The sequence below is a fragment of the Boleophthalmus pectinirostris genome, unplaced genomic scaffold, assembly GCF_026225935.1.
Source record: "Boleophthalmus pectinirostris isolate CB_2022bp ecotype Guang Dong unplaced genomic scaffold, ASM2622593v1 HiC_scaffold_17, whole genome shotgun sequence".
NCBI classification, from domain to species: Eukaryota; Metazoa; Chordata; class Actinopteri; order Gobiiformes; family Gobiidae; genus Boleophthalmus; species Boleophthalmus pectinirostris.
The window spans coordinates 16,455,978-16,525,639 of NW_026571115.1; the positions used below are offsets into that span (position 1 = coordinate 16,455,978).

The 69,662-nt window shown below is 39.0% G+C and overlaps 6 protein-coding genes across 8 annotated transcripts; all 6 read right to left on the reverse strand.

Moving 5' to 3' along the window:
- Window positions 1-21,466: 21,466 nt before the first annotated feature.
- Window positions 21,467-28,607, reverse strand: raver1 (ribonucleoprotein, PTB-binding 1). 2 transcript variants are annotated; one of them, XM_055152964.1, is made up of 14 exons: window positions 27,960-28,607; window positions 27,086-27,152; window positions 26,041-26,510; window positions 25,459-25,650; window positions 25,262-25,382; window positions 25,092-25,192; window positions 24,652-24,733; window positions 24,086-24,264; window positions 23,923-23,998; window positions 23,709-23,851; window positions 23,567-23,632; window positions 23,282-23,401; window positions 23,003-23,065; window positions 21,467-22,931 (listed from the first exon to the last, which is right to left on the reverse strand). In XM_055152964.1, the coding sequence occupies exons 1-14, from the start codon at window positions 28,287-28,289 to the stop codon at window positions 22,785-22,787; spliced, it is 2,157 nt and encodes a 718-aa protein (XP_055008939.1). In that variant the 5' UTR covers window positions 28,290-28,607; the 3' UTR covers window positions 21,467-22,784. The 2 variants fall into 2 exon arrangements, with proteins under 2 accessions (XP_055008939.1, XP_055008940.1); XM_055152965.1 differs by having other exon boundaries at window positions 24,086-24,303.
- Window positions 28,608-28,739: 132 nt separating this feature from the next.
- tyk2 (tyrosine kinase 2) lies at window positions 28,740-36,001 on the reverse strand. Of its 2 annotated transcripts, XM_020931925.2 has the most exons (24): window positions 35,842-36,001; window positions 35,213-35,415; window positions 34,992-35,115; window positions 34,793-34,925; window positions 34,546-34,709; window positions 34,084-34,459; window positions 33,835-34,011; window positions 33,178-33,335; window positions 32,995-33,112; window positions 32,740-32,923; window positions 32,560-32,666; window positions 32,114-32,266; window positions 31,956-32,043; window positions 31,720-31,847; window positions 31,478-31,613; window positions 31,108-31,259; window positions 30,794-30,938; window positions 30,620-30,711; window positions 30,369-30,558; window positions 30,003-30,121; window positions 29,706-29,878; window positions 29,451-29,568; window positions 29,257-29,367; window positions 28,740-29,177 (listed from the first exon to the last, which is right to left on the reverse strand). In XM_020931925.2, exons 1-24 carry the CDS (start codon window positions 35,871-35,873, stop codon window positions 29,034-29,036), a joined length of 3,525 nt encoding a protein of 1,174 aa, XP_020787584.2. In that variant the 5' UTR covers window positions 35,874-36,001; the 3' UTR covers window positions 28,740-29,033. The 2 variants fall into 2 exon arrangements, with proteins under 2 accessions (XP_020787584.2, XP_055008938.1); XM_055152963.1 differs by lacking the exon at window positions 35,842-36,001 and having other exon boundaries at window positions 35,217-35,357.
- Window positions 36,002-36,271: 270 nt separating this feature from the next.
- LOC110167855 (cell division cycle 37, HSP90 cochaperone) lies at window positions 36,272-39,383 on the reverse strand. The gene is made up of 8 exons (XM_020933252.2): window positions 39,034-39,383; window positions 38,274-38,555; window positions 38,043-38,145; window positions 37,854-37,969; window positions 37,647-37,769; window positions 37,300-37,482; window positions 37,138-37,209; window positions 36,272-36,941 (listed from the first exon to the last, which is right to left on the reverse strand). Exons 1-8 carry the CDS (start codon window positions 39,139-39,141, stop codon window positions 36,801-36,803), a joined length of 1,128 nt encoding a protein of 375 aa, XP_020788911.1. The 5' UTR covers window positions 39,142-39,383; the 3' UTR covers window positions 36,272-36,800.
- Window positions 39,384-39,644: 261 nt separating this feature from the next.
- cmc4 (C-x(9)-C motif containing 4 homolog (S. cerevisiae)) lies at window positions 39,645-40,280 on the reverse strand. The gene is made up of 3 exons (XM_020935334.2): window positions 40,141-40,280; window positions 40,000-40,065; window positions 39,645-39,916 (listed from the first exon to the last, which is right to left on the reverse strand). The coding sequence occupies exons 2-3, from the start codon at window positions 40,058-40,060 to the stop codon at window positions 39,780-39,782; spliced, it is 198 nt and encodes a 65-aa protein (XP_020790993.1). The 5' UTR covers window positions 40,061-40,065; window positions 40,141-40,280; the 3' UTR covers window positions 39,645-39,779.
- Window positions 40,281-40,377: 97 nt separating this feature from the next.
- LOC110168740 (hemicentin-2) lies at window positions 40,378-47,483 on the reverse strand. The gene is made up of 9 exons (XM_055152724.1): window positions 47,268-47,483; window positions 46,741-47,007; window positions 45,709-46,032; window positions 45,024-45,275; window positions 44,662-44,810; window positions 42,134-42,449; window positions 41,364-41,696; window positions 40,835-41,086; window positions 40,378-40,740 (listed from the first exon to the last, which is right to left on the reverse strand). Exons 1-9 carry the CDS (start codon window positions 47,317-47,319, stop codon window positions 40,733-40,735), a joined length of 1,953 nt encoding a protein of 650 aa, XP_055008699.1. The 5' UTR covers window positions 47,320-47,483; the 3' UTR covers window positions 40,378-40,732.
- A 996-nt stretch (window positions 47,484-48,479) lies between these two features.
- Window positions 48,480-59,152, reverse strand: LOC110168986 (hemicentin-2-like). Its single transcript, XM_020934486.2, has 11 exons — window positions 58,948-59,152; window positions 57,805-58,059; window positions 57,310-57,597; window positions 57,002-57,217; window positions 56,690-56,914; window positions 56,351-56,614; window positions 54,980-55,237; window positions 54,746-54,907; window positions 54,231-54,425; window positions 53,532-53,774; window positions 48,480-49,849 (listed from the first exon to the last, which is right to left on the reverse strand). Exons 1-11 carry the CDS (start codon window positions 59,003-59,005, stop codon window positions 49,650-49,652), a joined length of 2,364 nt encoding a protein of 787 aa, XP_020790145.1. The 5' UTR covers window positions 59,006-59,152; the 3' UTR covers window positions 48,480-49,649.
- Between the last annotated feature and the right edge of the window lie 10,510 nt (window positions 59,153-69,662).

The window sequence follows — 69,662 nt, forward strand, 5'->3', positions numbered from 1 at the left end:
TTCAGAGATATTATTACATGTTATGACTCATGCATCTTAAATCGCTTATTTTCAAGGCGCCATTTTGTCCATTAACTCCCGTTTTCAACTCGCCGGTATGCGCTTTACTGCATTCTCCAGTTTTTTTTTCTTAATCTGTGGTTTGTGTAGGATTTGAATTCAGGATTTGAATTTATTATTACCATTTATATTTTTGCTCTTTTTTTATTATAATATATTGTGATGTGTGAGCTACTATGTCCAAGAATTTCCCTAGTGAATCAATAAAGTTTGTCTAAGTCTAATATTTTGCAGTGTTGCATGGTAATTTTTAACCTGATTCATCAGCCGATTTCACTTTGTAGAACCCATCTAACCTTGCAGTGTTAGAATTCGTTCACTCGACGGTAGGCAGATACTTTTTTTCTTTTTAACAATCACTGCTATTTGGTTGTGATGTATGTAATTTGCTGCCAACAGGGCTAACTGGTATATTCAGCTTCCCGTAGGAAGAAGGGCAATAACGTCTTTTCCCTTGATAAAATTCACCAAACATTCTCTTTGTTCCAGCTTTAAATCCTTGATCTCGGGAATCGTTGACAACACTGAATATATGGTTCTTCGCTGATTGGCTGGTGCCCGAACTCGCACTTCCAGGGTTTTTGCAAACCGTCTAGCGTATTCCAATTCCTGACCTAGTCTCTGGAGAGAAATGAAATTGAGTGGAGGCACTAGGTGGCACCAGCCTAGCTAGGTAATTTTGGTGTAAATAAAAAAAAAGTGCAGCTATAGATTTTAACTGTTTTAACAGACACATTTACAATAAGTCTTCTTTAAGTAGCGAACAGAAGGCATCACTGATCGAATACATTAATTTTATGCTACTTGCAGCCCAACTAGTTTTATTGATCATGACTTTGATTGGTATTACTTAGGATATTTTTCAAGGAGCAAACAGCACAGATGGTAATGAGGCCTATTATACGCCTGCAAGCTGTGAACTTATCAAAAAGTCCAATATTTTTCCAGACACATTCACTGGGCTGTGTGAAACCTAACTGGAGGCTCAGATTGGCCCCAAGCTTCACTCTAAATATTCAGCCATACTCAAGTTGAAGTTGTGATCGCGTCAGTTATGTCAAGACAATCTCTTTTGGTCAGCACTGGTAGCCTTGAGCATAGCATAGACTTCATAAAGCTCAAAAAGATGACGCATACAGTTGTGAGCAAGCAATGTCAAATTTATAGCCAGTTTAATAAGTGTATATCCACAGAATGGCTATCCCTCCGGCCTCCCACTGATATGAAAAATGATAATAAAAACAGTCTGAACAGGCTATAGGTCAGACAATAACCCACTCACTCAACACAACCAACACTGCCAACATGAGCTTCCTTTTTTAGCAGCGTAGCATCCACAAGCGCAGCTGATGCTAACTTTGTGCATCCTCAGAGCTCGACAGAATCAAATTATCTATCTTTCTCTCTCCCTCTCTCATTCTCTTCATGTCCTCTTATGGTTTTCCGCCCACAGAAAGGAAAAGGCCAGGCGAGCATCTCCAAGAGCACTAAAACATTGGAGTGTCCACACACCGAGAATGTTACAAATCAGAGCTGTTTCTTCCAGTCCTCTGCACTTGGATCCATTCCCAGGGGCTTGTGTGGAAGGCAGGCTGTGGAATTGTGGGTAAAAAAAAATAAAATAATAATAAAATAAAAGTAAGAAAATAAATGAAAGAAAAAAGCTGTAATAGTCCACTAGAGACACAACAGACATTTTTGGATGTATTATCTCTTGATTAATCACTTGTGTTAATGCGGAAGAAAAGGTGGAGTACTTGACCCCTTTACAAAAAGATGAGTGGTGGACTGAAGGACTGGGTGGAGTTAGGGTCACGCTTAAGTGAGCCTGTCAACATGAAGAATTGTCTGTTGACTTGGAAACAAAAATTAAATCAGTACTTGAAGTTACAGAGTCTGGTAATTCTGTCTTTTACAAGTTTGAAGAATAAGATCACAATACAGCTTGTTTTGAATCTTATCCCAGACTGGACTACATTTCTACAGTAAGTAACTACAAGGAAAGTGTACTACATAGGGGGTATTTGACTGCTGCTGTGCTGTCAAAATGTGCTCTTGCTGTTTGAATTCCATCCAAACACGGCCTGTATTTCGTTTGGTAAAATGTGAAGTTTGCTGTCTGGATACATTCCTCAGCATGTTTGCTTGTGACGGATGTTTATTTTATCTGTTGGTTTGTCTGTTAGCATAGTATCTCAAGTAAATCAGAAACCCTTTTTATTGTTGAGATGTTTTAAATGTATTTTCCATTGTCAAAGGGCCAAAGATACAAACTCCAGAGACAGGCAAAAAAAAGAGAAAAGAAAATGGGGATGGGTGGGGGTTTTAAAGACTGCACTTGACATACGGTATTTAAAACTATTTATTGTACTGTGTTTAAGGCTGCTGATAAACTGGACTACAGTGTTTTGTTTTTGTGTATTTTTTATATTGAAATGACAAACAAATTCATATTCTGATTCTGAGGATGCTGATAAACAGGTGACCACTGGCTACCACACGGATTTGGACCAGTGGATTGGAAGTTCAGTTCCCACTCTTGTCCAGTGCTTGTGGGTATTAGGAGCAAAAACATGAAATCACATTAAATCCCTTTTTAGCTATTGGCATTTACCCATAGACTGTATAAAGAACTAAGGGACTGATGTCACCCATTTTCGGCTCCAGTCAAATAAAGCTCACAGTTGCCATGTGTTATTGTCAAGCTCTATATTAGGAATAGGAATGTATTTACAGACAAAATAGCAAAAATAAAAACACCAGGATCATGTAGAGCAGGTTAATACGAACATTTTAAGACCAAAATGAGAAGGCTCACAGCAGCAGTTACAGGGAGAGGGGAGACAATTTTTCAATGTAAAGTCAATTGGAATTGGAGTCGATGGAGCCGTAAGTGCCCCCAAGCTCACTTCCTATTTGGAACTCAGTAGCTAGTGGGTTAGTCCATTTATATACTAAATCTATACATTTACCCTCAAAGTAGGTCTGTGTCTGGGCACTATGTCATAGTCATTGCTGCCTTGATGGCAGTCTTTGCTTTGTTTTAGTGGTTATAGTTTTTTAAGATGGGTAATGGCACACTGCAGGATTACACTGGGGGAGGAGGGAGGACCGAAGCTATTATTCTTCTACTGTCTTTAGCTTTAGCCTCAGTCAAGTGAATTAGTGCACAGGATTATGTGAGAATGAGAGCCACATAGTTGTACTTAAGCCTTTCTATGAAACACCTGGGGATATCAGGTCACAGAGAGGCTAAAGAAGAAATAGAGATGCTTTTTGGAAGAGTACCATTACCTTTTACTGCTTTGTAAATAGTAACCCTATCTCCATTGTTGATGAAAGCAAATAGCATGCTGTGTCTTGTTAAGAGGATAAATGGCACCATTGTTATACAAGGACAAAGTAATCTTATCAAAATGGTATCGTTTCATGACTCAGTTAATCAAATACTTTTATCTGCGTGATTAACAGCGTTTGTATAATATGAGTTATGTGATCTCTATAGTGCGTATGTCCATTGCTCTATGTGCTCAGTTTTGCTCCTTTGTCAGATTAGATGAGATGGCTGCCCCGCTGGGTCAATTAGATCCTGTCCAAAGACATCTATATGACAGTGCTGACACCTGTCCAAAAGGAGTGATGGGAATAATAATAATGATAATAGAGGTGAATAAATCTCTGTTCAGTCCAGTGGCACACAAGAATAACCATATACGGACTAATATTAAAATGAGCCTGATATGAATTTGTCAGTGTATATTGTCTTCATATTTGAATGCAGCGTATCTAGAAGCACAAAAAACAGCATGACTGCAATAACATTCACAGTCCGGGCACGTTATAGGTTTTAAAGTTTTAACAAAAATTGTCAGTTGAAATAAGGTCAATGTGAGTGCAGCAGTTTCTCTGAACTCTATCTTAGGAAGGAAAATGGAACTAGTAGTAGCCTAAAGACAAAGTAACTGATTTTGCATATGTGTTTGTTTTTAATACTTGAATAAAACTTATTTCATGCTCATAGTGAGATTTTATGGCTGTTTGATGAGAGTTCATGGCTATGCTTCTCTTGCTGTTATTTTACACATATATTTTAAATAAAACAGATCAAATTCATATGTTCTTGAGGGAGAAACAATCATACAAAGAGGTCATAGTTCAAATGGAGGCGCATAAAACTGTAGCGCTTGTTCTAATGGCACAGATGTCCCTCTCAAATATACAGACACAGGTCTCGAGTGAAGTGCACGCATCAGCTCACACAGCAGACCTTTGGTACCATTAGAAAACTATTGTTTCTTATATGATCAAGGAAAGCCTGGTTATAATGGAACTGACAGTTTACGGGTTTGGTTGAGTGGGTGGAATGGTGTGCGCTTCATCTGACATAGTTTATCCAAAGACGCATAACGCATGAGGCAACCAAAAAACCCACGCTCCCACCTCCCGGTACAAAGGCGGTTAACCCTTTAGGGCCACTGCGCTTTTACGCATTCATTTAAGTTTAACTCGCCTCTATTTTACGCACACATATTGTGGACTGTGTGGGGCTCTCGGGATGTTCTTACCGTTTGTGCCCGACACAATTTCCGATGGATGTGTTCGTGGTGCCATGGAAAGATGAGGGCCAGGACATGCGGGACTTCTTCAGACCTGGTCTGTCACTCGTATCCACGGCGTCCGAGCGCTCCATGTGCCGGTGCCGGTCCGTGTCAGAGTAGCCGCGGTGCTTGATTTTGATGGGTGTGCGCGGCTGCCTCCACAGATGCTGCGGAGGCTTGAGAGTCGCCTGTCCTTCCCTGGGAACCGTAAGCGCCAGGGAAAGGCTCTTTTTCGAGCATGGTGGTGGTTCCATCATAGTGCAATAAAACCAAAGACAATCTTTTTGTTTCTCCCAACTTTTTACAACAATTGTATGGCTATATGTTGTCAACCAAAGCACAGCGTCTCATGTCTCTTTGATTTCGGAGCGTTCAAATCAAAGTGACCGGATCCTCGTTTGAGTTTTGAAGAGCATCAGATTGTGTCACAGTGTTTGTCCGTCATGTCATCCATAAAGCTCCTCGTTGTTTATTCATCAGTTTGAATACTCTCTAGTCCTGGAGACACCAGTCCTGCTTCCCCTGAACTTTGTAATCTCGTTGGCCATTGCGCACGACCGGTCTCTCTAATTATTGCTTTTTTTCAGCCACTGTTTAGACACAGGCATTGGATCCTACCTTTCCTCTTCTTCCCTTCTGTGTGAATATTATTGCTTGCAATATGTCTCTCAGTCGCTGTGAAAATCCCAGCCAATTTACATAAAAGTACTCAATCTGTCAGGGTTCGTAGATATATGGCATCCCCGCACTCTGCACATCTCCCCAGTATTTCCTTCATGGAGATGTGATCATTTTAGTCCAAAGGTGAAATGTGGTCCAATATTCATGCTTCCTCAGCACATCAGATCATCACTCAGCGTGAAAAATGGCCAAATATCCACTCGCTCTTTCCTCTGGTTTGGTCAGGATGCATCGCCAGGAGAGAGAGCGCACTGGTAATTGCAGTTGTTTCGTGCCATTATCTGCTCATCCTCGCGTTTGGAGTTGGAGCCCGTCTCCAGCGCTTCTTCCTCTGTTTCTCTCTCTCCTCTCGTTCAGCTCAAGTTGAGTCTACTCTGTGGTTGGACGCTTGTTCTCCTCACTGATTTGTCAGCACTGGAGGCTCCTTTTGAACTATCCCGTGCGCGTGAGTTCATTTTTCCAACACAAACAATATTAGCTTATAAATTGTTAAACCATGATGCTCAATTACCCTGGCGAAAATATAGCCTAAACCATACTAGGCTATATGTTATTTCCGTTTTTATTTGCGTTTAGCACGGAATGCCACGCATTATGCATAAGCCTGAACGGTGACACAACTGGGACATCCAAGAATTGATAAGATGAAGCTCGTAGATTAACGCTATGAGAATCTGACAGACCAACGCAGAAATGGACACGTTGAATATATTTGACAAGGCACATGAGCGGACCACGGTTACTCTGACTCTTATAAAGTTACTTTCAATTTGTCCCACAACACTAAAAACTATTTTTCAAAAATAAATATGAATTAAACATATAACCAACATTTAGACTGAAATGTACAAATCCACATTTTTCAATGTAATACTGAGTAAATAGATACTCGTGACTACAAAATAGTGACTTATAGTGATTAAAAGTTCACTCTGAGAACAATTTCTTGATAGTTTTACAGCAGTTGTGGGCTGTGTGTTAATTACATTTCCACAGAAAGCATTTGTATTTTTAATTAGTGGTCGCTAATGACGTGCTGAAAATGTCATGTAAACAACGACTGGCAAAGTTTCAGTTTATGAATCTTCCATTGATATTTCATTATTCCAAAGGTCACTTGGGCTAAAAGTATTGAGCTGTGCTAATGCACTGGTGCTGAGTGTTTTGTATTTAGTTAATGGAAGTGTGCGTTTAATGTTGCCACTGCAGTATAGTTTATAACCAAAGTGTCAGAGTTTCATTAATCTTTTATGAAGCTGCTTGTAAAGTGATGGTGCATCAATCAGACACCACTATGGTGACCATTAACTCAGGTTTAATACATTCTGCTGCTGGATTTAAGACTTGATATTCTAAGAACATCTTTGTATAGCTGTTGAGGGTATTCAGAGACTAGTGTTGCCTAAGTAATTACATAAGTCATGCCGCCTAAACACTGTTTGACTTTATTCATAGAGTTTGGAGCCTGGGCAAGGATTATGTACTCTGTTGTAATTGGCAGGATTTCAATTGGCATGTTGCAGCCCTAATTTATATTATGACACTATATTACAGTGATTAGTTTAATTTGGGACATGGAAGTGTTTTTGCAGTGTAGGCAAGTTGTATTATTAGTATGTCTACATCACCAAAGCTCAAAACGCTCTGTTTCACCTTGTGATGTCACAAAGTGGTAGTTTTTGAGTGGTTTTGATAAGGAAACAATATTATAAGAGATTAGAAAATAGCCATATATGGGCCCTTTAAAGTTGTCCATTCTTAACGTATCAAAACCTAGTCTTACCTATTTTTAGCTGTTATTGATTGCCTTTGTCCAGGCTTGGGACTAGCATAAAGATTACAGTGAATGCTGGATGTACTCAAACATACTCTGTTAAAGTATAATTATAGCCTAGGTCTAGACTGTGTCCAATGGCAGTGGAGAGTCTCCCTTGTTGAATCAATTATAATGCACTTTCACCAGCACAGATTCATGGTCACATATTTCTATTGCATTTTCCTTATATAGACTTATGAAAATGAAGATTTCCTGAGAAGATGATACTGCTGGGAAACTGGACATCTGTTGACCGTGACACAGATAAGAAGCTAAAAAGGAAGCGGAAGACAGAGCCGGATGTTTGGCTGATATGTAAACTTGCTACCACCCCAAAGCTTACACCTAATCAGGTCAAAAACTCTTCCATGCTGTTTGTATGGAGGAAGCCATTGTGACAAGAGGAATTAACTAAAGTTCACCTTTCTCTGGAGGTTAAACTTGCTTCGTTTCTCATCAGACTCAGTGAGACTTTAACAGAAGTGAAAGGCTGTGACCAGGAGGAACTGCAAAGCAAACTACGCATTTGTTCTTTCCCACTTGTCTGCTCAGACATGTCAAAACACTGCTTATGTGCAAAGAGAGAGTCGCCAGATGTGAAAGGTCCTCAAGGCTCAGTGAAGAAAAGTGGAAAACTGACAATTTTAAGTTTGTGCTAGAAATGTAATCTAGCAATGCCTTTTCACACTACTTCAAAATATATTAGACTGTAAAATTTTAAATGAACACAAAAGTGTGCAGGAATCTGGGTATGTTGAGTTAAAAATAAAATGTTATAAACATTATCTTATAGTTAAGGCCACCACACGCTACAGGAGAATTTGTCTGATTTTGGCTGCGATTTGTTTTTCCCTGAGTTCGGGGAGGCGTGACACATCTTTGTGTCTTTATGCGTGATTTTGAAGTTGTTGCTCTCCTTGTGTGTGGTATCAGTGTGACTCTGAGCTACTCTGTCAGATCATAACCACCAAACCAAAGCAACAGCCAATAAAACAGAGTGTCATTGACAGACATCATTGATACAAACTCAGGAAATAGTGATAAAAGATGTTCTTACCCACCTCTCATAAAGTTCTAAATTTAATCTGCAGCATCTTATCCATATTATCCATAGAATTTCTCCACTGAAATGGAAGACCCCCAGTCCACAAAACAGCACTGTTAATCCAGTTTGAAGCATTTAAAAGTAAAAAGGCCAGAGTAGTTCCTCATGTTTGTCTGTTTACATCCATGCAGCACATGAACCAGGGTGAAACTGCAGATTTGCGACAGTGACTCTACTTCCTGTGTTCTATTTCGCCAGCCTTCTGTTTATTAAAAACATGTATTTGAAATATTGCACCACATTTCACACATTTTTGACTGAACTAGAAGTCCAGTGCTCTGATCCTTGAACACTTAAGAATCTCAAAGTGAGTGGTTTTACTCTAGATAGGAAACAGATGACGAGAGGTGCGCTCAGTATGCAGCCATATCCTGCTGCAGTCATTGCGACTTAAAATCTCATCAGATTCTCCTCATGTCTGTGGTGTGCACGTTTTGTCACATGTTTAAAAAACGTTTAAGAGCAAAAAATCTTGTAGTGTGTGGCGGCTACTAGACAAACTTTATTGATCAAAAGATGTTTTTACTGTTGAAAAATAGTGATCTTTGAATTGTACATATGACCTAGAGTCTTAATTTTTTGAATACTTGCCAAGTGAGTACAAAGCAGTGGGCAGGGATAGGTGGTAAGTGAAAAAAGAAATTTTTTGAACACTCATGTCTCGAATGCAGGTCAATACAGGATTACTCAAACATGTATGAATCATTACAGTAGAGTAACTGAACTGTACTCCCATCGACTTCACAACCTCTCCAGAGTTTACCTGCTCCTCAGCCTTTGTCATTTAACTCCAAATACTCCTCCTCACTGCTCTCTGCACCTTCTCCTTGATCAATCAGTGCCCAGTCTACTCACTTAAACCTCCATTGCAGATACATGGCTGCTTCAGTTTGTGCTGCGTCCTACCTCCTGCCTAGCACCACCTTAACTCCTCATCCTCTCATTGTCCCTCTTCTTGGCCTCACCTCTACCACCTCCAGTGTCCAGAACCTGGACTGGAAAACATCTCCTAAAATATCTCTGTCATTGTAGTGACTTCTGCTGGGGTCTGAGCGCTAAATATAACTTACTCAATAAAGCTTACTAATACGTTTTTCTTTGTGTCTGTCTGAGTCTCCCCAGGTTAAAATACAATGATGAGGTAACACCATGATAACATAATAGATGAGGGTATGCACTATTGCAAAACAACAGATGATATGAAAGTTGATTCTACGTGACGTCCCTTATAAGGAGGGTCATCTGGCTTAAATTAAACTCAAACATATTCACTGCCTACTAAGACTTGCTGATAAAAAGGAAAATAGCAAGATATATATATATATATATATATATATATATATATATATATATATATATATATATATATATATATATATATATATATATATATATATATATATATATATATATATATATATATATATATATATATATATATATATATATATATATACACACACATACATTTTATTTATTTATTTGTTGAAAACACAGTTCAAGTTGTATTTCATTTTTAAATGGTAATTCTACAAAATGGATGGATGAGATCATTTTAATGACTGAGAAAAAACATGCCCACTATCAGACACATCAGCCAATCAGAGGGGACGTGTTCTTTTGGTCTATAAAGATGGCCAGCGCATTACGATTGCTAATAGACTGTTATGAATGGACTGAATGAATTCTGAACCAGACTTTAACCCCAATATGAACAAGGCAGATTTTAGAATTTAAAAAGAGTCTCTTCATAGACTTTTCAATTTGATTTTGGTTTTGTGCCATTTTAGTCTTTCACAGTGATTCAGGACACTACCCAATGCTGAATAAAGGACTTGAGTTAGTTGAACATTAGCTCAGAAATCACACTATGCAATTTAGGGTTTATAATGAGTTTTTATTCAAAGTTTTGTTTTTGTGAGGGCTTGTCAGCTGACGCTAGGGCAAAGTGATCCGCTCCAGAGCATTAATCATTTTGTCTGTCCTTAAAGCCACTAATTTTAGAAGTGTTTTCTCAGCTATAGTTAGTCATGCACTTTCAGTTTGATCATGAAAGAAAGCAGAAGATGACCAGGTAGGAGAATATGAGGCTTCATTCAATATGTCAGCCATTAGCACCGATTCAAACAGGCCAGTGACTAAGCCGTTCTTTGTTACTTTGATTTATTATGTTTTTCAGAGTGGCTGGTTTTGCACTATATCCCTTGACCTCAGTTTTCTTGATTGAAAATGAATAGCATGTACAACCATTGACAAAAGAGGGAAAAGCTATGTGTAAAAACTTAAACATATTATCTTAAAGGTCCGCTAACTTTTCTGTTGGACGATCTGCCACTTGCTTGTCCCTATGGAGATAGCTGCTATGCCTGGAAAATCCCAGTATGGCAATACACATATTGACTTTTTTTTTTGGCCCTATCTTGCAATTGTAATGATTAGAACGTATCAATATATTTTCTGTGGAACTAGATATTGCATATAAACTGTCTCCCATCATTGCTTTTTCTGATCCCTTGTGACATCCTTGAAAATGGGCAGTGTGTCTTAGAGAAACAATTCTGTAAAAGCAGACTACAGAAGATAAAAATCATTGCTTTGAAATAATTAAATAATATAGTTTTATTAAAAGGCTCCCCAGGCTGTTTATCATATCACACATTAGAGGCTTGTTTTACTGTGTATTAAAAACAGGTATTTTTAGCTGAGGCACCCTGCAAAGAATCAATCTCCACCAACAAGAATTTATGCACAATTAAACATCCCATTTAGCTGGTCTGGAGTGGCGGGGAGCTCCACTGCGGCGTGAGATCTAGTCAAAAAAACAAGTCTGCTTCAGCGTTTAGTTATTTCTATGTGGCCACTCTGTGTTTCCACTCAGAACAAGCGGCTTCTCCAGGAATCACCAGCAGAATAAACACTATAAGGAGATAGTGGATATGTTAACAAAATTTACACTGGAGTCAAAGCATATTTTATCCCAGTCATAACAACATTGCATATAACCACTGTAAAAAATAAAATTTACTAAACTACGCCACGATATATTCTTTGCATTTGACCCATTCTTTAGTGAAGCTGTGTGGGGAAACCTGTGAAGAGCAGTGCCACAGCAGTAGTAGCTCACCATAACTGAGTATGGAGTGAATGAATAGTGACTACAGAGTATCGACTTAATTCCTTATTTAAACATATCTATTAAACATATTAATATATATAGTTAAACATTAAACATATATTAAACATATCTATTTTGCATTTATATGTGTTGTTATAACTCAAACATACCCTAATAAACATGGTAAGCAGGATTTTCTCTCCACAGACCTGACCTGTAACCTTGCCTGAAGGTCCTACCTGCTTGGAATTAAGTTAATAGCCACATAGTGAAATATTCAAGGCAAAGCAATAACATTTCCATGGAGACAATAAAGCTTTGGACACCCAGCCAGAAAAGTTACATAGACCACCTTTAAAGGACATATAGTGCCACTGCAATAAGCCCATAGTTTGGACCCAACAGGAAGTAGAACACTAACGTAATCCTCACATAACATTGCGTAGTCAGGTCGTCTATAAATAATACACAGCCTGCTCTTTGAAGACATCTGTTCTGTACAGTATTACCACCTGCTGCAGTGCACCTACATAAGTTGTGTTGATTTACGCACTGAAATTGCCGTTGGTAAGGAATAGCCTGTCCAGCGATTTTTATGAGAAGTGAAAAACCACACTGGCCTCTGACTGCAGTCCTGCTCGGGCTTAATACAGGCTCCATCTGATTTATTATTCCACAATGCCAAACAGCTCTGTGGATTATACATACATATTGAGGGCAATAATTGAAATGCCATGCAACAGTAATATGTGGATATGGTAGCTGTATATGGCTTTTTGCGAATGGTCAATTTTTCATCCGCATTTTTCATCTCGCTCTGGTTAAAGTCATGACCACTGGCCAGCAGCTGCATGTCTGCCCTCTGTAGCCCTGCGCTGGTCCCCCCTTGGCATTAGGGGGGCTGCTGGGAAACAGATCTACTTTGAGTCAGTGGAAGGTGCATGAAATATTAATTGACACATCTTTTCCTAACAACAAATACCTTCCTGACAGCTAGTGAGTGTGCATGTTAGCCATAGACTGTGGTGTTTGCATGTATGAAAAGTACAGGAGGAGATTAGAGGAGAAAGCTTACAGATTTTTACAAAGATACAGTAGGATGCTGTAGAGTTGAAATTAACTGGCTTCCCAAAATAACTCCAGGTTGTCTCTTTTCTTGCTGTGGAGGTGAGTCCGTGGGGGTGGACTGTGCTCCTGACCATGTTTAAAGAGTGACACACTGCAAGAATCCTCTGCATTGCAACATAAAAATCTGTTGAGAGAAAATTGATTAAAACAGATTAGCAGGAATTACCGCTCCTCCATTGTGCAGTAATAAGGGGGCGTTCATGTGATTTCACAACATTAATTTCTATAGTTCAAGATTGTGTTGGAGGATAGGTTTGCTGTTAGCTATTTAACTGTCAGATTGCAGAATTCTTAACCTGGCTTATTCATCATCATCATCATCATCATCATCTTTATTCCAGATTCATGGTCCGTTTTTTAAGACAAACAAAGACAGTGACATTTCAAAACAACAAACATTTATGTTTTTAAAAGACAGTCATAGCAGTGTCTCCACATGTTGGACTGATATCTTCTTGCACTGAATCTCATATTTGTGAGTGACTTTATTATTTCCTTGTCCGATTTGTTCAGTCTGCAAATAAAACTGTACATTAATATTCTTAGTGCAGCTTGCAAAGTGTTCACTCGTGCAAGAACAAACATCTCAATTGCACTAGTCCGTCATGGCCTCCTCAAAAGCACCTGCAAAGCGTCACTGTAGTCTTTGCAAACTGGCTTTTTGTAATTAATTCAGAGGTGGGTTGGTACAACGGTAGACAATATGATTTAAACAATAACGACTTTACATCCTTTGTACAAGAACCAAATTTACACATAAGAGTATTTGCCTGAGCATAGAGCATCCTACACTTTCTATACATATCATCATCATCTGCCATGTCTGCAGTGATGATATTGTTGTATTTCTGTGTAATTCCTGTGTAATAGTGGCACTATTCACATGAAACTGGCACAAAGTTAAACTTCGCTAGCAAAATAAACTGGAGACTTTATTCAACTTCATGAACCTGATCTATGTTATAATGTTGTTCTCTCATCAAAAACATGCCTGGAGTTGTGTTTTGTTTCATTTGCACATGTTTAACACTCAAACCCTTATAAATCTAGAGTGAGTTCTTTACACTTTATGATGTCATGTGGTAATACAGGATGCTTCACTTTGTTTTTCAACTCCATACACCTTTACTACAATCATGTGAATGATTTCAGACCTGGAAATGCCAACTGGACTAAAAGAAAAATGCAGTTACTAATTCGAAAACTATCACTACATGACATCACAAGGTGGAATAGAGCATTTTGAGCTTTGAAGCTGTAGACTAATAACAAAGGGGAACTCAAACTTGTGTGAATGAAACAAAACACAACTCCAGGTATATTTTAACATTATAACATCACCTACAGCTCATAAGAGTCAATTTTGCATATGACCTTTAAAGACATGATTGTTGTCAGTTGAAATGAATTTAAGCAGAAGTAAGCAGAAAAACATTTTGTACGAACAAATCAATCTTCATTAAGTCAATCAATGTTATAATGAAGAGATAATCTGTTTTTATTCAACAGTGTCAGGGATCATAATGTTATGCAGGAGTGCTGTATAATTCATCTGTCTTAATTGAATGAGGGTCATGCAAAGCTGTGAGGATGATTTCAGATTTAAATTTCAGATTTGTGACATCCTTGGATTTGGAAGACATATCCAATTGTTTTGTTTGTGGTTAGATTTTTGCAAACTTTTAAGAAACTTTGATAATAGCCAAACATATCAGTAATTGGAGTTTGTGATGACTGTTGGGGTTCAGAAAAGTACATGAAGAATTTGGTGAAAATATAGAGTGAAACCAAAATGGCAACACTTCCTATATCTCAACCTGACTTTTGGAGGGACAGTGAGGCTAACTGCATGAAAATAGCAAGTGGTTAGCGGCAAGCAGCAGACAGGCTAGCAGGGAAATGTCAAAAGTCAAGACAACATGGGCATCTGCAATTTATATGTTGTTTTTGCAGAAAATTGCCTACAGTTAAACTTGAGCTCAACTCCTAGAAAACGTTCTTATGCTTTTATGTGAGGAAAACAAAATGCTCATTGCAATGTGAATATTTTTAGGTTTGTTTTGTTCCATTTTAATCAATATTTAATTAATTAAAAGTGCACTGTGTAACTTTTCTTATAGGGGGTCCGCCACAAACTTGTTTCCATGGAAATATTATTGCTTTGCCTGAAAGGTTTCACAGTGTGGCATTAAACTCATCTATGTTGCATTTAATCAATTACAGGTGTTTCACTGCTCATAAATACTACGAAAAACATGAATTTCTACAGTGACTGAGCTCACCTCTCCGCAGATCTGACCTGCAACCTGGCCTGGAGGCATTGTGGGCATGTCTCCATGGATTTAGATGAGTTTAATGCCATACTGTGGGACATTATAGACAAAGCAATTTAGAAAGTTTTCTTTTATGCATATGATCAGCAATTTAGCCAAGAGTTACATTGATTCAGTCATTCATTCTATTGTACTATATATTTTAGTTATTTTTCCTTTAGTTCAGACATGTCAAACTCAGGCCCAGGGCCAAATTTGGCCCACAATATAATTATATTTGGCCTGCGAGATCATATCAAATATGTATTAGAGCTGGCCCGCCGGCTACAGATAGGCGATAGAGACATTATTTATTTAAAATGTTGTTATTATTTTATATTATCCTTGTTCAGGATTCAATGTTTAAGCAAAACTTTTATTAAACATTTATTTTAATTAAAAAAAAAAAAAAAAAAGTGTAATATTACATATCTCCAAAGAAGAGAAAACATGGAGATGTTTTTGAAATTTTTCAGTAAATATTTAGTTTGGCCCACGACTTAGTCCCAGTTTTAATTTTGGCCCTCTGTGAATTTGAGTTTGACAGCCCTGCTTTAGTTAGTAGTAGTAATAACATAGGTTATATAGACTCAGTGTCTCCCACAGATTTTAAGTAGACTATGGTGGAACAAATAATTTTGATTTGAATCATTTTATTTTATACAGTTTGTTGAGTATAAATGACAGCTATTGCCTAATTGGAAAGGAGACCTTTTTGCCCTGCATAGTTGTAAAATGTTTATGATGGTAAAATAAGGTAAATTGTCACATTTTTATAAAGCGCTTTTCCACCTTCAAGGCACTTTAAGTACTTTACATCAAGGAACCACTCACCCATTCACACACACATTCATACACCAGTGTATGCAGACTCTGGGAGTTTAGTGTCTTGCCCTAGGACACAACAATTGCGTTCATCTGTGGGAGCTGGAATCACACGCCAACCTGTGGATCTGGCTGTTCTGTTCTGTTTATGTTGATTTGCTGGATCAGTGGACAAATGCTCTACCAACCACCAACTCTACTGTCACAACAAAGTGTGATTTTGTGATTCCAGTGTATAGAGCAAGTTGTTTTTAGTTTATGGGGTAGAATTTTAGACTTTGGGAGGCCAGCACCGTTTCCTCTATTAATGGAAAACACTGAGGCTTACAGGCATTTTCTGGCACCGTTCAGTTTTTCACCAATTGCATTTTCTCTTATGAGTGTACATTTGGAGATTTTACATACATTTTAACTTGAGTACAATTTTGCCTGCTCTCCTCACCCAATCACTGTTGTGCAACAAAAGCATAGGAGGGGCTAGACTGGAAGGTATGCTGTTATATGGAAACCAGACAATGTTTCACTATTGGGACAAGCAGACGACCAGTGAGGCCTCAAATGATACCATAACTAGATTTTAGAGCTTCTAAAATATCCCAGATAAATTTGTAGAGCTGTGATGGCCTTGCTGGGTGGGATTGGTTTTCATAGCAATCAATTTTTCCTACTTTACTCATGCTCAAAGTTAGTGTGGTTGCTGTGATATAAAATCAATTTTAAAAATGCGCTGTGCAACTTTTTGGTTGGAGGCCCATCACCTACTTGTTTGTACAGAGATGTCATTGCTCTGTCTGGAATATTCCACAGTATGACATTAAACAGCTCTACCTTACATTTATTCAATTTCAGGTAGTTTTTACTGCTAAAATACCCAGAAAAACAGGTATTATGACTAGGAACAAGGGTGCCTCTCCACAGATCTAACCTGTAACTTGGTCTGGTTTGTTCTCCAGAAGACAGTAAGGTTTACTGTGAAATATTCCAGACAAAGCAATAACTTCTCCATGGAGTAAAGTATCTAACGGACCCTCCACCAGAAAAGTTACACAGTGCTCCTTTAAACTCATAGAAGTTAATTAGGCTTGTACAATTAATTGCAATAAAGAAATCACATTCTCACATAATTATCAAATCACAAAGACTGCATATATTTATATAATATACCCCATCTTTTATGGAAAAAAATAAGAGCTAACCTTGAAGTTCAAACATCAACAAAAATGCTCTGAAATGTGCAGAATTCTTAAGCCTGGCAGTTCCTGGTAATGTTTCAAGGGAAGTCTTTATTATTATTAATTTTTGTTATAGTTTACAAAGCCTTCAAACATCCAACAAAACAGGCTTGAATCTATAAAAGGTTATTTTTAAGTTCTTGTGAGTTAGAGATGGATTCAAGTAGGCTATAAATTTATGAAGTACTGTTTTATGCTTTCAGTTCAAGACCCTTTAAGTTCTAACCTTTATAGTTTTCTTACGCCTGCAAAATAGAATTGAATGCACATAATATAATAACAATAAATAGCATTGAGGGCAGTTCCTGACCTACTGGAGCTCATTACTTAAACATAGGAACTCATTGTAAATGCCATAATGATAGAAGTAGACTACAAAAAGATAAGAAGGTCCATAAGTCTTAAATAAGGTTAAGTGAAATAATTTGAATATCAATTTGGGTGTGGGGGGTTCAGCAAAGGAATCATTCAAATCCAGTGTCTGTTTTTTAAGCTAGAAAAAGGCTGTAGCTTTATTTCATGGGCTATAGCGAGACATTTTATACATGGTTTGTTGTGGGGGGAGTGGGCTGCTATGACTAATCCAGCTATAAACAGCTCTTGTGACAGACCCTATTTGGTTACACTATGTTGGTTCTATGGTGAAATAAAAGATACAATTTCACTTAAAGAATTCCCTCTCATTGTACTAGTTTACTGCATTACTGACTTTGTACTTTTTAATTTTAAACGTGTGGGAGACGTGACAAGAGTGCCGCAGTGATGTGTCGTCCTCCTCTTGCTTCCACGGTCTGTTTTGGAGAATTGCAGGTTTCGGCACTGTGCGTTGGGTGACTGTGTGGGTGGAGAATGAAAGGCAGAAATCTAAATAAGTGAAACAGGATTCAGGCAGTGCTGCGTGGAGCCAGCAGAGGGCGCTGTGGTGAATGGCAGCAGGTGACCAAGAGCGTTTTGCACACATTGGTGCACAAAAGCAGCAGTAACAAAGGGAGAATGTAGGTGTGCTTGAATACAATACTACTTCATCATTGTGAACTCAAAGGGCCTGCACTACGATATTTTGGAGAGGCTGACATAATTGTAAATAGGATACTTTTTTGCTTTTAAAATACCTTGACAAGATTTTGGTGTGAATTATTTCATAATCCCAAGAATTCAAGTAAACAACATATTTCTGTTGTTGTCTGCACTGAAATGAATCATGGGATATGTAGTTGCAGATGTTTATAAACTGTTGCTACTATAAAACCACGCAATGGAACTTGTAATTCGATATATTGTGACAGCCCACGTTATTATTGTGAGACTTTTTCCCTAATTATAGCATACTGTAGATCAGATCAGTCAATTGCATAATATGGCCCTTCAATGCTGCATTCCGTAACTTTTCTGAATGTGGACAACGTGATCCATTTCTGCAACTACTTCTACTATAATTCCTCAATCAGAGAACTAGTACAAAACCAAAAGTAGCAATGCCAAATGTTCAAGCATCTCTGTAGACCTATATAATTACACTACTGACTCAAATTGCTTCCCTATTCCCTTAACAATAGCAGGTTACGTGAGGTTTTATCTTCACCTGCAACAGTCTACACGACGCTGCTCAGACCGAGTTACAGAGGGCCAAGTGGCGCTCATCTTCCTCGGAGCTGCCATCATGATGAAAGCTTTTGATTAGATGTTATTCTTGAGGTCCCAGCGAGCATTGAAGAGCGCTCGGACTGGCTGGCAGAAACTCCCTGGACACAAAAACCTCTCAAATCGCATTGTTTGTGCCAATGCCATCACGGTCCAATTTTAGTCCAGACACACGGCAGATATCAAGTTTTTGTCAGAATTCTGCTAAAGGTCATTTAATCAGCAACAAATAAAAGATGCAAAATTGTGCCTGCTGTATACTTATTTTATTTGAGATAAATTGGAGTCTACTCACATAAGAATTTATTAGTCATGTGATATTAAATAGTCTTCTACTTTTAAATAGTGGGTAAATGTTTGGGTGTGGCTTCTGATTTATACTGAATAATGTATAGCCTACATACAGCTTTTGTTACTTAGACTTAGGCCTACGTCTAATAGGGAAAGTAGTCACAAAAGAAATATGTAGTATGCAAAATAGGCCTATTACTCATCCACATGTCTTCAAATGACTAAATGTGGCATTACTCACCAGCTTCTATTTATCAATTAACTCTAGTAGATCTCACTATATTACATTTTGACACACTACACACACAAATGACGAGAATACTTTATTTAAATTTAATGCAAGAAAGAAAGAAAACACAAAAACTCTGATATCCATAAGTTTCAGAATGATAAGAAATGAGGACCATTGCCCTAGTGAATAATGATTTAAAAGCCCTAAAAATGCTGCATATAACAGTAAGGTAGGACCAATGAAGAACCCTGTTGGTCTTATTGCCTTGCGAGCCAGTCCCTCTTGCATTGTAAAAGTGTGTAGTCTTGGCTTAATGTGAAGATTCTTGAGTAGAAGATGTTGTGCTAATTGGTCTGTTTTAGAGTTAATGATATGATTGCAAGCTAACATGGGTATAGCAGTAAAAGAATCTAATTTCAATGCACCTTTTTACAGTCCTATATTACACAAATTGACCCTTATGAGGTTTGTGCCATGTCATAACGTTGTTACCTCCTCAAAAACATACCTGGCGTTGTGTATTGTTTCATTCACACATTTTTGGTTAACCCTTTATTATTAGTCTGTCTATATTTCCAAAGTATAAAATGCTCTGTTCCACTTTGTGATGTCTTGAAGTGGTAGTTTTCAAGCTAACAGCTACCTTTTACCATTTGGAGTTTAAAAACACAGTAGAGCATGTCATGTACTACCACATGACTTCATAAGTTGGAACAGCGGGTTTTCTGTTAGAGAGAAGGATACAGCCTAAATATGCAGGATTGTGAATGAAACAAGACACAACTCTATGTTTTTGATGAAGAAACAACATTATAACATAGATTACAAAATACCGTATGTATAATACGTATGGAGAGATGCATATCATGATAATATTGTACCGAGAGATTTGGATATCATTACATCCCTAGTTCTGTGTTTCCTCATAAAAACCATATCTGAAGTTGTGTTTTGTTTCATTCACACATGTTTAACACAAACCCTGCATATTTGGACTGAGTTCTTCTCTCAAACAGAAAACAGTCTGTTCCACCTTCTGATGTCATATGGTAATACAGGAAGTGTATTTTTAAACACCATACACCTTCACGAGAATCATTTGGATAATTTCAGCCCTGGAAATGCCCGTCTCTAATGAACTAAAGGTAAAAGGTAGCTATTAACTTGAAAAACTACTAATTCATGACATCACAAGGTGGAGCAGAGCATTTTGAGCATTAGACATGTAGAAAAACAAATAATAAAGACTTACTCAAACATGTGAATGAAACAAGACACAATTTTAGGTATGTTTTTGACAGGGTAACAACAGTAATAACATAACATTTCTTAAAGCTTATAAGAGTCCATTTTGTGTAATATAAGACATTTAAGCAGTGAGACATTTATTATTGATTCAACAGTTATACGCATGTAAGTAAATGGGAGAGATGTCCTTGAATAATAATCTATGACAATAATTCATATTGGCAGCATTAATTGTCTTCATGGTGGTGACCTATGTAACCTTTGTGCTGGCAGATTAGACTAATGGAGCCCGTAAAACCATGTGAGCAACATTGTATTAATTCAAGGCTTCTTGTAGCTTTGTTTCTCCACATCAGTATGCAGAGGGATAGCTGCCTTCATGGATGGTCACACACCCAACGAAGCTCAGAGAGAAACACTTGTGTAATAGGAATTGTCAGGAGTACTGGGCTGAGAAGGCAGGGCTTCAGAGGTTACATGTTAAAATTATGTACCTAAGCCTCATTGCAAATACCCCACAATGGAAAAATATAACAAGATATCTACAATAAACATCGATATTAATTTGATCATGTAAAAAGGTTCAATTAAATCAAGCAGCTTCCCATGGACAAAAGAAATACTACATACAAGTACTATTAAATATTTACATTATTAAAAGTGATCCAGAAAACACAAAATTACCAACTAGATTTCATGCCACAGGTTTTTATGTTTTTTTATTGTCAATGTAACCCTGCTCACACACTGTTAGGAGTATTATCTATTTGTCATTTGTCTTTTACATGATTCTTGATCATAAGACATTAAAATTAAATCGGGGAATGTTGCACTTCAACATGAAATCCTTGTAAACTTTATAAAGTTGCACTCCCCTCAAAACACTGACCAATGAGTGATGAATCATGTCTAAGACTAAACGTGAAAATTAAGTGAAAAGTTCCAAAATAATCGGTAGGTGTCAAGTCTTAAAATTATAACATTCAGGAGTACAACATAATATTTTCTACACTTCTTATTCACAAGACAGAAACATTCAGGGGAAGTTGTGCTTCAAAACTAAATCCTATTATCACATTTTTCTTTTTCCCTTGAAAACATTAATGAGTGATGAACCATGTCTAAAATGACATCTTAGCGAGATGATTTCCAGTGCAAATAAATGACAGCACAAACACAGTGGTGGTTTAAATAACATTTACTAGCACACACTGTCACACAGACAACCCTGGTGGTACAGAGAGAGGCTACACATCTCTTGGTCCATACACATGAGCAGTCTATTGTGGCACGTCCCACATCGGTCAGAAAGAGTTTCAAAAACACACGCACAAATGAGCAGCAAAATTCATCCCAAAACACCAGACCAGTGGCAGGTATGATTCAAGAAAACAATGAAAAAAGCTCAAGACTCCAGCGATATAGTCAAACTTGATTACACGGCAAATAAGTAAATACTATATATATAGAAACTGTTCACAAAATACTGTTAAGAGCTGTGTTTTATAGCAGAGGTAATGGGTTTTCACAATCAAACTGTCAGATAATTAAAGGGGAAAAGACCATAATGCCACTGGCCAATTAGGAGCCTGTAGCTTCCATTTACTTCCAGACAGACAATTACAGGAAGAGTGTCCATCAATTTAGCTGCCATATACTCATCCCTCAGTCTTGACATGTAGGCAGATAAAAAGACAACACACAGCCCCTTTCAAATCCTAACTTGAGTTCAAACATTCAAAATTATATCAAGAACACAGAAAACTTGACTCCAGTAAATAAAGTTAGAAATATATTGTACAGGTGACTATGTGTGACCAGTGCATTGCTCACCAGTGCCTGACTAACACATTAGGATGATGTGATTTGACAAACAAAGTGAAAAATAAATTGGTCTGGAAATTACAAAGCATTCTTGGTAAGAAAAAAAAAACCACAATAAATAGCTGTCACTTTGTGGATGGAAAGCTATGTTCTGAACCAAATCAGGCTTTAACAACAATTATGAAGGAAACAAAAACAGTGGACAAAGGAAAAGACACCCAAAAAGACACCAAACTGAACTTTTTACATAAGACACACTGAAGGACAACATAGAGCCTATTCTATTAAAGCTCGTTTTAGACGCGTCCCTTTGTCTACAGTCACAGAGAGGATCACTTAGTGAAGATGAAAAAGAGCAACCATTGGCTGCTTTTGTAAACTGGCCCAATTATTGCTCTGAACATAAAATAAAAGGGTTAAGAAAATACTTAATCCAGTTTACAATTGTTTCAGCTGTATATATTTTCTAACAGAAAATAAAAATTTTAAAGTAAAAACTTAAATAGCCAATACACTAAAAATCATATTTACAAAACACAAACTGTGATCACCAAGTGTTCCCATAAAAGCCACAAGCATCAGATAGCTGTAGCCCAGACTCCACAGCGCCCTCCGCAGGTCATAGATAAATCCTTAGACTGTCCAAAATTCATCATTGTAACAGGTGGGTGGGAGCTCAGAAAATGCGCTTGCGCTTCAGGTAGGAGTCGGCGTAGTGACCTCCGAGGCCCTGGGAGTGCTGGCCCACATAGCTTCCCTCAGGGCTGGGCTCAGGAGACGGAATGAGCCGAGAAAACACACGCTTATGGCTGCCAATAGGAGTCTAAAGTAAAAGACGATATGTTTAGTATTGCATCACAGACAGTTAAGAGTTCAACTCCCAGTGTCAGTCACCTTGGGGACAGCTCCAAAACCAGGGGGGTAGTTAGTGTGACTATTTGGCGGCATCCCTACTGCCTGTGCACAAAAACAAGGGATGACTGTCTATAAACATACATTTAAGGGCTTTATGAGTAATCACACATTATTGCACTCAGTTATTTGGCCCTAGTGCAAACTAGATCTAGTACCATTTAGCTAACCAATAAACTAATTTCTATGGTAACAGACTCACATTCAATTTAAATCAATTTAATTTTGTTAAGAGTTAGACATAAAAAAGTTACAACTCACTCTGTTCAGATGTGGAAGGCCACTACTGTTGGCAGGGTCAGACCCTGAACTGAAGTATGACTGTGGAGGGCTTGGTGGCAAACTAAAGTGGGAAAATCTTTCATTGTATTGTTGAGGAACCTGCAAAAAAAATAAAGGTTAGATTCTCTAGAAATTTTAGTCCCATCGACATCAGCTAGTAATAAAAACATGCAGTATATTTACTCCAAAAATGTTAAAATAAAACTAAAGTTGCTTGTTGAATAGTGTACTTGGTCACATTCATAAAGAAAGACTTGACATTACCTGCTGTCCTAATCCTAATGCCCCAGAGTCAAGATTCTCTTGTTCATACAAATATGTCAGGGGATCCTTAAAAAAAAAATAATAATAAAAATTAATAATTTATAAATCAATGAAATGAAGACTCAAACAAGAAAAAACTTACACCAAATAAAGGAGAAAATTCAGGGGTGTATGGCTCCAGGTAGCGAAGGCTGAAATTTGGCTGCATGTTCTGCAGAGCTGACTGGTTGGACAGATTACTTAATGTGGGTCTTCTTCTGTAGGGGTGGGACCTGCCATTTACCCCTAGGAAGCCCCCAAGCATAAAATCAGACACTAAAAAATGTACAGTAAAATACAATGGACACAATAAGCACCTGCAGGAAAAACAGGGTTCATAAATTGACCCTGGGAAAGGCTCCTTTCTTTGGGAGGTTCACCAAGTAACGAGGTCTGAAGAAAAGGGAAATAGAACAGTTATGGTTAAGGAAATGTTATGTTTTGACTGGCAACAACAAAGAAAAGTGGTTTTGCCTTTACCCCTTGTGGCGAATGGCCATCAGACCCCATCGCAGCCGCCATCAGAGGCATGGACAGCCCCTGCAGAGTGGGACAGGGAGTCTGAGGGAAAGAGCATGCCGCTGTGGGTGACTCCTGTTCCCTGGACAAGGCTCTACAAGGCTTTAGGGGCACCAGGGGCTCTGTATGTAGCCCCAAACCTGGAATTACAGCACCCAAGATCAAATAAAAACTCTGCTCTCGGCACTGCTTTTCAATATCTTAAGTGCAATAAAAGATTGTTAGAAAACTATCCATTTTGGTCAAGTGGTTGTGCTTCAACCTGCAAAATATGTCATTGTTAATTGAGGTACAATTTTTCAATTTTTCAAAAACAGCACAACATTTATAGAAAAATACAAAATTAAGTTCTGAACTAAGACATAAATCACAACATTCTGAATTTTTAATTATTTAACCTCATATACTCCTATACATTTAAAAACACCTTGTTTAATAAGCTAAACTTAATGGGCTCCAAAGAGAACATGAAAACATGAGATGTGTAGTTTTTAAAAAGGTATGTCTGAAATAAGTGGAAGCCAAACCTTGGGGCAGGTCTTTGAGCAGATGGACTCCCTGCTGGCCAGGCAGAGATGCTAGAGGACTGTCACCGATGAGCCCCGGAGCCTGCAGCCAAAGCACAGGACACAGGTCAATCACAGGGGGAGACTCTAAAGCACTCAGCCAACCAGCTGCCAATACTCAAATGAAATCATGTCCCAGCTGTTTGAATAGTCAAACTGCATTACTCAAAATCACACACTCAACAGGTTTCCAGACAAAAGCTTATGCTTGTCATGTTATAGGTAAGAGTAGAAATAATGCGAAATCACTGCACACATGGCCAAACATAAGCCCCATTACCACTCACAGTCCAAAGAAGAGGATTTCCCATAAAGGCATGCTAATGGTGACAAGCAGATCAGTGTAATTAAATAAAGCCTAAACAGAATGGACAGGGCAAACAAAGGGATGACTGCTATACCTGCTGGGCCTTGGCCTGGTTCTGAAGCAATAGCTGTAGCAGTGCGACTGAGAGGGCAGGGTTGGTCAGCAGGGGCATAGTCGGCGCAGCACCCAAGATCCCTGTAAAGTCCCATTGTTTTAATATAAGGTTACTACTCCCCATTGGTAGAAAATGGTGGATCCCTTTACCTTGTTTTTGTCCTTGTGGAAGTGGGTTGAGCAGCATTTTAAGTGCTGCAGGATTACTGAGGCCTGTGAGGATCTGCATGGCTGTGGGATCTGGGAGGAGGCCTTTGCCCCGGTTCACAGCCTACAACACCATAAGGTCAAATACTATTGTGTAAAATATATGACCACAACTAATAAAGCCAGAGAGACTTTTATACCATTGTCTGGGCAGCAATTAAAGCTGCCAACATGCTCCTCCCAGGAGGCCCAGGTGCACAGAAAGACACCCGGATGTGTGTACCACAGAGCAGCCTGCCATCCAACAAACGCTGTGCTTCCTCTGCCATCTCAGCCGTGGAGAACTCTAATACTGCAAAACGCTGAAAGCTGCCATCTTGCCCTTGAGCCAACTGTTAAAAGAAAAAGAAAAAAAAAATGTAACGCATACAAACATTTACAAAAAAATAAAGTTAAAAACTTGAGGGAAGAATGATGAGATTTCCAAAGTTATCACTATCGCAGCATTTTGTGGCTGTGCATGTTGTGGCTGTGCATGTTGTGCTTTTCTCTGCTGCTCTCATTCCAGAACAGCCCTGTGGAAGTCAGGTGGTCATCACCATAGAAACCTCATTGCTATTGAAATTTTGAGTGGCCACATGAAAAGTAGGCTAAAAGGTAAGTTACTCAAAAAAATAAACCATCCAAAATTGATAAACGTTTCAATATTTAGGGCTCTGTGTTGCGATTAATATATATATATAAAAAAAAAGACTTTTAAGTATTCGTTTTAAAAGGTTTACCTGGCAAAAGACTGGCACATGTGTGTCAGACAGGGCACTGCGGAGGTCCTGCGCTGTCAACAGACTCTGTGGCATGTGGTCCACACACAGACATTTTGAATGCAGAAGTGGATAAGTGAGGGACCCCACTTCTGTCCAGTGTACGTACAGCATGCGGGAGCCCAGCTGTTTTCCGAGGAGCTCTGACTTAGCTCTGGCAGCTGAATCCTTTTTCATGTATTCCACAAAGCCATAGCCTTTGGAGTGTCCTGTGGAGACACTATATACCAGGAAGCAGCGCTCAAGGTTACCGAAGGGCCTCACCAGCTCTTCAAACTGCTGCTGGGTCAAAGTACGGGGCAGATTTGCGATACACAACAAAGCATCTGTAGGCTGCAACTGAACAGAGATCTCCCGTTCACGTAGGACATGCTGGTGGAACTCTTTGATGGCGCTTTGGGCTTGTTCTCCATTAAGTAGTGTCACAAAAGCTATGGGAACCACAAAATACCAAAGGTACAGATTAGTGTGAACTGGTGGTGAATGTAGAACTAAGAATAATAATCTGTAAACTTTACTGACTTAAACTACCTGTTTCACAATAGTAATTAATATATTGCTACAGAAAATATGATTAACGATAATACTGAGACTACTTTATGCAGCTGATACAGTAACCCTAAAGCAGGATAATCCCAGTAAAAACTCTTTTCTAAACTGTGCAGAATTGTTAACATCATCAACTGGAATAAATAGCACACCACTAGTAGTTAGTGTCAGTTAGTGACTTCATGAACAATATGATTCAAATCTTCCCACACTATTTTTTTTTCTTCAATGTGTTGCATTTCAGACACATTTAAGACATTAACAAATGCATTTTGTATACAGTCAGGCAAGCGTTGCCACACAGAAGCTTTCACAGAGTTGCTTTGTCCTTTGACATTCAAACAATGGCTGCCGGCAGCACTAAAATCCAAAGCCTGTCTCCTGGCTCTGTGTGCGCTCAACAGTAATTTAGGCAAAAAGTCGAGGAATCCAACAATGTTTATAACACAATACCAACCTGTGCCCTTGTACTTGTCCACAAAGCAGTACTTCAGGTCATAGTTGGCCAGCAGCTCATGGACCTCCTGCAAAAAAATAAATAAGGAACCTCCAGATAAGAAAATGTCTTTTTTGAAGTTACTGCAATTTGAATTGTAAATATTTTCTTTTCTGCAGCAAATACACAATTTTAAGAGGAGAGAGAGATTTAAAGAGGGGTGAATGAGGTAACCCAGGACACATGTGTGGGGACGGACCGAACAACGCTTTGTTGTTGAGAAATTGTTCTGTGCTGCCTTTACCCATTCACAAACGGAATGGTGATGCTTTCTAGCATTTTCTGAAATGCTTTGTTCACACACCTTCCAGCTTTTGTTGTAACATGGCCCACATCTCGAACTGCCACAGCTCGCCCTGAACAATGCTGGGCCGCAGCTTCTCACGAGTCAGGCAAATTCCCAAAATGTGAGAGCAAATTAAACTCTGCCCAACAACATAACGTGTTTTTTTTTTTTTTTAAATAAGTAGTCAAATATATGGCTAGTGTGATTCAAACATTTTCTGAATCAACTAAGTTAAAGGCCAAAGGCCAGAGCAGCTGGCCTGACAGGCTGTGGCGGGGCGGGGCGGGGGGTGGATAGTGACAGCTATCAAAGAATCATACCCCACCAGAAACTCACCCCAAAGTTATGAAATAAGGATTATAGAGCTAAAGTTCTGATGTGTATAAAAACTAAAAAGGATAACGAAGGAACCCATCATATTCTCCCATCCCTATTAAAATGTAAACTAAATTATTACTATCGTTACACCTGCGGCATGGCAGACAGGGGGCAGTAGCTGAGCTAGGCTAATACTAGCCAGCTTTACTCGAGTGAAAAGTGAAAACTTACCTGGTTGTTAATGTCAGATGGGAGGTTTTTAATTATTATTTTTCTGCGGTTATAAAACTCCCGACGAGTTCTTTCTAAGCGGGCCTCAATTTCTTCGGGGCTCAGAGATGTCAGGTCCTCGTCGACCCTCCGCTGACTTTCGCGTCCCGCTATGGGACCCTCTTCTTTCCCCTCGAGGTCTGGATGGCGACGATCTACGCCGGGCATCCACTTTTCGCGCTCGGTCAACGTATGGTCGTAGTGTTCCTTGTGAGAACGAGAGGCATATCTGAGCCCGGTGTCTGTGGATTCCTCTTTGGAAGCGGTGCTTACAGACACGACGGCCGCCATGACTCGCTCGGTGGAAGTTTGTGTTCAAAGTGCAGATGGATTTGAGCAGTTTAAACAATACACACGTGCTCTCAGCGCTGCTCCTGATTGGACTAGAGCAGGACGCGATCTCCAGGACGACGACGTAAAGAGCGCTGTGGGCGGGGTTACAGCTTCGCCTGACCAATGACTGAGCGAGCACAGATCATTGCACCCACAGGTGCCTCCGGGGTCAAACACATTTGAATGAGAATGATTACAGTGTTTTGAAACCTGTGCTCAGCAAAATCATCATATCAAAATCAACGATGAATATGTGAGATCTAATTGACCAGAGGAAGGGTTGAGGAGTTATAAATAAGCAACTATGATGAGAAAGTGATGAACTGCTTTTTTAAGAACTTTAAATCAACTTAAAAAAACAAAAAACAAAAACAAAACAAAAACATTAAACAGTAACAAAACGAAGACTGACATTTCATGAGTTTATATAACAAAAAAAAAGAACACTATGATAGAGCTATGGATAAAGATGTAAACAGCATCATATTAAATATTTAGCACAAAACATTATTGATAGTAGGCTACATAAAAGTATTGCATATTTGCATATTTATAGTGTCTTTGACCTGGTTTTCAATTCGAGTTTATCCTTTATCTACAAACATTGTAATATGTAATATCTAAAATTGTCTTTGAATAAAATATTAGCGGGTTAACTTAGTATTCACTTATACCAAAAACAGGCCCATACACTGACATAAATCAGCAAATCTGGGCAAGAGAAAAGTTGCCATTGGATTGCCAGTCGTATTTTTGACGAATATCCTCAAATCTCTTAATAAGTGAACAAAATTTTGGGCGATGGTTGCGATTGGTGGCCCAGCACTGATCCATAATGATCTTCACCTGTCGTACAGGAAAATATGATTATATCTTGTACCACAGCCATAGTATGATTGTTGATTTTGGAGATAGGCATATTTACCTCATGTGGACAGTCTCTGGGACAAGGCAATCGGATTTGTCTCTCCAACATTTGAATGAGTAGCATCACAGTCAGCTGGGGATGCTCCGCCCCCTTCATTTCATTGAATTTCTGAAAAGCACAGACACATTTTAGAATTACAATGGATTTTATAGAGAAGAAGAGTTATATTACAAACTTTATGTTAAACATACACTGGGAGGACTTTCACGAGGGTCACAACGTGTCAGGATTTCATACAACGTAACACCAAAGGACCATATGTCAGAATCAAAAGAAAATTTGCTCTCTTTCAAGCATTCAATCGCATACCTAGAAGAAAATAGAAGAATAGTTAGTATACCTTGTATTTTATAATAATATACATTTTGCAGTAACAATACTTTATTTACAATATAGAGCTTTTCAATTATTAAAAACAAAGAGTAAAAGCAGTGATCATAACTTACCAGTACACTGGGCTGTCTCCGTCTTCACGTACACGGTAGTAGGCCTCCCCCTCAGGGATGTATTTTGACAAACCAAAGTCTCCAATCTTTACCAAATTGTCATTTTCCACCAGCACGTTACGGGCAGCAAGGTCTCGGTGAATGTAACGCTCAGAATGTAAGTATGCCATGCCCTTTTTTAGAAGTACAGTAATTGCAAAATTAAACAAAATAGCCTTCATTACAAAAAAGGTCACAAGAAATATAAAGAATAGCATTCAGCCAGTAATTGAGGAATACAGACAATATAGTTCTTACTTGACAGATCTGCTGAGCAAAGAGAAGGCACTGGGGCGTACTCAGCTTACGTTCACGAGCATACTTGTTTAAACTCCCCATAGGAACATACTCCATTACTAGTTGCACCATTTGTCCTCCTATGTTAAACAAAAATTATTATTATCGTGGTCAATAATAATAATAATAATAATAATAATAATAATATTAACAACAACAAAAACAACAACAACAACACACAAATCTAAACCTACAAAGTAAAACACCAAAAAATTCTATCAGAAAAAATTACTGCATATCTTACATAAATGAGCATGTAGAGTAGCCAATTAAATTTAAGCTGAAATGATCAACTGGCTATTATTTTGTCCCTAAACACACATATACCTAGTTCAGCGCAGCATCCCTTGTACTTGACAATATTGGTGTGACTGAGAGATTTCAGGGTTTCAATCTCCTTCATCCAGCCCTCTGGTACATGGCCGCCATCTTGTTTCAAGGCCTTTACTGCCACTAACTCTCCCGTCCGATCATTGGAAGGGTCATATAAGTACAGAATAACCTTTCCAAAGTGGCCCTGTGACCAGAAAGAAGTAAGATATATATCAAAGGCAAAACAATCTCATATCATGTCCTACCGCTCCCAGTTCTCTCATCTCTTTCAGGTACCGCTTGTAGTACACGGTTGGGTCCATTTGGGGCATTGGGTCAGGCAGAGTAATTTCAGAATCTGTTCACATAAGAATGAAAGGGTTAATGTTTACGGTTAAATAAAACAGCACAAGGAAAATATATGAAAGAAATAAACCCACCTCCAATTTTAGTGAGCTCTCTAAGGACAGTTCTGAAGGAAGGCCTCTCTGAAGGTTCATAGGTCAAACACATACTGATGAATTTGGTCAGCTCCTCGGAGGATGGTTGAGGTAAACTGTCTTTTTGTTTGTAAAATCTCTCTTTCTATTGAAAGAAGTCACAATTCAGTGGTCATATATATTAAGGCTGGCCTCTGAATCTTAAAATCACTTGTGGAATATCACTAAATGAACATTACGGTTCATGATGAAACTAGATAATTTTATGCCTGCCTGTTCATAACCAAAATATCCATGTCAATTTGAGTTCTAACCTCAGACAATGTCCAGGAACTCATTGGGAGATGTCCATTATTGCAGATTTCAAGAAGAGTGACTCCAAAGCTCCACTGGTCGGCAGCATTGCCAAGAAAGGCCCCACTTTCAATACATTCAGGGGCGATCCATGGGATGCGCTCCACACGCTCTACATCAACAACAAAAAAACAGAATGAGTAACAGTATATTTATTTAGAAAGGTAATTTTAGTTTTACATTTTAAATATTATTTGATGTTGTAAAGAGAAGACTATGGCAACAGGAAGTAAATCAAAAGGAAGTGGGTCAGTTATAGTTTCCTGTGTTTTAATCTCACAGATATAAATCTGAATATTGGTTAAAAACGTCAAAGTGCATAATTCTGACCTTCTCTTGAAAGAACACTGAGTGCGATTCCAGGATCACTCAGCTTCACAAAAGGATCGATCCCAGGCTCCAGCCCTCTTCGTGCAACAAGAATATTTTTACCACAAACATTCCCATGAATCAGTTGCTTCGTCTCCTGTAGTTTCAGAAAAAAGTTGAATACTGTTTTATTTATAAAATTATTTATTTGTGCAGTAATTGGTGCAATCAGAAGAGAAGAACATGATAATGTTTCAACTTACAAGGTAACTAAGGGCACTTGCAAGTTGTTGCGCAACTAGTAATTTCCACTGAGAAGAAATTTGCGCCTTTTCTTTGCGAAGGAAGACATCCAGAGGCCCAAATTCCACATATTCTTCAACCAGGATGTCTATCAGATGGCAAAGTTTAAAGCAGTATTAAAAACAATGGAGGGAATAAAAACATTTTCAAATCAATCTTCCAAACCACTAACTAGTTGGAATGTTCTTAATCTTACTTTCAGATCCTTTGACAGATACACCATGTACAAAGACCAAATGGCTGTGGGACACTTGTCTCATAAGGCTTGCTATCCCAAAAAATTCCTTACAAACAATAAATCTATTAATGTTATTACAATTATATGATTATTATGGTAGAAGGTCTATAACTTACAAGTGCAATGTTTTTGTGTACATCGTCAAGAATCTTCAGAGCAACTTTAATTTCACTGCAGTCATTAAAGTCATTCTTTGCATTTGCTTGTTTGGTTGGCACCAGAGTTCCAGAGTAGATGTATGTTCTGGTTCCTTGACCCAGATGTATTTTCTATTCCATAAAATAAACAGTCAAGACAACTCCAACAAAGGACTTGACAAGTTCACTACGTAGCTATGTTTTTTGATGGAGGGTACGACACTGGCTTGTCTCCACTTAGATGTTTGTTTGTTTTTTGCCTAGAATGCTCCACTATAGTATGTAAACTGGCATTACATGCTTGTCTCTGTCTAGACTAATTTAATGCCATAGAAGGGAACCTTTCAGCTCTATGGAGGCAAGTACCTGCTACCAGAAAGTACAGAGTATATAGTGCACCATTGAATATACATAGTGAAATATACCTTCACAATTTCTTTGTCCTTTATTTGAATAAACCGTACTTCTGGTAAGTTTGGGAGATGAGGGTCATTTTCCTCTGTTTTTCTTGTAACTATAAGATTGGACAACTCTACAAAACAAAAATTTGGACATTAAGAACACATCCTTAAAACAATCTAAACTAATATTGTTGTAACACACACCTCGTGGTTTGGGAAGGAGACATTTCTTTACAGTAAATGTTTCAGATCCTGACTGAAGAATGAATGTTTTTAGGCTGTCCGTAAGCTCTTTCATACCGGAAAATTCTTTGTCCCAACCCTCAAGACAGAACCTTGATCCTTTGTACTCAATTCGAAACTGCTTGTGGGTTGGCAAAGATCCTTTCTAGAAAAGAAAATATGATAACAATAAATTTGACAAACCTTACAAAGTTTAAAAAGTGGTTCATGACATGCCTGAGTTTTGCTCAGAACAGCTAGAATGAGGCGATGATAGTCAATAACACTCCAGCGTACAAGAAACACTCCCTCCTCAGCTGCCTCTTTTTTGAGCTTCATTAGCACAAATTCATCCCTAGAATGACACCAAGCATTACCAATGCACTTCTTCAATAGAAGTATGAATCTATATGAACTCACTGTATAGGTCCATGCAGTGTATTGTTCGCACTCAGCACAACCCTTGGGGGTGCCACATCACAGCAGAGATAGTGGTGGGCATCGGCAGTGAGTCGGTAGTATCCATCAATCAGGGATGCAAAGGACTGAGCCTCCTGCCTGGAGCCCATGTGAGCCTCCTAAATAAGAAACAATGTAAAATTGTGTCAGTGTTTCGCCTAGGTTTTCTGGTTTGGCAAATGGTTTTGGTAAAGATGACAAATTTGAGGAAGGATGATTAGCACTGAATGATTTGATTGACAGGGCAGGGCCGCTGTTGGTGGGAGCGGTGCGTCTTGTCAATATGTAATGGTAGGGGAAACACTGTATGAAAATGTTTGTCCCAGTCTGCTTAGATGAAAAGTGCATTCAATATAGACTTGAACTGGATCTAATGAATGAAAAAATAGGTTCTTACTATGATAATTTTAAAACGTTGCCCCTTCGTCTCCCACCAAGTTGTGCAACATCTCCCACTTTTACTACTTTGGTGGGCCACCTTGTTCTAACATTCAAAATAAATATCTAAACAAAGTTTATAAACACAATACATTAAAACAGACTACTTAGCATAAAGCTTAATGCATCTCAAGAAATAATGTACTGTGGTTTGTAAAGTGGTAATAGGACACTCCTCACCATGCAGCCGTTGTCCTCAGTACTAATGCGCACTTTATCTTCTGTGAGGATGATATGAGTGATTTCAGGGAAATCACAGAAAGACGTCCATGCATTGGGAGTATTTCCACTGGCTTCAGTTGAGTGCTGTTTTGCCTTCCTCATGTAATCACCCCTAATGTACGGGTTGGATTGAGCCTAAGAAAGATGTCACATTAATGCAAATTAACTGTGCAATGATTTCAAACTGTGCCTGGCCTTTGGACATACCATTTGGGTAGACACCTTTCTCCACTGAATGCCCTTTAAACCACAGACCATTATTTCATGTGTGATAGGGGCTTTGTAGTTGTTTTTTGAGGCACTTTGTTCCTGATTTGAGTTGGAATAAGAACATCCCTGCCCATCATTGTATAGGTCCATGCGAGACACACGGTATGTTTCGGTGCCGAAGCGTGGAGCCAAGTGTTCCAGAGTTGAGACATATTTATACATTATTTCTTGCGTTCCAAGTTTTCCTTTATCCACAGTGTGCTGTTGGAAAGCCTGGACAAACTCTGTAAATATTCGCCTCATGCGGTATTTTGTCAGAAAGTTGTCCTTGGAAATTTGTCTGGCAAAAGATCTTGGAATGCAGTGATGGAAGCTAGAAAACAAACGATTGTGTGCTTTAAACCAAGTCAGTCTTTGTTGTCATATTGCTACATAATATATCCCAAGAACTGCAATGACCTATTTTTTTCAGCAACTTCTTGTAATTTTTTGTTGTTCTGTAATGCGTAGTGAGAAAGGTGAAGTACAGCCATTCCCAAGCTCTCATTTTTGAAGCGACTTAACTCTTCTTCAGAATGAATATCGTCGATTTCTATTGCTTCATTTACAAATTCATATTTAGCCTTTAAACAACAGAAACAAGTCAACATTATTCAGGATGTTTCAAAAATATAAATTTGCGTGATTAATTGTGTTAAGTATAAACCTGTGCGAACAAGTACTCCAACGATGAAATTTCAAGCAGAGGGGAACATCCTTGACCTGTCCCAGACTTGGGGGTATAACGGGACACTTTTGGCTCATTCTCATTAAGACCATGCCAGTTATGGAAGTAAAACCTTATCACAAGAGAAAAGTTGTTTACACACAAATAAAATATTCTTTATCAAATATTATACACCAACCTCATCCGAAAGTAAAGGACCAGATGGGTATTTTCCTCCAACGTGAACACATGGTTTGGACTGTACCAACAACATGAAAGTGGTTCATAGAGAGCATACAACATGTAACACAAAGGAGTTATCCCTAAAAAAAATAAAAAACAAATAAAATGAACAGGCTTAAGCGAAGTGCGTGAGGCAATGCGTACAATTATCATAAGTGGTTAGAATGGTCATTTTACCTACTGCTTTTGCAGCTGAGATGCACAGCTCCTCTGCTGTGATCTCTCCAGATGTGTGGGACAGGTAGGGCTCCCCCTCAGGCCTCCAGAACAGGTACACATGCACCCCTGGACCCACAGGAGGCTCACTCTCACCGGGAAAAACCCATGACCTCGAACACTTCTTGGATGTTTTTTTCCTTAACATCGTAAACTGCACATCACTGAGAGACAGAGAGAAAGACAGAGAGAGAGCCAGAGAGAGCAAGAGGGAGGAAGACAGAGAGAGAATATAGTACATAACATCATATTAATATAGGCTATAGGTGTTTGGCAGTGGTGGTTTTATTATAACTTTGACAAGATATACTCAAATTAACTTTTGATTTAATAAACTGACGTTACTTCCGGGATTTCACCATGTTTCACTTCAGATAGTCCTTTTCACAGTCGCACGTTTGTACGTACACTTTCATTTTGATCTTCTGATATGGACTGGATAATAACACAGTGTTTAGGATTGGCCTATTGCGACATTTAATTAATCTACACCATTCATAGGTTATCTTCTTCTGTGTGCGGTGTTTTATAGCACTATTTGTAGTAACATTACAGCAAACACGCAAACAGAGCAAACAAGCAAGTCTTACCCATTAACAGCGCGATTTGGCCGGTGTGACATGATAACTAGCACTAATACGGAAAATAAGAGCTCAATTTAGTCTTCATTTTCTTGTGAGCGTAATTCCCCTTCGCATACTTCTACTTCTGATCTGTCTGTGAGAGGTACTTCCCGAAACCAGCGCGGCCACGCCCCCTGCAGTTTCACGCACGACCATACGCAGGGAGTATGCGAAGAGATAACGCTACTGTTGTATTACAAATAGACCTCTGTTTGGTGAGATATACAGGTATTATTTACCTTAGTCATTGCCATACTTCGAAGCTCTATCTTGCACTTGTGTTTTTGCTAGAGTTAACAACAGTTACAATAAGTTATGATCTTAAACTTTCATCAGACGCTGTTGCGTTTCTGTTTCATCTGAACATGTCTTGCTCAAATTTAAAAAAATGGTCATATTAGCTTAACAGCTTTTATTTTCACATTTTATAGCTGCAAACAACCCTCTTTGCAGTGCAAAAATACCAGTCATACACCATTGCGTTGATAAATGAAACTCACATTCTCCTCTTTAGAAGCACATACAACACTGGTCAGGAGACTCAAGTGCATAAAATAACCCATGCATTAGCTGTTGTTACAGATTATCATTATTGAAATGTTGTAAGAAATACACAAGAGTGAAGACTTCGTTTGTTCAGGGAATTATTGACAGTAATTGAAAACAACCCTATCATACAGTTCATAAAAAGGAATGAAGCTGAACTGAATATAGTCTAATGCATCAAGCAAAAGTAACAAATGTAAAAGACCAAGACATTTCTGGCAGATTAATAATTTTAAAAAAAAAAGGCGCTGTGCAGTAAATTGGCTTCATCTAACTACAATATTATTTAATTGTTGGGCAAACTATGCATACATGTGGTAGAGATGCAATACAGTGACAGCAAATACATTTGGATTACATTTTCACACAAACACAGTTGGTCACTCTTTCTTTGATTCTTCTTGTTCCTGTTTTACTTCCTCATATGTGGCCTCCTCCTCCTTTTCCTCTCCTTCATCTGTTTTTGCATTTGGGACCCACAGTCCTGAATCTATGCATCTTTTCATGTGAATCTTTGCCTCCTGTAAAAATGAATACATATTTCAGCACTTTCCCACATAGTCTAAAAACAAGCATCGTAATTAACATTAACATACAATATCCAGAATGTCAAAAATAATAAATTAACAGATTAAATACACGTAATGTTTTTTTACTCCAAAAATGTAAACTGAATTTGTACCAATACTGTCTCTAGATGGTTTAGGAGTAACTTACTGTGGGGTCCATTTTGCTTATTACATCTTGTAACATCTGGATATCCTTCTCGTCAAAGCATTTCTGCATTTCCTGTTAATAAAAGCGTGCTTTGTTTTTAATCACCTTCAAAAATAAAAAAATAAAAAATGAAAACCTGGCATCTAAAAAACAAAAACTTACAGATGGAAGAGATTCATAAACTTCAACAGGATCTAGTCCGCCTGGCCCCAGTCGTTTTTGTCTCTCCTCTTCTTCATACTCTTTCATTGCCTTTTCAATGCGAATCTTTGCCCTACCACGAACACGCTCCTTAAAGGACTCTAGCTCATCATTGAAAGCATCTTGGTACTGCTGGTCTGCTGTCTAAAGACAAAAACAAAAGGTCCAATCTTGTTTTCTTCATTTTGTTATGTACAGTATATCTCTGCAATTAAACTCAACAATACAATACAATCAACTCAAAATTTAGTCCACATTATATTGTTCTGGAAAATCTTTGTTGCAATTTATGTGGAATGTTAGAATACCTTAATTTTAGCAAAAAACTGTCGGAAGCAACCACGAGGATCCACCTTTAGACTCTTGGCCAGTTCTAAAATGAACTGCATAACAATGGTCTGATGGGCAACCTGTTCCATTAGGGCATGTTTCTTAAAAAGCAGACAATCAATTACTTAAAATCAACATATTATAATAACCAAATCAAAGTCATGATTTTATTTTGCAGTATTTACCTCCTCAACTTCAAGGTCAATGCACATAATAACTAAGTAGTTTGCGGTTTCTTCACACACTAGATGTGGATTATCAGACAGATATTTTTGACTGTCGTCCCAACGTCGCAACATGCCTATAAAAAACATACATTATTTTAAGTATGAAGTTTTTACTGGTTTATTTTGAGGGCAAGAACTTAAATTTACCAAAATGCTTAATCTGCTTTTCATATTTCTCAACAAAGGTTTTGTGTTTTTGCTCCTTCTCCTCTTCAGTTTCTTCTCTTTCAGGTTTGACATTTACGATGCTCTGAATAACACAAAGATTCTTCATATATTTGCATACCAATTTTTACAAGCTACATTTATGGCTAAATGTACACAATGAAAACGTATGCAACAAAACATAGACTTTTCCTATTATTCTTATTGGCTCACCTTACTGAAACCATCTTTGCTGAGCGTATCAACATTCCAGGGCATCTTTTTCTCTTCTCGATTATAGTCATCTATTTTTTTCTCCCAATCTCGCTCCTCCTTTTTAAGTTTCTTCTCCTCAGCCTGGACTTTGTTGAGCTCTGCTTTTGCATCATCTGTTGTTGACAAACTCAGCTCTTTTAATTTCTTCTGTGTATCTGCAAGCTTGCGTCGACAATCACTGAGGCTTTTATTTAATTCTTCACCCTTCTTTTGAAATTCTTCCATTCGCTCAACACGTGCCTGTTGTAAACATTGAAATAATGACATTTTGTAGTATACACCATTGGCCAAACAATGCAAAAAAATTTTTAAAAAGAACGAATGTACAATTGAGGTGTAAGGAAATCCCAAGTAAAGCGTAGAAGACAAATGGGTAGTGGAAACTTAAAAATAAACAATTTATTTGGCTCTATAACAATGAAAAGCTCTGTCATAGCTAAAATAGCAAAAGAAAATTACATTTGTTTTACTGCGGTACCTACCTGGGCGACTAAGGGATAACACAGACACAGTAAAGAATACCAATAAGCAACTGAATGGTATGTGCATCTCTCTAATATTTGTATTACTTATTCTATGTACTGTGAACTTAAACGTTCATCATGAACATCACAACAACAAAACTGGATCAGTGCTTTAGCTACAACTAGGAAGTGACAAAGTCCCGTTGTCACTAATTAATACCAGTGTAACATCTGAAAATTATAAAAGCACTTACCTGATGTCTCCATCTGAACAGGCTCGGAGTGTCGATATTTGGGTGGGTATCGTCTTCATCGTCGGACACCTCAATGTGGTCCCAAACACTGTAATCTATTCTGGACATTGTGCCAGGACGATCCTAACGCCAGGAATATTAGCCTGTGATTTACCTAAAATAAGTTTCTGTGGCTAATCAAAGTCGTGAATCCACAAACCTTATAGAAGCAAAAGCACTGTTTAAAAATCGCTATGTGGGTATATTCCTGCTGTTGCTGATAATATACTGGAAAAAACTTTGATAAACCCAGCGAGCATGAGCTAGCTAGAGAGAGCTACAGGATTCTAGAAAGAATCGCTGCACGTTTCCGCTGACGTCATTGCGTAACATGTACGTCAAGTGGCAGAGAACGTTTATGAAGTAAACTAACCATATCATAAATATGTTTAGTCTGAAACACAAATGTTATTATTATTATTTTTATAAATATTGAATTGGCGAATGCATGCCATAAGGACAAATTTGACAGCCTGTGTTGACAGGTATTGCGAAAGATGAAATAATAAATAACGTTTTTATGTATGAATGAAGATTGATAGCGACTGACTACATTGGACGTATGATCAAAATGAAAGACAATAAAATACATTTTTTATTAATAAGTAATGCTGTGTGTGGTTAGGATTACTGACAAATCGACAAATGGCATGGCAAATCAACTGCACTGAATAACCTCCACCAAGACCAACAGTCCCTCTGAAGAATCACGGATTATTTTTACTCTCCGTGGGCGCGGAACTCTTGAAACCCGAGCAGCAAATGGAGTTTGCCGCGTGGGTTTCGCAACAGCGGCGCATCTCCCTGATGACATCTTCACACATGATCTCCAGGTATTTATTTGCTGTAAAGGACAAAGAGAATCAGTTGTAACTTGCATAAGTGAACCTTTGCTTAATGCCACTGTAACACCACTAGTGTCAATACCTTGTAAACACTTTTGAATTGCACATGCTTGTTTTTGACATGGATCCTTCTGTCGGGGCATATTATCTGAAAAGGACAACTCATTCATATTTTAAAAATGAGCAATCAAATATAACGCAAATTATATTATGCTACACTTACCTGTGTTTGGAAATAATTGCTGGCATTAGGAAAATGTACAAGAGCACAAAAACTACAAAAAGGTCATTAGTTGAAGCTAGCTGTCATGCTAGCTGTGTAATGTTTTTGTCACGTGACTTTATAGATACCCATGAAATTTTCTGCAAGTGCAACAGCGACATCTTGTGGTTAAAAGCTGCATTTGTCGAGAGAAATACGTAGAAGAAAAAAACAGCATTATATATAACATTTATTTATAAAGATATGAAACTGAAGCAATACATATTTACACATTTCAAAGCTAAAGCAGAAATTCAATGTACACTGGCCTATATTTGTATGCCCTATTTCATTATTAAATTTGACATGAGGAATGTTCATATGTAGTGAATACAAATTGTATACTCAAGAAAAGGCCACAGTTCATATGTGTTAATTTATAAACATAGTATTAATGTGTTTTTTCTAATTCAGTTGGATAACAACCTAATACATAAATAGTCTCAGATTTGCTATTACAACAGCAAAAATAAAATCCTCTTTGATTAAAAAGGAAATAAGGAATGAAAAATTGTTGCAAATGTTGTCATCATATTCCATGTTGTTGCTTGCTTTAAACACCTAAAGTAAAGTGCACACACACACACAAACATATATTAGTTAGTTAATTAATTATGTGTATATGATCACCATACAGGGTTTAGCTTCTTCAAACCTTTGGTCTTTGCTTTAACCATGAAATTCTTGCTCCTTTTCCCCAGTGAGTTTGATGCAGTACATATGTAGGGTCCAGGCACAAGTGTGGATGACATAAGAACAGCTTCATCCCCAGTCTGTTGCATGACAGAGGGTGACTGCCAGGAGTACACAGGTGAGGGGTGCCCCAAAGCAGTGCAGTTTAAGGCCATTTCAGCACCAGATATTAGCTCTACCACTTCTGTTTCAGACCCAATGAAAGTTGGTGGAACTGGACAGTAATAAAAAATGTTAAATTAGTTCATGCATAGTGTAGAGCTATAGCATTTATACAGTTTTAATGGTGATTATAAATACTGCTCTAATTAGTGATAGCGTTATTGAAAAGGGTAATGAATTGAACTTTTGTATGAATGGTATGAGTTCCCATTTTGCTGTACAAAACCTAGTCAAGTCAGTCCTTTATTTACAGTGGCTGTTAAACTTGAATAGCAAAATATTACTCACGGTCACAGTTATAAAATATGAACCAAAATGTAATAACTCACACTGGACAGAGACATTGAGTGAATCAGATGTCACACTTGGAAGAGGCTGTGGTCCCTCTGGTCCCAGTTCCAGCTCAGCCACACACCTGTAGCTGGCACCATTTTCAGCTCTGGATGGAAAGATCTCGAGGATAGAAGACACTTGGACTGGTGAAGAAGATGTAAGGTCCGAAAAGGAGTGGTTATGGACCATTGTATCTCCTCTGTACCATTTTAGGGTGAGATACTGAACAGGGGCAATGTTTTGCACCTCACAGAGCAGCTGGTATTTCTTTGCCTCCACCATGGGCCCAGTGTGGTCCACAGGCCGAATACTGACGCTATCAGGGGTCTCTGTGCAAATAACACATGAAAGTGAAGCTCTTAAGCACAGTCAAAAGAATACATCAACTTCAACCAAGCATGAAATTTATAGTCTGCATATGAAGAATTCATTTGTACAAATTGAAAAGTACACTTCTTAATTTGGTCATTGTATAGTATGGATTTCAAATGGCATATTTATTGCAATGAAAGTAGTTTCCCAGAGTGATCTGTAGAGTGTAATAACAGCAGCGAATTTCAGTTTTTGCCAATTAAAATATATTAAACTATTGAAACGAATGATACATTTCTATTGGTCATGTCTCACTAATATAATATGCAATTAGATGATGAAAATACAGTACAAGTCTATGTAAAAAAGTAGTATAAAGTGTATATGTGTAGCCCCAGAAGTGCACTATGAACATTGTTTTATTACAAGATTTGTTAAGAAGAAGCTGACTTACTGTACAATACAAGGTTCAGTTTCTCCTCACATTGCCTTGGTGCAGTGTGAAACACTCCATAACAAATTGGTTCCTCGATCCAGTCAATAAGGCTGTCCACTTTCCACTGCACAGACTGCTCCTGCTGAGTGTGTGAGGGGCCAATGGCCGACTCCCATCCCAGGACACGCACTGGCCGAGTGGCTTCACAGCTGACGGACACAGCCTCCCCAAAGCCCACCACCACCCGGGGGGGCTTTAGACTCAGTGAGCACCCATCACCTGAAACTAAAGACATCCAGCAGCCACAGAGGTGGGGAGAAATCAGTTGCATGCACTAAGCTACATTTACTTTATTTGGAATAAAGTGTCAGTTTTGTAATACTATACCATTCTACATACCATTTCGGGTAGTTTTTTCTGAACTCTTTTCTGAAGGAACAGTATTCTTACTTGACAAAATGCTATATTCAGTGATTATACAAAGTGGGTAAGTCTATCACTGATAAGCTTTACATTGACATTATTGTATAATTTTTTTCAACATTTAGTTTTATAAATCATGTTACATCTATGCATACTGCTTGAGTAGTATCTTGAGTAGTTCTCATTATTATTTGAGTGATTTTATATAATATTTCTTCACTCCTACACTATCTGTGTGTGCATTAAAAGCAGATTGATTATGTAACTTACTCCAAAGGACAAATGAGGTTTGATTAAACATTTCTAAATGGCCTGTATAATTGTTTAATTGCACCTGTGTATAAGTGGGCAATAGGCATCTTAGTCACATCTGACGATGTCTGTTGTAAAGTTAATAAACAATTTTAGCCAACAGATATGTTTAGTTGTAATGGATGTGGTTCGCAATTGTTGTAGCAAGTACAGAGCAAGATCAATATATAGCCAATACAACAAAACATAGCTATTAGTGCAGAAAACCATGCATTTGTAAGTGTGCTAAGTTAATTAGATATTTGACATAGCACAGAACATTTAATAAACTTCAAGAAGAATGATTATTTGTGTGAACTTACCTGAGTGAAACATGCAAAACAAAAGAAATCTAATCAGAATGCAGTTATCCATCGTATTATTTTATAGCTGTAGATAAAAAGACAAAGTAGTCAGTTCCGGCCTGAGCAAGCTTGGTAACTCTGCAGGGAACTATGTTGGGACAAAAGGGCCCCCTTCATCCCAGATGACTTTGGGGGTGGGGGGTTGGAGTAAAAGAGGGGAATGCAGCAGGTGGCAGGCCTTTGCAAAAAAAAGACATTTCCTTTAAAACAGAATCCATAAAGACTGAACATTTTGGTTTTCAATTCCATACACCGAGTGGCTCAAATCTTTGCAATGCAATGAGTAATCAGATGCTTATGATATTAATTACAAAGGGCACAGCTGGGAATGTGAACTAGCCCAAAATAGTATATAAGCTCTTAACATTGAATATGATTTACTTTTATCAGTTTCCATTTTAAAAAGAACAAAGTTTGGCATCAATACTAAAATTTAAACTCCATGAGAAACTTGAGCAATGTCACTGTGGTTGCCATAGCAGCACGGTCAGAGCATACACAAACAGAGTTCTGGCAGGACCTCTTGTGGGAATGACAGGGGCTAACATAAGGAACACGCTTTTAGAAATGGCCCATTTGAATTGGCAGTTCCCCTTTACATTTACCGTGCTCTCAGCTCATTAGTATGGCAGACCTGGCCCTGTATATGTAAGCCAGTGCTTTGAGATGACATAATGTGGCAAGAAAACGACAAAAAGACACTTAGAAGGCTTTAACCAAATCAGTTTTCTGAATCAGGAAGTTACAAATATAAAGCTCTTTATTCATGATTTTTATATAACACACAAATCATTCCAGTATAAAAGCAACACAGGTTTTATCCTCATTATGCCTATATGTAGAATACCCAGTGTACTATGCACTGATGTAAACATGTTTAAGAGGCTCACACATACACAGTAAGGACATTGAAACAGCAGACACAAAGGCAAGCGCAATTATCAGTGCAATAAGTAGTGAATGTTAATGTCCAAACTCAAGCATATGTACCTCATACACTATTACCAAATATCACTATACAGTTAATACCGGTTAGTGTTTGTAGTGTGTGTGTAGTGTAGTGTATGAAGACTGATAAAACTAAGACATTCCTGAGCTGCATGTGGTGAAAAGCACCATGAGCACATTATAGTTTTCGGTAGTGTATCATAGTCGTGTAGTTAGGGTTATGGTTACTTAATCATAAAATAGGATAATGCATAAAATAAAATAGGAAGTGCAAATCGGATTCTCGATTCAAGGTGTTAGCAGTATCAATTGTCATTGCTTTGAATGATATAAATACAGTACATCTGATGAAACGCATTCATTAAGTAGTACTTTAAAGGCAGCTGATAACATCACACATGCAAAATGCTAGCTTGCATTACAAAGGACCTCACCCAGTAAACATGCAGAACAAAACATGTCTTGTAAGAAAAAACTATCATTCATTCATTTGGTAAAAAGAAAAAAAACTAAAACTCATATTGGTTGCGAGACCTGTCCTTTGCTGTAGCCGCCTTTGTTGAGTGAAAAAGTCCCATCTCTAGTCACAATAAATGGTCCACTGATTAGGAACAAGAAACCCAGGACTGCCAGGACTCCAACTACGGCTGCTAGCACTGTGTAGTCCCCTGTGGGAAATGGCAGTTTAGTGTCACTGTGCATCAAAAGACTTTTTCTGTCTGTAATACACTGCACATGCCAAAATCACAATGAACACAAAAAATATAGCCACTAATATTCCAGCAGTGGTTCCGGGAGCACTTCCTGATGAAGAACAGTATAAAAAAGCATTAAACAATCAACAATGCATATCAAGGGGAAAAATGGGACAATTATCTTACTTGGAGCATTTGTGAGGACAAACTGCTTGATGCTGGAGCCTTGGGAATTGGATGCAGTACAGTTGTAAGTTCCTGGGAAGGGCCCCAGGAGGTCCAAAATAGGTTGACTCCTCACCTGCTGTTCAGTGGGCTCAGGGACCTGCCAGAGGTAAGTAGGTGTGGGGTGTCCCTGGGCTGTGCAATCCAATGTTATTTTACCATTAGTTGGCACTTCAACCATCTCCACTTTGGGTTCTTTAAAGAAGGGTTGATCTGAAATTAATAAAAACAGTATATACATGTTTTAATTTCCCATTAGGTTATATGTGCATTGTACTATATGTACGTATTATACTTTGTAATTTTTCTGGTGGTGGTTCTTCTACCTGTTGATATGGATATGTTACTGCTTTGCCTAGAGTCTTCTACAGGACGGCATTAAATGTCAGTCTAATGGTAACTTAAATGTTGTTAATTAAAGATGGTTATATTGCTCAAAAATATCCAGAAAAACATTCTTCTACAAATCTAATAAGTTGGCCCTGTGGCATCACCTGCTTGTCACCATGACAATCTACATGTTAAATGCTTAACTGTGAAACATTCAGGAAAAGCAAAATGCATCCAAATCTCCATCTCCATGGAGACCAGGAAGTAGTGGACACTGTACCAGAAGAGTTAAACAATGCACTTTTAAATCACTTACACAGTACTTGAAGATCCAGTGGATCTGATCTAGATGGCATTATATATGGCCCTGTTGGTCGAAAGTCAAACTTGGCTTCGCACATTACTTTCTTTCCATGATTTTCTTTGTCTGCTGTTATTTTGAGGAAAGATGCCTCGGTCTTTGGTGAGCGCATGACAGCAGAAGAAAGCTGCTCCTTCTGAATCCTGGTATCCCCTATATACCATGCTACAGACACAGAAGCCACAGGCGCAACATTGGATACATTACACTGCAGCTCATACTCTTTGTGCTCCTCCATGAGTAGGTTTTCAGGCACTATAAAGACTCTGTCAGGGTTTTCTGCAAAAACAAAACACAACACACAAACTTTTAAGTGTTTCATAAAATATGTGAGTAAATACTGTTAAATTGACTATTTTCATAGATCCAAATGAAGTGATAACACATTACTGGGTAAAGAAAAAGCTCATTGCATAAGCAGAACTTGAAAATGAAATGATTTCTTGAATGAGGTGGCCATGCTTGTTTGATCTTGAAAACTAATCAGGGTTTGGGCGTGGTAGAAGTTGAATGTGTCTGGAAAAGCGCTATGAAAGACTAATGCTTTATTATAATTACAAACATTATCATAAACATAAAACTAATTGAGACAAAGCAAAACACAAATGATATACACATTCTAAAAATACATAAATAAACAAATTAGGCAATTAGGGGAAAATAACTAAAATAACAAAACTAGAGTATGCACAATCAGATCAGTTCCCCTTGTTCGTATTGTTGATACGAACATGGTATTTTAATAAATGTTCACATGGTAATACTATTAGTAGTATATTGGTACTATTATAGATTTGGTCCTTGAACTTGTTATAATAAATACATTCTAATGATCATCAGCCCTAAGTTGAACCAAACTAACCTATAACTCACAATATTTCAACAAAAAGTCCAGTTTTAACAATATGCATTATAGCTGCTACCATCTGCATGAAATAGTTTTGATGTCATCTGAAAGCCATCACCAAAATATCAGAAGTAACTTACTGTAAACTGTGATTGGTAAGTTTTCGATGCATTGTGTACCGTTTTTTAAATTTATAAAGCACTGAGACTCCATATCCCATCTTTTTACTTCCTCGATCTTTAATTGGACATGAGGAGCGTATGTGAGTCCAACTCCTTTGTAGTTTGACTCCCAGCCCATTCCTTCGACTTCATTTGTAGTTGAGTTGCAGTTGACTGTAAACGCGCCTCCATACTCCACCACTACTGTGGATGGGGTAATTTCAAAAGGACACTTGTCAGATTGTCCTGGGGAAAAATGCAAAGGAAGATGATCAGCCCTCCAAGAAAATCATAACATCATTAGAAGACTGTTTTTCAATGACTCAGCGGCGTTCAATTCTACATAGGTGTAAACTGGCGACGCTTTTGTTTCGTTCTAACTTTTTCTGCAGGCCTAATAACGGAATCATACAATGGGCGTAGGCTGACAAGTATACGCTACATGAAGTCAACATCAACATAACAAATAGTCAAGTAACACCAAGGTAATCACATGATTTACCTACCTGTGAATAAAAGGAAAAAGCTACACACGACGAACAACACGGTTTTGGCCATTTTAGCTACAAAAGTAACTAAAGTACCGCGGCTCCGATGTCCAAAATCAGGAATAGGAGACACTGCTGAGTCGCTTTCATTTGCTTAGAAAGTCCCGAAAGTAAAAGTAGCTGCGATGCCTTCACGTGCCGTAAGAATGGTAGGCCATTTAATATCCTGCTCTGAGGTAAACAGTATCATGCCTTGACCTTTGTAAGAGGTTGCAAGGGAGGCGGAGTCACGGAGAGACGTTGCAGAAATGTGCATTGCGTGGAGTACAAATGCAATTAATGCATATAACTTATATACGGTAAGTAATAGCTTGACGAGTTGAGGTTTTCGTTTTACCACGGAACAGGAACGCAGCATAAGCTAGTAAAACCTGCTGCCTTTGTTTTGATAATGAGTCATCCTATTTATCCTACTATGACTAGTAGTGATCTGCCTTCTGCTTGTCTTCAATGCTTTGTTTGGAATGTTCTACGGTGTATATGTATTCTCCTACAGATTACAGATTACATACCCCAAAATGTATGTTTGTAAAATGTTGTTTGTAGCGGAATCCATTAAATGACTTAAGGTGAGTAATGTAATCTGAATACTTTGGATTACTTGATTTACTGTAGAGAAGCAAAGACGAGGAAATCTTCACAAACGATGTTTTGTCTGTTAAAAGAAAATGAAAAGTTCAGACTTTACTTAACCGTATTAAAAATATTACTGATAGAAGACGAGGAAACACGTCCGCACAGCATGGTTTAGTCCTGTTAAATCCTGTTTTAGACCTGGTTTAGTCTTAGTTTAGTCCTGGTTTAGACCTGGTTTTACAACTGGTTTAGACCTGGTTTAGTCTTAGTTTAGTCCTGGTTTAGACCTGGTTTTAGTCCTGTTAGTCCTGGTTTTAGACCAGGTTTAGACCTGGTTTGGACCTGGGTTTAGACCTGGTTTTAGACCTGGTTTAAGGGTCCATTTTAACAAAGTAACTGTAATCCAATTACCTCTCATTGAAACAGTAACTGTAACTGAATACAGTTACTCATAATTTGTACTCTGATTACGTAACTCCGATACATGTAATCTGTTACTCCCCAACACTGCCTATGAACGGTATTAACACAAAACCATATCAGTTTATAATAAATTGTAATAATAAATTGTAAATTAATAAAAAAAAATCTCGCTTTAATATAAACATGTATTTACAATCTAAAATATTTATTTACAACATTAACACACATTTTCTGCATGTTACTCCAGTTTTTTCAATCCTTTGCAGTCCTTTTGTCTCTTTCATCTCACTATTACCATTTAATATAAATAATAAATAAATACTTTACATTATTCATAGTATAAAAACAAATTAGAAAAAAAAAGAAATATACAATCAAAAGTTGATTAACACAAAAGTGTGGTAAGACAAAGGGACTTGACAATAGAAAAAGTGCACTTTGACTAAACAAGGGTTACAATACAATGTGCTCAATGGAAAAAACAATACAAAACACACAACACAAAATACTATAAGTGAGATCTTTCACACATTCACTTTCACAGAATAACACGGAAAAAAACCCCACTTAAATATGACTAAAAATACAGTAGTTTTTGATTAAGATCTTGTTTCAAACACAGCATTATTCATGTTCTGGCTTTTAAAATGTTAAGGTTATGAATGCCTTCATGGGAGAAAAAACATTAAAGTCAGAATTTTGTGACAGATAGTATAGTAACAATCATCTTATTACCCTGTGCCTGAAATATTCTCTGTCATCCATGGTAGTTTTAAGATGTTGAAATCAAGACTTTGATCCTGGTAAACATTGGCATACAATAAATGTTAAAATGTAGCTTGCAACAGAGCATGATTTGCCTGACAACTATGCCCAATTTCCTGTTGTGCTATATTTTTACTATTCAGTGAGCTGGTAAAATGCAGTAGTTAAAAAGTTGTTTAAAAAAAACATTATTTCAAATAAACGATACAGTGCAAAAGCCCAAGTTGGTGGGTAAGGCAGGTCTCTACCAAAGTCCTCATTGTGCAATGATACAGATGTCAGACCAAGGGGATCTTGTCTTTCCACTGTGCCATAAGGCAGTTAAAGCCGATATAACATAAAATGAAAGAAATTATTGTTATTTTGGTATGTAATGTTAACAGAATTATCTCAGGGATCTACACTAAATGTAACCTACAAAGTTTGGTACTGGCACTTGGTTTTCATTTTAATTTGCACTGTGTTAAATCATTTCCATTGTACTATGTGATGTTTGAAAAATGGAAGAAATTGTTCTAAGGCAGTTCGATTTGGGTGGTCAGCTTCAGTCTTCAAAAATAACACACTAATAAAATGCTATAGTTTGGTCATTGGCAATGGCAGATCCCATCCATTGTTAGCTACGTTACCATTGTGGGCACTAAGTTTAGGATTTTTTAAATTGTAGCGCCGCATCTTGGTGTTCTTGTAGTATATGGAGTAGATGAAGACAAAGATAATGGAGATGATCACTACAGTGACTGCTACAAATCCAGCTATCAGTGGCAGGTAGTCCACTGTAAGAGAAAACATGAGACATTAATACAGTTGAAATCTGAATATAAATTAGTTTCTTTAAAAGGTGCACTGTAACTTTTCTGGTGGGTTTGTGCTTGCATTGACTGGAATATTCCACAGTATAACATGTTTGGAGTTTGAAGCTTGGAGGTGTCATCTGCTTGTCTCCATGGAGCTAAATAAGTTAAATGGCATAGTGTGGAACATTCCAGACAAAACAATAACATCAACAAAAAGCAGATGACAGGCCCCCACCAAAAATTTTACATACTGTGCAATTTTTCTGGTGAACGGTATGTTACCCACTTGTCTCCATGGAGATATTATTGCTCAGCCTGTAATGTTAGAGTATGTATATTAAACATATACATCTAGTATTTATTAATTACAGGTGTTTCTATTGCTCAAAATCACAATAACTCCTTAGGAGTTATTGTGCCGTCCTCACTTGGGCCCACCACCCGCAGGAGGATCCATATGGGGCCGGTGCAGAGAGATCTGGGCAGCAGTCGACGGCGGGGGCCTCGGCGACCGGATCTCCGGACATGGAGACTAGCTCTGGGGACATGGAATGTCACCTCGCTGGGGGGTAAGGAGCCTGAGCTTGTGCGGGAGGTTGAGCGTTACCGACTAGATATAGTCGGCCTCACCTCCACGCACAGTTTGGGCTCTGGAACCCAACTCCTTGAGAGGGGCTGGACTCTCCATTTCTCTGGCGTTGGCCGCGGGGAGCGGCGGCGGGCTGGTGTGGGCCTGCTCATTGCCCCACAGCTCAGTCGCTGTGTGTTGGAGTTCATCCCGGTGAACGAGAGGGTCGCGTCCCTGCGCCTTCGGGTCGGGGACAGGTCTCTCACTGTGGTGTCGGCCTACGGGCCGAACAGCAGTGCAGAGTACCCGGCCTTCTTGGAGTCCTTGGGAGGGGTACTAGACAGTGCACCGACCGGGGACTCCGTTGTTCTCCTGGGGGACTTCAACGGCCACGTGGGCAACGACAGTGACACTTGGAGAGGGGTGATTGGGAGGAACGGCCTCCCCGATCTGAACCCGAGTGGTGTTTTGTTATTGGACTTCTGTGCTAGTCACAGTTTGTCCATAACGAACACCATGTTCGAGCACAAGGGTGTCCATAAGTGCACGTGGCACCAGGACACCCTAGGCCGGAGGTCGATGATCGACTTTGTCGTCGTGTCATCTGATCTCCGGCCGCGTGTCTTGGACACTCGGGTGAAGAGAGGGGCTGAGCTGTCAACTGATCACCACCTGGTCGTGAGTTGGGTTCGCTGGCGGAGGAGGAAGCCGGAAAGACCTGGCAGGCCCAAGCGTGTAGTGAGGGTCTGTTGGGAACGTCTGGCGGAGCCCTCTGTCAGAGGGACCTTCAACTCGCACCTCCGGGAGGACTTCTCCCGGATTCCGGGGGAGGCTGGAGATATGGAGTCCGAGTGGGCTTCATTCTCGGCCTCTATTGTCAATGCAGCTGCTCGGAGCTGTGGGCGTAAGGTCTGTGGTGCCTGTCGCGGCGGCAACCCCAGAACCCGGTGGTGGACACCGGAAGTAAGGGATGCTGTCAAGCTGAAGAAGGAGTCCTATCGGGCCTTGCTGGCTCGGGGGACTCCTGAGGCAGCTGACAGGTACCGGCGGGCCAAGCGTGCTGCAGCCCGTGTGGTCGCGGAGGCAAAAACTCGGAGCTGGGAGGAGTTCGGGGAGGCCATGGAGAAGGACTATCGGACGGCCTCAAAGAGATTCTGGCAAACCGTCCGGCGCCTCAGGAGGGGGAAGCAGTTCTTCACCAACACTGTTTACAGTGCGGGGGGAGAGCTGTTGACCTCGACTGGGGACGTTGTCCGGCGGTGGAAGGAATACTTTGAGGATCTCCTCAATCCCACCGTCACGTCCTCCGAGGAGGAGGCCGAGGCTGGGGACTCGGAGGCGGACTCATTAATCACCCTGGCCGAAGTCACTGAGGTGGTTGGCAAGCTCCTTGGTGGCAAGGCTCCGGGGTTGGATGAGATCCGTCCTGAGTACCTGAAGTCTCTGGATGTTGTGGGGCTGTCTTGGCTGACACGCCTCTTCAACATCGCGTGGCGGTCGGGGACAGTACCTCTGGACTGGCAAACCGGCGTGGTGGTCCCTCTGTATAAGAAGGGGGACCGGAGGGTGTGTTCCAACTATAGGGGGATCACACTTCTCAGCCTTCCCGGTAAGGTCTATGCCAGGGTACTGGAGAGGAGAATCCGGCCGATAGTCGAACCTCGGATTCAGGAGGAGCAGTGTGGTTTTCGTCCTGGCCGTGGAACACTGGACCAGCTCTACACTCTCCATAGGGTGCTCGAGGGTTCATGGGAGTTTGCCCAACCAGTCCACATGTGTTTTGTGGATCTGGAGAAGGCATTCGACCGTGTCCCTCGTGGTGTCCTGTGGGGGGTGCTCTGGGAGTATGGGGTCCGGGGCCCTTTGCTAAGGGCTGTCCGGTCCCTGTATGACCGGAGCAGGAGCTGTGTTCGCATTGCCGGCAGTAAGTCAGACCTGTTCCCGGTGCATGTTGGACTCCGCCAGGGCTGCCCTTTGTCACCGGTTCTGTTCATTGTATTTATGGACAGAATTTCTAGGCGCAGTCAGGGGCCGGAGGGGGTCCGGTTTGGGGACCACAGGATTTCATCTCTGCTGTTTGCGGACGATGTTGTCCTGTTGGCTTCATCGAACCAGGACCTGCAATGTGCACTGGGGCGGTTTGCAGCCGAGTGTGAAGCGGCTGGGATGAAGATCAGCTCTTCCAAGTCCGAGGCCATGGTTCTCGACCGGAAAAAGGTGGCTTGCCCTCTCCGGGTGGGTGGGGAGTCTTTGCCTCAAGTGGAGGAGTTCAAGTATCTCGGGGTCTTGTTCACGAGTGAGGGAAGGACGGAACGTGAGATTGACAGGCGGATCGGTGCAGCTTCGGCAGTGATGCGGTCGCTGTATCGGACCGTTGTGGTGAAGAGGGAGCTGAGTCGAAAGGCGAAGCTCTCGATTTACCGGTCAGTCTTCGTTCCTACTCTCACCTATGGTCATGAGCTCTGGGTAGTGACCGAAAGGACGAGATCGCAGATACAAGCGCTCGAAATGAGTTTCCTCCGCAGGGTGGCTGGGCGCTCCCTTAGAGATAGGGTGAGGAGCTCAGTCACACGGGAGGAGCTCGGAGTAGAGCCGCTGCTCCTCCACGTCGAGAGGAGCCAGTTGAGGTGGCTCGGGCATCTGTTCCGGATGCCTCCTGGGCGCCTCCCTCGGGAGGTGTTCCGGGCATGTCCCGCCGGGAGGAGGCCCCGGGGAAGACCCAGGACACGCTGGAGGGACTATGTCTCTCGGCTGGCCTGGGAACGCCTCGGGGTCCCCCCGGAGGAGCTGGAGGACGTGTCTGGGGTGAAGGAAGTCTGGGAGTCCCTGCTTAGGCTGCTCCCCCCGCGACCCGGCCCCGGATAAGCGGACGAAAATGGATGGATGGATGGATGGATCCTTCTGTGAATAGGGGTGACTCTCCACAGATCTGAACTGTAATGTAGCTTAGTGCTGTAACCTGATTGTCTCCCTCGTGACAGATAGGTTTAATGTATATTGTGGAACATTCTAGACACAGCAATTATATTTTCATGGAGAAAAGCACACACAGACACACATATACACAAAATGTAATAATGAAGTTGTACCAACCTTTTTCAATTACTTCAACTAGATGAGTGGCAAATCCATAAGTATTCTTTGCTTTGCACACGTATTTTCCCTTTTTGGTCACAGAGATGAGACCACCGGTCTGGTTGGGTGATAGATCTACATCAGCAGTCCATGTGATTTCTGGACGTGGGTTTCCATCAGCTTCACATTTTAGGTCTTCAGCATAACCACTAAACACTGGGACAATGTGTGAAAGCTTCGTAGTGTTAATGCTGGGCTTATCTGTGAGAAATATCAATATTAACAGTATAGAAAAGATGAAGGAAGAATGCTGCAATTACAGTATCTAGTGGCGAGTATGGATGTAACAATATCCAAATCTTTTCACGTTATGATACAATATTTGTTGCAATATTGTGTGAAAGTGTAGAAATACTAGTTTTTCCATTTAAAATGCCTGAATGAGTAATTTCTGTTAAATTCCAAAGGATAAACTATTCAGGTTAAAAATATGTTTTAGAAAACAGTGATTTCTTTATGTTGGTTGCACTGAAACTGCAAAGAATCATGGTCTGTATAGTTGTTTTTTTTTAGCAACACCCATAACAAACCAATGCATTTAGGCAAAGACGATTGTGATATAATATAATGTGACAATCCACAATTAGCTTGTATGTACAAAATCACAATATTTTGGCTATTGTTACACCCCTGGTAGTGAGTAGTGGAAGTTCTTACAGTGGACAGTGGCAATGAGCGGTTTGGACACTGGTAAAGGTATGTCTTCTTGTATTCCAGGTAATTTCAAAACAGCGCCACATGAGAACTCCACTCCATTTTGTGTTCTGTTTCCAGTGATGTTTGTTTTAAACCACATCTGCACACTCTCCTTGGTCTCGTCAATATTACAATTGTTGGCGCAGATGACATGAACTAGAGAAAAACAGAAATATAAAATACCTTGAATTTAGTACAGAAATTCACAATTAATCATACGTAGACATCATATGATAGATCGCATGGTCTTATTTGAGAGCAAATGCCTTGCTGCCACATTGTCACTGATGGATTAATATGAATGTAAAGACGTATAGTTATATTTCTAATTACTAGACTTTTGTTTTTGTTTTGTATTCCCACACCTAAAACATCTCAGGCTGGTCAAAAATAATAAAAAATAAATATTTCAGGGGTACATGATGACGTGTCAAAATGGGGTAATGATTTCACTAAAGACTACAGTCTTTAAATACCTCCATTTGGTGGTGTGAAGGATTCATTCCCTTTAAACCAGTTCACCATAACGCTCTTTGCAGGAGCAACACTTGTGACTTCACAAACCAGAGTATAGAGCTCTTTCTCCATTACTATGGCATTGCCTCCTTCAATCCTGATGGAAACATTGTCCGGTTTTTCTAGAGAAAAATTATGCACACAGTTAAAAGTTGTCCTAGCAAGAAACAGAGTCACAACAATGTCAAACATACTGTAAAGAATGAAGTCTAGTTTTTTCCTGCATGTTCCTATTCCATTAAATGTCCCTTCACAAACAGGGCTTGCAGTCCAGTTACGTGTATCAGCGACCCATTCTTTACTGCTGGTATTATTTCCACCCTTTTCCAGCCAGTAGATTTCGTTGCTGTTTGTAGGTGAAATAGTTCTGCATGTAGCACTCTTTCTCTCGCTGTTATATTCCAACACCATCCTCTCCGGCTTTATTTGAAGAGGACATTCTTTCTTGACACCTGCAGGACATGATGTCATTCAAATTACTGCGCTAAACAACTTTATCTTATAACAACAACTATGTCCTAGTCAGAAGTTTACAGGAAAGGGCTCATGGCTCAGGAAGGATACCCCACCCCATACAATCACTGAAAGCATTATACTTGCCATCCACCACTGTTTTGGCTAAGTGACTTTGTAACTTTATAATAATACCACAAATAAAAGGTTAAATAAATATCCAGCTAAAGCTTACACACAAGATACTACACGCATACGCTCCCATTCAAAATCAGTCCATGGACACGACACTTGAACGCACCGTTGTTTAAAATATCTTTCTTATCACTCAGCACAAAAGGCCAGACACATTTCATTCTTGCTCAAGCAAACATAAACCATCCAAAACTACATAAAGGTATAATCCAAACAGTAAGTAGACTTTCATTTGGCACATCTTACCTAATGTCGCGTTAAAAAGCGTCGGCAGCATAAAAGTTAACCAAAACATCTGAACGCGTAAAAAGTCGTAAAAATCCATTTAGCAACAGAACACTAAATTAATAGTCAAGTATTATTATAGCCTCCTGATAAGTTGAAACGCCGCGGTCCTACAAGTAAAGAAAAGTACTAGAAAATACTTCAAAATTTTCGGAAATTTCAGCCCCGTCTGAATAGCGGGAACCAGGGAGAGAGTTACAGAGAGCGAAAGGAAACGACCCGCCTCCACGAATGACGTGCAAGACGCCAAAGTGTACAGCTGGCTGCCAAATATCCACTCATGTTGGCAATACGGTAATGAACTATTATAGGCCTGCATGACCATGCTGACTGACCTGATAGCTAACTTGGGATACTTTTAAATATTAGTTTTTTTTCACAGAAAGAAAATAAATAAAGTCTAATCTCTTATAGGTCTAAATCTCAGAAACAAAAAAAGTCATTATTTCTATTATGCATGCAATTTATTTAACATTACAGCACCTTTTAAGACCCAAAGCCCTAGTTAAGATTGACCATAGAATTGTGCGTGAAGTGTCTTGCCAAAGGACACAATGGCAGTTTCCACTGGAGCCACTACTGTCCCTAGTTGTTATAAATGGAGTTTATGTAATTGCATAGGTTATCTTTACCTTTCACGGTGAGACTTGCTTTTTTAGACACATTTCCATACTCATTTGATGCAAGGCAAGTGTAGTTGCCTATGTTGAAAGTTGTGGCATTTTGAATCTCCAAAATCGACACCCCATCAAAATTTCTCTCTGCGACATTTGAAATATTGTAATAAATCCAGGAGTACTTTGGTCTTGGGTTTCCTCTGGCATAGCACTTCAGATATACAGAAGAACCTAAAGTAAAACTTGAGCCTTCTAGCTCAAAAATCTGTGATGGGGGATCTGAAAACAACACATTATGGTTGAAATAGCAGAAATCAAAATAAATAAAATAGTAATAAATAGGTAGTAACTTACAATAAACAATGACCTCAAATGTTTGCGTGGCATTTTCATTTTCTGTTGAGGCAACAAGTGTGTAATTTCCTGCATCTGTTCTTGTTATAGTTTCTAAATGCACCTCTTCTCCATCTTGGTATAAAGCAACTTTAGGTAAAGGATAGCCTCTAACTGTGCAATTGAGAATAATAGTGGTATGCTCAACCACAGTAAAATAGCGTGGACAACTCAGTTCAGGTCCATCTATGGCAAATAAGACAAGAAGTGAAATTAATAGATTAAATTTGTATCTGGACTTTAACAAACGTATGTAAAATAGTATTTACTTACATGATACACCAACACTGATGGTGACATAAAGTCCTGACATACTGGCAACGTAAGTGCCAGCATCCTCCCTCATTAGGGGTTTTCTTGAGTTTATCTGCTGTCCATTTTTAAACCACATGACATGAGGGGTGGGGTTTCCACGTACAGGGCATTTATTATCCAGTGTCTCACCTTCTGCTATTGTCACGTGACCAGAACAATCCATTTCTGGACCAACTACAAAAACAAAAAACAAACAGATGTAGGTTATATAAAGTGTAAGGTTGCATAAATCTTTCAAACATTTTAAATGACAAAATTGTACTTACATGTGACATTTATTTTGAATATTTGTGATGATACATTGATATATGGTCCTTCTGGCCTGAGATCCAAATGAGCTTCACATCTGATCTCTGCTCTGTTGACATGTCTGGTTGGTCTAAAATATAGCTTATAGGAGGAGTTGCTGAATGTCTCACTGTTTTTGTACCACACCACTGATCGATTTGCAGCAGGATATACATCATGTACATCACATATCAGGTAATAGTCCTCCCCTTCTTTCATGATACCATCACTGCTATTGGAGGTGATTTGGATTGTTTCTGGGTAACCTGAACAACAAAAAATTTATATTACTGAACAAATTAAAAAGAGATGTGCAAAGTTGTCTTTGTAAGTAGCCTAGACCTATGTGTTATTTCAACACACGTTTGTATACTTTAAACTGGTGCACAGACAGACAGACAGACAGACAGGTAGATAGATAGATAGATAGCTATCATGTTGAGCAATACTTAAAGTTAATCTAATTTACATACCGTACAGAACAATGTCAGCAGTTTTTCCGCACTGTTCCTGAGACACTGGGTTGATGAAGCACATAGCCTTCGTGTTTGGGTTTGTGGTTCCCACACTCCATGTCAAATGGTTGACCATCATCATTGCTATGCCATCTTGTGGTGATTCCCACCCCATCCCCTCATGCTCTTCATCTGCTGTACAGTTGATGGATACCGGGTCTCCATTTTTCGCTATGACCCTAGATGGATTCAATGTTATGGGACAGTTGGGATCTACAAAACAAAAGGAATATAAATACATACTTCCCAGCAACATCTCAAACTAAGTAACAATACTGATGACCAAAAATGACTTCATAGTGAGCAGAGCAGTTTTTTTCCGTGTAATTTTTTTCCGTTTCTCTTAAAGGTGCACAATATAAATTCTCTAATCAAGGATCCACCATTCTTGCACCTTGAGATATTACTGCACTGACTGCAATGTTTCACAATACAGACTATGGCATTAACTTATCTTGCTTTGTACAGTGTTGTTGCTGATGTTTTTGCTTAAATAGGCCTACTTTAAGAAGCGTTAATTCTGGTGAGTTGCTCCACAGATCTGACCTAACTTCTTAGTTATAATTCTATTGGGTAAAAAAATATCGCTAACTTCGGATGCATAGCTAGCTATTTATTAAAAAAAATAAAAATAAAAAAATAAAAAACGCGAAAATCTGTGTGTTGGCAAAAGTTAGACACTAGCGGGCGTAGTTTGTATAGTCTATGCAATGATATAAAGTGGGCCAGTTTCAAATACCAGAAGAAATGAGGGTATTTTCCCCATCTTTTTACGGAAACTTAAGCAAAACACAGTTTTGAATGTTTAACAGAAGTTGTCTTGTTGTTCTAAGAGTGACAAATTTCTAATATTTTATTAACATAATCTCACGTGATGCTACTCTTTCCTGGTTAGAAGCCACTAGCGCACCTAATGCCAAAGCGACCTGCCACTACTTCACTAATAAACATTTTCATCACATAACATATCCTATGGCCTATAAACACATCATGTCGTTAAAATAGATAAACAAATAAATAGTTTACTTAATAACATAGATTTTATATTGTTCATGCAGATAATAGAGTAGTAGAGTAGAGTAGAGCAGTAATAGAACTAACCTGCCACACTGAGAAGAAATCCAATGAAAAGTTGCACAAACAAGATTGTGTTGGTCATTTGCCTTGTTTTCTCCAAGCTCTATAACAATGTCTCCCTTTGTGTGTTCCAGATTGCGTCCCGATACTGAGCTGCCTTGGTCCGCTGTAAAACGGTGAACGACAGAAAAAGAGAGAGGGGAGTGAGAGATTAGCCTGCCAACGCACTCCGCGCACTGACCCTGTTCACTTGGAGAGATACTGTATTTCTGACTAAGCAATCATGAGATGGCTTTCTGTAAGTTCCCATTTTCACAAATTTTTCTCTCATGTCACCCTGAAATACTTCTCTTCCTTTAATTCAATAAAGTCCCCATTATCCCGTTGTGGCGGAACTGGTGGGGCAATATCATGTCACGTTATTATCCTGGAACATACCATTTCTGAACTTTATTATATCCGGTCTCTAGTCTTCTTTTTCTTTTTTAAATATTAAGATATCATAAATAAGGGGTGTCCAAACTTTTTTCATCAAGGGCCACATCTCTAAACACAGATGAAGCAGAGGGCTGATCAAGGGCCGTAGACTGGTGCTCAGTACAGTGAATAATTGAAATATGTGCATGTTTAACACCTTAGAATGAGCCATCAGTCTTTATTCACCCTAAATTCCTAAAACCACACATTAAATCTTCAATATTGGCTTTATCAAAGTAGATTTTCAAAAAAACTTGCAGTAAAAAGATAATTTTTAATTGATGCAAGGTAATTTGGGCCACATCACCTGGAAGCCTGAGGGCCAAGAAAAAATTGTCCGAGGGCCGCATTTGGCCCACGGGCCATAGTATGGACATGCCTGCCATAAATAGACCACTTCCACGGGTCTAGATTCTGATTCACACCCACACTTTATTTAGATGCAGCTCTCAACTCATTCTTTTCTGAACACTTTTTAGTCCTCATCCTTTTTTATTGGATAATTTACATATAATATACAAATATACCTCAGTTTGTAACGTTTTAGAATAAGCAGTACACATGCCTGTACTTTTGGGTGTTCACTGACCCTTGGAATTTCCAATGTGCTTTCCAATGCCAGTATCCTGTTTTTAATAGATTCAGGTTGCATAAGTAAAGGATTTACCATTTACAAAACACACATTATAAAGTCATTATATTTCTGATACATGCAGCGTTATATGATTCTTCCTGGCCATCATGTGACTCACAAAATAAAAAGACAACAATGCGCCAACAGAGAAAGTAAGACAGCTGAGAATAAACAGCTGCACGCAGCAAGTTGTCTCGGGGTCAGGGGTCATCTGAGTAGTTTATTAGATGGGAGCACGGGGGAGGTAAAAAGATATGTAACAAGGGAGGTCTTTAAAGACAAACAGGGAGTTTTAGCAGAGAAAACAAGCATTAAGATTCCAGTCATGTTGCTGTTTCACTCCCTATTGAAACACCTAAAAGAACTGAATGCATTATACTCAGGAAAGACATTATAATAGGAAATACATTGTCAGTCTAGCCAACAGATTTGATTGTTATAGATCCCTTCTGTTAATTGTTACTACCAGTAACAAGCCAACAAGTTTTTATGTAGTCTTTCTAACTAACCAATTTTTCCTTCCAACAATGTCAGAGAAACTGAAACTGAAATAAGTTTAAAAAGAGCTTGAGTGTGTTTCACTCTCTATTCCTTTATTTTAACATTCAAGCAGTCCTTCCTGTAAATGACAAGATGCTCAAAGTACTGTGTACAGTTTAATACAGTTTAGAAATGATTGCTACAATATAGTGAATAAATGCTGCCTATTTTGATTTGTGTTTGTTGGCTTTTGTCTTGTCTGACTAATGTAGCAAACTCTGCTATAACTGACATTTGGTCAAAAATAATATACCCATATGGTATGTTATAATGTAGGTTTTATACTATACTGTGGAATATTATAGCCAAAGGAACATTTTCATGGAGAGGAGTAGGATTAAAGGGTTGTAAAAAAAAAAAATCCAAAATGAAAATGAAAGAAATCAGATAAAAAGTTTAGTTGTATTTTTTTTTTAATGAGCATTCCCATTTACTACTATAATGAAAGTGAAAGGGCTGAAAACAGGCATATCTCACATTTCCTCTGAGTTAATTCCCAGTGGTGTTTGTACACCACACTTTGTGCCTCTGTGAAAAACAGGGGGCCAGTGGATGATTATTGCAAGCAAGCAAGTACAAAGTATCAAAAAACAAACATTCCTGGAATTAACTGATGATGCGCCTCTTGACTTTGACTGATGGATCAACCTTGAACTCTAAGATTACAAGATACATCATCCTTCACATACAGATGGTATTTCCCATGGATTTAATATTTAACCATTTGAAAATACAGAGAACTTAGACTCAGTAACAATATCAGTGTTGTTCACTTACTTACCAAGGCAGTAGTGTAATGTGATCATGGAAAATGCAGGGGGTTTCACAATGCCCCCTCTGTTTGCTTATTCTTTGTTTCTGATCTGGCATTTGTAAGCCATTTTCTATTTTTCTGTCTATCTTAAGTGATAAATGATCCCTCTTTCAAAGTGGCTGCTGTGTTTTAACATGTATGAAATTGTAGATACTGTACCTCTAGTCCAAAAACGTAAATGCAATTTATCATGTGACTATCCTGCTGACTAAGTGAACTCTTATCCTGTTTTTGCTAATAGTTCATAGGAAGACTGGCTCAAATATGGGGCCAATCTCCCATATTTAGAGGTGGAATGTAACAAAGTCCAAGTAGTAAAATATTGTACTTAAGTAAAAAATGTAGGTGTCTGTACTTCACTTAAGTAGATTTTTTAAAAGTAAATAAGTTTTTACAATTACTTCATTGTTATTGTACAAAAGTTATCCCACACAAGTTTTTGGTGAGACCCCAAATACAACTGGCTGAGAATGATAGATTTTTCTGCCAAAAATTACATTCCTTTTCCTCATCGAACTGAACATAGGTCATTTCTGGAACTCATCTCTATGTCTGTAACTGTATACATATGTGCATAGTCTCCAGTCAGTTTAAAAGCTCTCCATACATAAACCTTATTTCATGCAAAATCCTGCTGTGTGAATTAGTCTTCTCAAGATACAAACATTCTAAGCTAAATGTTGATATTAAGGAAAAGGCTTGACACTTAATACCAAATTTGATACCACAATACTACAATTACTATAATTATCAACATAAAAATCTTCACGATAATAAAGAATAAAGCCCCCACCATGACTTAGGCCAAAATAGATTGATTAAAGCAGCTAGGAAAACATGTGTCCTTACATTACATAGTGCTATGTTTACATATTCTTTCCAGTAAATATACTTGTTCAAAAGAGTATTTAGTAGGGGTGTGCATTGCCATGAACCTGCATTACAATACTTATGATATGCCTGTGACAATTCAGTATATCATGATATATTTTGGTGCTTAAGGACAATATATTGTAATTTATCAGTAATTACATATAATATTATGGTTGAGTTGAGTACATCTTCACAAGAACAAAACTGGATGAAATAAAATTCATTTAATTTTTAAATAATGAGTATAGTAAATGAATTTTATTAATTTTTCAGAAAAAAACATGACATTAAAAAATGTATTCAAACGGATTTTGAATCGATACAAGAATCTCACAATAAAGTATTGCAATATATCACTCAGTTGATTTTTTTCTTAAACTCCTAGTATCTAGATTTAAGTCTAGTTTTAGTCTCAATGACTGCAAGTAAAAGTGAAGATTTAATTATTAATTTGTTAGATGTAGATTTAAATAACATCTCTCATGGTGGTGGGCGAAGGCTATAACTACTGAGTCACTGCTGCCCACTGATGTATATGTATGATTGAAATGCCATATTAGACTTGTAATGTAATCTCTGTTCAAGGAAAAAGGGCAAGTGTGAAGCATGGACAAACCAGACAACAAACAGGAAGTGCCCACTACCTTATTAGGACAAAAGACAGGAAACATCAGTGAGAGACTGCACTACAGCATCAAAGAAATTATATCAAATCTTTGCCCGCATGTTCTTATTCAAGCAAACGTAATGCCAGTTAAACCTATCTGTTCCTGATAAAATAAAAAAATAAATCTTAACATTCACAGGGGGAATCTTTTACCCCACCCCTTCTTGTTATATTTGTTGTCTTTTTTTCTCAGAGCCCTCTTTAATATGCAACTACTCTTTTCAACTGGAAATGAGGGAGTGGTTAGACTTCTATTCACAGTAATGACTTTGTATTGCTTTATTGTTACAATGAAGAGGCTTGCTCCTGCCCAGCTGAGTAAGATGAAAATGCCCCTTCAAGAACATTACGGCCCTACAGGATTCCTCCCACTACATTTTACTATGCTGTGAATAAGAAGTCTTGTAATCTCACATAGGTCAACTTTTTACACTGCTCATAACATCTAAAATATTTCTTCAAACTAAAGACAGTGAATTTTAAACCTGGTGTTTTCTGAATCTTATAGAGGATGTAACTAGTTTATACAAGTCCACCGGTCCCATAAAATATCATACTTCTGTGGCTGACATCATAGGCATATGGGAGCACTTAGGGGCTGGTTGCTGGGAAGCAAATAAAAACTTGGATTTAACTTTATTTTTCAAAACACATTGTTATATTTTACAGATTTACCAGATTTTTCTCACTCATAAGTGTGTTACATTTTTAATTGGTTAATAACTCTTGAAAGACTGCTTTCCAGATGGTCTGACCTCCGTAGATTATTTTTCAAAACATGGGTTAAAATCTGTTTTACATTGTTTCACCATTGAAACTTTATACAACTTGTGTGACCCACTTTTAGGTCCCAACCCACAATTTTGGAACCACCACTTTAACCCGTGTAGTGACTAAATACTGCAACACAAGCAGCCAATTAGCACACATACATGTTGAAATTGTGCTTGAAATTGGCAGAGAAACATGAATACCTGTTAACATTTTAGTTCTGCTGTTCCCATAAAAAGTGGAATCACATTTGTGGAATTCTTGATGACTGAATCATTTGGGTCCAAGTTTATAGTCACAGGGTTTTTTTTTTTCTTTCTTTTATTTTTTAGGTTCCCAGGCCACAATTTAAGAACTACCATCCGCACATATAGTCACAAATTCTTTCACTGTGTTATATATGTAATAGAGTAATCAGAATAGGAATCAATTCCATCCATCCATTTTCTTCCACTTATCCGGGGCCGGGTCACAGGGGTGGCAATCTAAGCAGGGACTCCCAGACTTCCTTCACCCCAGACATGTCCTCCAACTCCTCCGGGGGGACCCCGAGGCGTTCCCAGGCCAGCCGTGAGACATAGTTCCTCCAGTGTGTCCTGGGTCTTCCCCGGGGCCTCCTCCCGGTGGGACATGCCCGGAACACCTCCCAAGGGAGGCGCCCAGGAGGCCACCACCATGCCCGAGCCACCTCAGCTGGATTCTCTCGTTGTGGAGGAGCAGTGGCTCTACTCCATGCTCCTCCCGTGTAACTGAGTTCTTCACCCTATCTCTAAGGGAGCCCCAGCCACCCTGCAAAGGAAACTAATTTCAACCGCTTGTATCCGCGATCTCATCCTTTCGGTCATTACCCAGAGCTCATGACCAGAGGTGAGAGTAGGAACGAAGACTGACGAGCCTCGAACCCTCTTCACCACAACGGTTCGATACAGCGACCACATCACTGCAGACGCTGCACTGATCCGCCTGTCAATCTCACGTTCTATCCTCCCCTCACTCGTGAACAAGACCCCAAGATACTTGAACTCCTCCACTTGAGGCAAGGACTCTCCACCCACCCGGAGAGGGCAAGCCACCATTAATCAGTAATCAGTAATTCCCATAAAATTCCCATAAAATTTGAAACTTCCTTAGAATTATATGACAGTATTTAGGTATGTGTTAGTTTTCCACCTAAAATGAAAACATGGGTCAATGTTTAATCTTTTGCCAAGTTTTTTTTATTTTATTTTATTATTATTATTTTTTTTTTTTTTAAGGTCTGCCAGCGTTCACTTCAGACTTGGATCGAGTGTTGTCCTCTACCTCCCCCATGAGTCCAGTGAAGAAATTGTTACGGGTGAGCTCAGTTCACACACCACCACAGGAAACTAGTATGACATGTCTATCTGCCACCACTAGGGGCCAGCATAGTATAAACACTCTCTGCAATGCTCGTTATTTAATATGGGTAATCTAGACAGAGGCTGGAATAAGGGGCCTACTGCTCACATGAAGGTATCATATGGATTTGGGAAACCTCAACTTTGTAACCACAGTGACCACATGCTTTTACACTGAGACCATAGCAAAGCCTAAACGAAAATCTAATTAGACAAGTCAGAGCCAACTACTACTGCTACTCTAAGCAATATGTAAAATATAATAGTCACAAGTAAACACTGAAGGATTTTATATTACCAGATGTACAAGCTTGTTTTATGTGTCATATTTTGACATATTTAACACACTGAAGTTATTGTTGTCTTTTTTATCTTAACATTATGTATTGAAAAAAAGTTGTAAAATAGTTGAAGCCTGTACAAGTTGTTGAAATATAGAGTTTTCTTCACAAGAAATCAAATTTATCTAATTTCTTTTAATCATAGTAATTAGATGTGACCTGAACATTGTAGTGCAAGTGTTAGTGAGTGTTAGTTAGTGAGTCGTGGAGCTGCAAACCACATACACAGGACAACGCACTCTTTTTTGCATTACAACTTCAAATCCAGCACAGGACAATATTTTATTTTGGCCTACAGACTAAATAATATACACAAAACCTTATTAGAACACTTCAGTGCAAAAAGAGAACTGCACAAAACATACTACACATCTCTCTTATAGGTATGTGACAAAATGGACTGTGAGTGAGTTTTTAGTAAATTTTAAAGACATCATTTGAAGAAAATAATGGCCCTAAAATATGGGAAGAGTTTTTTGGCCATCGTCTTTTTCATTGTTTGTCTGGATTCTAAACAGTCGCCATCAGACATGAAGAAACCCAAATCAGTCCATTTGCTGGTTATGATTATAGAATCATAAACAACATAATACAACAAATGAATAGTTGTAGCTGTACTTCTTATATATATGTAGTGACCGTTTTTAGTGCATAGGCTATTTATAGTTTAGATTTATTTTAAACAACTTTCTCAAGGAAAATTGTTAAAGTTTTATCAGATAATAGGCATAGCAATTTTAGTTTACGGTATCTTATCCTCCTTTGCCTGTGTGTATCTCAATTGTAATACAGCACCTGTCATAATAAAGCCTTTCCCTGTTCGTCTTCACACTGTAGCATTATCTCACCACTGTTCTTTGTGAGGCCAGACTGTGGTGTAGTAGTTACACTGATTATTGGTTGTATTGTGGCAGGACCAACCACAAAACTGACAATTCTTGGACATTTTCATCATGGTAATCCTTTGTTTATAAGTACTTTAAACACCAAAATTGGCTGCCTTTCTCTGGTTTAAATTTAACTTGTTTGTTTTGGCCTTTTTCCAAGATATTGTGCAGATGGACATTTTCTCACAGAGTACCACTCCTTTTTTCCTCTTATCCCCTTGATTATGTGAGCGATGTTGAGGGCCCAGACCCACTTGCCAGGCAGAATGTTGTTATGTCGTCTCGCCATATGCCCTTTTGCTCCAAGTTGACTTTGTGCTAAATGGATGATGCTATATGAACAGCGGTGGAACGTAACAAAGTAAAAGAAGTACTGTACTTAATGGTGCATTGTGGAACTTTTCTGGTGTAAGGTCCGTCACATGCTTTTTCTGTTGAGTTGTTGCTTTCTCTGGAATGTTTCACAGCACAGCATTAAACCGTTCTATCTTAATGGAGACCAAACTGGACCAAGTTACAGGTCAGATCTGTGGAAAGGTGACTCCGCTCACAGTAAGAGGTATTTTATTAAACCAGCTGTAATTTAATAAAAGCAAAGTTTAGCTGTTTAATGTCATACTGTGGAACATTCCAGACAGAGCAATGGCATATCCATAAAAACAAGCAGGTTCTGGACCCCCAGCTATAAAGTTACATAGTGCACCTTTAAATACATTATTGGTATCTGTACTTTTCTTAGAGGAGCATTGTGCAGCTTTTCTCGTGGAGGGTCCGTCAACTGCTTGTCTCTGTGGAGATGTTAATGCTTTACCTGGAATGTTCCATGTTATGATGTGTTTTCACAGTTATTTTCTTTATGAATAATGTTACATCTTCATAGATCTGGCCTTTAATGTAGTCTATAGTTGTCTCCCTTGGGATGAGGTTTAATCTCTACTGTGGAACATTCCAGACAAAGCAATAACATCTACATGAAGACAAGCAGGTGAGGGACCCAGAAAGGTTGGGCAATGCAGCTAGGGAAAAAAAATCAATCAATTCCATTGTTTCTGTCCCAAATCCAGGACAAATCTGTATGAAAATCACTACATTTGAAACCTTAATAGATCTCAAAATCTGTGCGAAATACTTTTACTTTTTACTCTTTAAATACATTTTTAAATGGGTACTTATTTTTAACTAATACTTTTACAATAAATCGATAAGTAATTAAGTCCATTGTTTCATGTGATATTTTTACTCATACTTGAGTATTTCTTTGCTCTGGTATCTGTACTTTTACTTAAGTAACAAAATTGAGTACAGCTATTGCATATGAACAGCGCAGGCCATCACTCGTATTACATTTCATCAAACAAGCGCTTCCTAGAAAAGGGATTGCAGCAAGTATGTAAGCATGTATTAGTATTTATTTATGAGTATTTTAAAATCAATTGAGATATTTTAAAAAAAACATATCCTGAGGACTGTAATTGTTGGTGAACCGTGACGAGCTTGATAGGGCCTCAAAGAGTTTGAAAACCATCGTGAACCTGATATGGATCATTAGTAGTGGAGAAGTGAGGAGCGTGATACTGTAACTCCTGAGAGTAGCTATTGATTTTTTGCTAGATGCATTTGCAGATAGAGATTGGTGATAAGATGTAGCTGACAGGAGATACCCACAGGACCAGCCCAAAGAATGAAACCTAATAGTCAGCCCCACTAGCCATCCGGAGAGAGGACAACGGAGGAAGACTTTGTTATACCATTTGTATCACACCTTCTATTCTCAAACGTACAAGGATGTCTCTTCTAACCCCACCCATGTTGAAACCCCAGAGAAAACAGATCTGAAATTACCCTGTGAAAGGGAAAGGATGCCAAAGTCTTTTTATAGGCACAGTAGGATTTTTAAATGTCTCCTGGCCCTCTCCTGCACCCCTCCCCCGACCCTGTCTCCTGGGCACCATTAACACCATGAGAGAGGGGCATGGGTTTGAAGTTTTGGGCAGGACCAGAGAAAAACGTATGTCAACATCTGGAAGGCATTAGGCGGTGAAACACAGGGAGACAATGACGAAGGCCTGACTGGGTTTTGACCCAGCTCTGTGTGTTCTACATGAGATGACTAAGTAAGAATCTGAACACGCTTTGTTTTTTTTAACAAATCGGTATCTGATAGTTAAGAGATAATAAAGTACAGTGTGTGCTCTGTGTGAGGGTGCTAGTGCGTGTGGACAGCACTGATCCTGTATGGCTCTTTGTTCATGCGTCTTGTTTGAAGAGTGGGTCTTTGACTAAGAGGCAGGATGTAGAGCCCTGGACCCTTGGCAACAGAGCTGCTCCATCTGAGCTGGACCTGAACAAACTGGCTTTGTGTGCTGCCCCTGCCTCCCCCCCTCCCTCCCCCACAGGGCTGACTCTTACCTATGAGCTTAATACACCAGGTGCTGTGTCTCATTAGCCTCACAGCAGCCTGACCTGCTGCTGCAGTCTATGGAGGCTTACCTCAGCACTTTGACCTTCAGGTAAGTGACTCTTTAATCAGAGCTCTGACATCAGCCAGAGGCATTGAGCTGACAGTCGATAGGGAGCAGCATGTGATATTACATTCAGACGTTATGCCTTATATAGCCCGGACCCTTTGGTCCAAAAGGACTTCACAGTGAATCTACAGCTGCTGTTAAAATAAAAGGAATCATGTGGCTCATTCATGCTTAACAAGCCCAGACAAATGAAATCTCCTGGCGCAGTAAAGTATAAAGTAGAGGGACATCCACCACTCAGGACACATGTGTGATTAATAAATTGTTTTTCAGTGTCCTTGGGATTAATATTTCTTTCCATTTTGTTATATTTTCCTGGCTACACTTTCACACCCCCATCTCTTCTGTTGACTTGTCTCTAATACAACACATGTTGTCCTAGGCTTGCTGTCATCTCCACTCCCTTCTTCTGTCAACTCCTGCCTCTTTGTTTGTCCATCCTCCTGCTGTCAATCCTCTGTTATTGAGCAGGGTTTTACCGACTCGCCCCTTGAGACCTGTGACCTCATCAGCAGGCAGGAAGTTGGAGGGTTCTAGTTCCTCCTGAGAGAATCATCCCACACAGTTCTGCTGAATGGAGCAATGAGGGGCCTCGGGGGTGTGGAGACTGGAGCCCTTCTCCATTCTCACTGACAGACCACAGCATATTGTTTTTCTCATGACCATAAACCTTTTTATAGGCATTTGAGCATCACTTGGAAGTTGAATATCCCCAGTGGAATCCCAGTTCGATCCAGGTGTTTCTACTTCCCAGCTTTGAATCATTGCAATGTGGCCATGAAACAATGAGCAGGAAGGGTCAAAGTCAGAAAACAGAGTGAGAGGAGG

Bases quoted from the DNA above. Each gene is read 5' to 3' on its own strand.
- raver1 (XM_055152965.1), bottom strand. From the start codon at position 28,289: ATGGCGGCCGTCGTGTCTGTAAGCACCGCTTCCAAAGAGGAATCCACA. The intron at 25,383-25,458 runs GTATAAAAGTCT...ATGGTGTTGTAG, and splicing joins TAATTGCTGCCCAGACAATG to GCTGTGAACCGGGGCAAAGG. The intron at 24,734-25,091 runs GTATAGCAGTCA...CTTTGGCTGCAG, and splicing joins ACCAGGCCAAGGCCCAGCAG to GCTCCGGGGCTCATCGGTGA.
- tyk2 (XM_020931925.2), bottom strand. From the start codon at position 35,873: ATGTCACACCGGCCAAATCGCGCTGTTAATGG. The intron at 35,116-35,212 runs GTAAAATGACCA...TATTTTTTTTAG, and splicing joins CTCAGCTGCAAAAGCAGTAG to GGATAACTCCTTTGTGTTAC. The intron at 29,368-29,450 runs GTATGTTTAACA...TGTGCTTTTCAG, and splicing joins CTCGTGAAAGTCCTCCCAGT to AAATTCAATGAAATGAAGGG.
- LOC110168740 (XM_055152724.1), bottom strand. From the start codon at position 47,319: ATGGCCAAAACCGTGTTGTTCGTCGTGTGTAGCTTTTTCCTTTTATTC. The intron at 46,033-46,740 runs GTAAGTTACTTC...TTGTTTTTGCAG, and splicing joins CTTACCAATCACAGTTTACA to AAAACCCTGACAGAGTCTTT. The intron at 41,087-41,363 runs GTGAGTTATTAC...ATTACTGTCCAG, and splicing joins ACTCAATGTCTCTGTCCAGT to TTCCACCAACTTTCATTGGG.
- cmc4 (XM_020935334.2), bottom strand. From the start codon at position 40,060: ATGCCCCGACAGAAGGATCCATGTCAAAAACAAGCATGTGCAATTCAA. The intron at 39,917-39,999 runs GTATTGACACTA...TGTCCTTTACAG, and splicing joins AATTCAAAAGTGTTTACAAG to CAAATAAATACCTGGAGATC.
- LOC110167855 (XM_020933252.2), bottom strand. From the start codon at position 39,141: ATGTCCAGAATAGATTACAGTGTTTGGGACCACATTGAGGTGTCCGAC. The intron at 37,970-38,042 runs GTAAATTTAAGT...TGTTTTTTATAG, and splicing joins AAAGCAGATTAAGCATTTTG to GCATGTTGCGACGTTGGGAC. The intron at 37,770-37,853 runs GTAAATACTGCA...CTGCTTTTTAAG, and splicing joins TTGACCTTGAAGTTGAGGAG to AAACATGCCCTAATGGAACA.
- LOC110168986 (XM_020934486.2), bottom strand. From the start codon at position 59,005: ATGACCAACACAATCTTGTTTGTGCAACTTTTCATTGGATTTCTTCTC. The intron at 55,238-56,350 runs GTAAAGATAACC...CATGTCCTGCAG, and splicing joins AGCAAGTCTCACCGTGAAAG to GTGTCAAGAAAGAATGTCCT. The intron at 54,908-54,979 runs GTATGTTTGACA...ATTTTTCTCTAG, and splicing joins ACTAGACTTCATTCTTTACA to AAAAACCGGACAATGTTTCC.